Source organism: Chionomys nivalis, chromosome 22 (assembly GCF_950005125.1).
Source record: "Chionomys nivalis chromosome 22, mChiNiv1.1, whole genome shotgun sequence".
NCBI classification, from domain to species: domain Eukaryota; kingdom Metazoa; phylum Chordata; class Mammalia; order Rodentia; family Cricetidae; genus Chionomys; species Chionomys nivalis.
This window is the reverse complement of record NC_080107.1, coordinates 51,674,685-51,746,773: the sequence shown is the minus strand read 5'-3', so window position 1 is coordinate 51,746,773 and position 72,089 is coordinate 51,674,685. Positions and strand designations below refer to the sequence as shown.

Sequence of the window (72,089 nt, the reverse complement as noted above, 5' to 3'; positions counted from 1 at the left end):
CGTCCCCTGTCCCAACAAAGTTTTTGTCCTCAGGGTTAGGCACATTATTTAGGGATTGATTATAATTGTTATAGCATTGGGGGTTGGGAGAAATTATGTAGGCTCAGGGATCTCTTTGAAAAAAAGGGGGGAAATTGGATGGGATAATAGATTGGTGTGAGCTTACTCACACTAATAATAGTGAGTAATAGAGTGAATACTTGTGAGCTATTATTTATAAGCAATTTACATTGGTAGATTCTTGTATATTGATACAAACTTAAATTATATTGAAATGTTCGTATTTTCATCAACAAAATTTGTATACCTAGGCAAAGTTATTTTATCATATGATATGCATGCATGCTTTTTCTGCTGCTTAAGACATTTTATATACTGATACAATTTTAGGATATATTTATCATATTTTAATAGACATTTCTAACTCTGCTCAACATACTTATACATTGTTCTCATTTGTTGCACCATTGTTTAAAGACTGTTTAATATTCTAATATGAAATCTTAGTCTACTTTAAGTTATATAGGTATTAAGAATTATAGGTCAATAGTCATCCATGTTTGTCATACTTATAGTTAGACTAATCAGGTTCTTTAGATACATAGAGATTGTATTCCACATAGATAGGTAATCTTCAACCACTTTAAAGAACTGTAGAATATGGCATTTAAATAACTTAGGGTTGATGTGAGACACGATTGCTCCTGGCAACACTGATCTATTTCTGAGAGAATGTTGAGCACCAATGACACTCCACTTGGAGCTTGTTTTATTCTTGGCAAAACTGGTCTTTGGGCAAGGAATTACCCATGCATCGACCACTGACAAAATGCACGATGTCCAGACAGGACAAGCAAGATACCAGAAAAAAGACTCTCAAATTTTGCCAAGACAGGGTAAGACAGTTTTGAAAAACTTCCTGCCCTTAAAAATGGTCTGTCAGTTACTCTAGGCCTTAGCCCAAGCTGGTTGCTCCAATGTTGCAAATGAGACTTTGGGTGATTGCCCAGGTAGCCAGTTGTCTCTGTCATTTGTTGCACATTTTAGAAGTTGTTTGATTGCACTTCCTGTTTACTCAAGTAATATTATTTCCCTTCTTGGGTCTTTGATAGGGTTGAAGCTAGATAGTCAGAGTTACTTTCCGCTCATGACTTGATCAAGTTATTTATAATACAAGACTTAAACTCCTTAGGATAGGATAATTATTGAAACACTTATCACATGTTTCTTGCTTGATATTGTTTAGGCAGGTTGTAATTATAATTTTTATACCTGATATTTGTTCTTATTGTATATAATTTTGTATTAGGCTTAGAATTTTCTTATTTAAACAAAAGGGGGAGGTGCTGTAGGAAATCCTACAGCCAGTAGCCTTTAAGTTAACTGCTTATAGTATATGGCCTCATATACTATAACTGCCAATGTAAAGCACGCATTCTCTCTCTCTTCCGGCTGTGGGATTTGGTTCCTATTCCCTGATCGAGCAGAGGACTGAGATCTGTGAGTCTACCCCTAAATACATAACCCTTTATTATACTCAATTCTGAGCTAGTGTGGGATTTCCTTTTAGCATGGTTCCTTGAAAACAACTTAAAAGTATAAAGCTACAGACAGATCTGACATGATAGCACCAAGGTGACCTTTGTTAAGGCAAGATGAAAAAGCCCTTGCAATGAATTATAAAAACACCCGACCCTGTATTAATTTGGGGTTGAGGATGTGTTTATGCTTTTTTCACAGAAAGAAAATAAAGCTGGATGACTGCATATACAGTAAAGGAATGGCAGTCCCAATGACATCACAGCTGCAAACACCCCCATAGAGGAGTCCGAATAAAAGGAGTTGGAGAGGAGTCCTTGGTCCAGTCTTCCCCGCCCCCACAGAGAGGAGTGCCTGATCTGCTGGACCTGCTGCAGCCATTCTGCGCGGAAGGGTACCATGCTGCTCTGGGGGACAGAAGCTGAGCTGCTTCTAAACTCGGGGCACACACAAAGTCACAGAAGCCTCCTGCATGATGAGTACTTGATTGCAGTCTGAATCCTGTTTGCTTTGGAGCTGAAACGCAAACTGAACATTTGACTGTTTTAATCTTTGGGACACAGAACTCATTTTGATTAAAATAATGGACCTGAGAACTAAGACCTAAGCTTTCCCTTCAGGGAAAGAAAGACTCAAAATAAGGAATGACTGAAGTCCCTCTTCACTTAAGAGGGGGCAGCCTAAGGGTTTAACTACTACTCAGAGACTGGAGCTGGTATTTGATAATAACAATGTCACTGTACTCTCACCCATCAGAAAAACTTTTCTTATCTTTGGATTAATATGGATTTAAAAAGATCGTGATATGTTAAATTGTGGATTTATTGTTAATTCCCATTCTAGAATTATGGTATTGACATGATAATCTTTGTAACTGCTTATAAGATGCTGAGAAAAGTTTTACATGCCCTGTAAATGTTTGGATTTAATGCATGTGTTAAGAATTCTAGGTTTTGATATACTCCCCGGGCTCCCTGCAGGGGCTCTACCCCCCCATACTGCCTCTCTCTTCTTGTCCCACCCAGCTTGCATCCAGAACCCTTCTTCCTTCTGTCCCCTTTCCTCTTTGGGCACATAACACCATCCAGCTCAGTCTGTCTGGCGCTGGGGGCAAATCCTCAGGGCAAGCAGGCAGGCAAGACCTCCTTTGCTTCACTGGCCCGCCTGCACCAACCAAGGTAGGCGCTTTGTTTACGAACTACCCAACCTGCAAGGAGATCTGATCTCGGCACCAGGTGAGAAAGCAGTGCGGTGAGTTTGTGACCAGCGGTGGCGGAAGCAGCCCTGGACAGGGAACTCTGAAGTTCCTCATCCCCCTCCCTATACTCCCCGGGCTCCCTACAGGGGCTCTACCCCCCCATACTGCCTCTCTCTTCTTGTCCCACCCAGCTTGCATCCAGAACCCTTCTTCCTTCTGTCCCCTTTCCTCTTTGGGCACATAACACCATCCAGCTCAGTCTGTCTGGCGCTGGGGGCAAATCCTCAGGGCAAGTAGGCAGGCGAGACCTCCTTTGTCTCACTGGCCCGCCTGCACCAACCAAGGTAGGCGCTTTGTTTACGAACTACCCAACCTGCACGGAGATCTGATCTCGGCACCAGGAGAGACAGCAGTGCGGTGAGTTTGTGACCAGCGGAGGCGGAAGCAGCCCTGGACAGGGAACTCTGAAGTTCCTCATCCCCCTCCCTATACTCCCCGGGCTCCCTGCAGGGGCTCTACCCCCCCATACTGCCTCTCTCTTCTTGTCCCACCCAGCTTGCATCCAGAACCCTTCTTCCTTCTGTCCCCTTTCCTCTTTGGGCACATAACACCATCCAGCTCAGTCTGTCTGGCGCTGGGGGCAAATCCTCAGGGCAAATAGGCAGGCGAGACCTCCTTTGTCTCACTGGCCCGCCTGCACCAACCAAGGTAGGCGCTTTGTTTACGAACTACCCAACCTGCACGGAGATCTGATCTCGGCACCAGGAGAGACAGCAGTGCGGTGAGTTTGTGACCAGCGGAGGCGGAAGCAGCCCTGGACAGGGAACTCTGAAGTTCCTCATCCCCCTCCCTATACTCCCCGGGCTCCCTGCAGGGGCTCTACCCCCCCATACTGCCTCTCTCTTCTTGTCCCACCCAGCTTGCATCCAGAACCCTTCTTCCTTCTGTCCCCTTTCCTCTTTGGGCACATAACACCATCCAGCTCAGTCTGTCTGGCGCTGGGGGCAAATCCTCAGGGCAAATAGGCAGGCGAGACCTCCTTTGTCTCACTGGCCCGCCTGCACCAACCAAGGTAGGCGCTTTGTTTACGAACTACCCAACCTGCACGGAGATCTGATCTCGGCACCAGGAGAGACAGCAGTGTGGTGAGTTTGTGACCAGCGGAGGCGGAAGCAGCCCTGGACAGGGAACTCTGAAGTTCCTCATCCCCCTCCCTATACTCCCCGGGCTCCCTGCAGGGGCTCTACCCCCCCATACTGCCTCTCTCTTCTTGTCCCACCCAGCTTGCATCCAGAACCCTTCTTCCTTCTGTCCCCTTTCCTCTTTGGGCACATAACACCATCCAGCTCAGTCTGTCTGGCGCTGGGGGCAAATCCTCAGGGCAAATAGGCAGGCGAGACCTCCTTTGTCTCACTGGCCCGCCTGCACCAACCAAGGTAGGCGCTTTGTTTACGAACTACCCAACCTGCATGGAGATCTGATCTCGGCACCAGGAGAGACAGCAGTGCGGTGAGTTTGTGACCAGCGGCAGCGGAAGCAGCCCTGGAAAGGGAACTCTGAAGTTCCTCATCCCCCTCCCTATACTCCCTGGGCTCCCTGCAGGGGCTCTATACCCCGCATACTGCCTCTCTCTTCTTGTCCCACCCAGCTTGCATCCAGAACCCTTCTTCCTTCTGCCCCCTTTCCTCTTTGGGCACATAACACCATCCAGCTCAGTCTGTCTGGCGCTGGGGGCAAATCCTCAGGGCAAGTAGGCAGGCGAGACTTCCTTTGTTTCACTGGCCTGCCTGCAACAAGCAAGGAGAGACATCACCAGAACACCAGGAGAGCTAGCACTGCAGAGAGCCATCACTGGGAAGGTATATCAGTAGGCAAGGAGACCTGATCCGGTAAAAGAACATCCAGAGGGGAGCATTCGGAGAAAGAGATGGGCAGGCGCCAATGCAAGAATTCACCTAACAATCTGAAAAACTATATGAAACCACCAGAACCCAGCGACCTCCCAACAGGTGGACATGAACACCTTAATCATGAAGAGGTAGATAAAATTGACTTTATGAAAGTGATTGATGCCCTTAAACAACATGTAAAAAATGCCCTTATAGAAATGGATGAGAAGTATAACAGAAAGTTTGAAGAATTGAGTAAATCAGTGAATGATATCCTAGGAAACCAAGGAAAAACAATCAAACAGATAATGGAAACAGTTCAAGACTTAAAAACTGAAATGGAGGCAAAGAAGAAAACACAAACAGAAGGCCAGCTGGACAGGGAAAATGTAGGTAAACGAATAGAGACTACAGAAGCAAGCATAACCAACAGAATACAAGAGATAGAAGAAAGAATCTCAGATTCTGAAGATACCATAGAGAAAATAAACACGCTCATCAAAGAAAACAGCAAGGCCAACAAATTCTCATCACAAAACATTCAGGAAATATGGGACACAATAAAAAGACCAAACCTAAGAATAATAGGAATAGAAGAAGGAGAAGAAGCGCAGCTCAACGGTCCAGAAAATATATTTAATAAAATTATAGAAGAAAACTTTCCCAACCTAAAGAAAGATATACCTATGAAGGTTCAAGAAGCATACAGAACACCGAATAGGCTGGATCCAAAAAAAACATCCTCTCGCCATATAATAATCAAAACACAAAGCATACAGAATAAAGAAAGAATACTAAGAGCAGCAAAGGAAAAAGGCCAAGTTACTTATAAAGGTAAACCTATCAGACTTACACCTGACTTCTCTATGGAAACCATGAAAGCCAGAAGGTCCTGGATAGATGTACTGCAGAAACTAAGAGACCATGGATGCAAGCCCAGACTACTATACCCAGCCAAGCTTTCGTTCACTATAAATGGAGAAAACAAAATTTTCCAGGATAAAAACAAATTTAAACAATACGTAGCCACAAATCCAGCCTTACAGAAAGTAATAGAAGGAAAATCACTAACCAAGGAGTCCAACAATGACCACAATATCTCAGACAACTAGAGACCCTTCACCAGCGCAATACAAAGAAGGGGAACACACAAAATTTACAACTTAAAAAATGACCGGAGTTAACAACCACTGGTCATTAATATCACTTAATGTCAATGGACTCAACTCTCCTATAAAAAGGCACAGACTAAGAGATTGGATACGAAAACAGGATCCAACATTCTGCTGTTTACAAGAAACACACCTCAACCACAAAGACAGGCACTTACTCAGAGTAAAGGGTTGGGATAAGGCTTATCAAGTAAATGGACCTAAGAAACAAGCAGGGGTGGCCATACTAATTTCTAACAAAGTTGACTTCAAACTTAAATCAATCAGGAGAGATGGAGAGGGACATTTTCTACTCATAACAGGAACAATTCATCAGGATGAAGTCTCAATCCTGAATATCTATGCCCCTAAGATAAAAGCACCCACGTACGTAAAAGAAACATTGTTAAAACTCAAGGCAGCCATCAAACCGCACACATTAATAGTAGGAGACTTTAATACTCCTCTCTCACCAATGGACAGGTCAATCAGACAGAAACCTAACAGAGAAATAAGAGAATTAATGGAGGTAATGAATCAAATGGACTTAACAGACATCTATAGAATATTCCACCCAAATAGGAAAGAATATACCTTCTTCTCTGCAGCTCATGGAACCTTCTCAAAAATCGACCACATACTCGGTAACAAAGCAAACACACACAGTTACAAAAAAATATTAATAACCACCTGTATCTTATCAGATCACCATGGATTAAAGCTAGAATTCAGCAACAATGCTACCCCCAGAAAGCCTACAAACTCATGGAAACTGAATAGTCAACTACTGAACCATACCTGGATTAAGGAAGAAATAAAGAAAGAAATTAAACTCTTCCTTGAAGACAATGAAAATAAAGAAACAACATACTCAAACCTATGGGACACTATGAAAGCAGTCCTGAGAGGAAAGTTCATAGCACTAACTGCCCACTTAAAGAAAACAGAGAAAGCACACATTGGAGACTTAACAGCCCACCTGAAAGCTCTAGGAAAAAAAAGAAGCAGTCTCACCTAGAAGGGGTAGAAGACTGGAAATAATCAAACTGAGGGCTGAAATCAACAAAATAGAAACACAGAAAACAATTGAAAGAATCAATGAATCAAAAAGCTGGTTCCTGGAGAAAATCAACAAGATTGATAAACCCCTATCCAAACTAATCAAACGGCAGAGAGAGAATTTGCAAATTAATAAGATCAGAAATGAAAAGGGAGACATAACCACAGACACAGAGGAAATTCAGAGAATCATTAGATCTTACTACAAAAGCCTGTATGCCACAAAACTGGAAAATGTAAAAGAAATGGACGCTTTTTTAGAATAATACCATTTACCAAAGTTAAACCAGGACCAGGTGAACAACCTAAATAGACCTGTTAGTCGTGAAGAATTAGAAGCTGTTATCAAAAACCTCCCTTCCAAAAAAAGTCCAGGACCAGATGGTTTCAATGCGGAATTCTACCAGAACTTCCAAGAAGACCTAATACCTATTCTCCTTAATGTATTTCACAATATAGAAACAGAAGAGTCATTGCCAAATTCCTTTTATGAAGCTACAGTAACTCTGATACCAAAACCACACAAAGACCCAACCAAGAAAGAGAATTACAGGCCAATCTCACTCATGAACATCGACGCAAAAATCCTCAACAAAATTCTGGCAAACCGAATCCAAGAACACATTAGAAAAATTATCCATTATGATCAAGTAGGCTTCATACCAGAGATGCAGGGCTGGTTTAACATACGCAAATCTATCAATGTAATCCATCATATAAATAAACTGAAAGAAAAAAACCATATGATCGTTTCATTAGATGCTGAAAAAGCATTTGACAAAATTCAACATCCCTTTATGATAAAAGTCTTAGAGAGATTAGGGATACAAGGGTCATACCTAAATATAATTAAAGCTATATACAGCAAGCCGACAGCTAATATCAAATTAAATGGAGAGAAACTTAAAGCCATTCCACTAAAATCAGGAACACGCCAAGGCTGTCCACTCTCTCCATACCTCTTCAATATAGTTCTCGAAGTTTTAGCAATAGCAATAAGACAACATAAGGGGATAAAGGGGATTCAAATTGGAAAGGAAGAAGTTAAACTTGCATTATTTGCAGATGATATGATAGTGTACATGAGCGACCCCAAAAACTCATCCAAAGAACTCCTACAGCTGATAAACGCCTTTAGTAATGTGGCAGGATACAAGATCAACTCCAAAAAATCAGTCGCCCTCTTATACACAAAGGATCTGGAAGCAGAGAGAGAAATAAGAGAATCATCACCTTTCACGATAGCCACAAACAGCATAAAATATCTTGGGGTAACTCTAACCAAGGAAGTGAAAGATCTATTTGACAAAAACTTTAAGGCATTGAAGAAAGAAATTGAAGAGGATACCAGAAAATGGAAGGATCTCCCTTGCTCTTGGATTGGGAGAATCAACATAGTAAAAATGGCAATTCTACCAAGGGCAATTTATAGATTCAATGCAATCCCCATTAAAATCCCATCAAAATTCTCCACAGATCTTGAAAGGACAATAATCAACTTTATATGGAGAAACAAAAAACCCAGGATAGCCAAAACAATCTTATACAATAAAGGAACTTCTGGAGGCATTACCATCCCTGACTTCAAACTCTATTACAGAGCTACAGTAATGAAAACAGCGTGGTACTGGCATAAAAACAGAGAAGTCGACCAATGGAATCATATAGAAGACCCGGATTTTAACCCACAAACCTATGAACAACTGATTTTTGATAAAGGAGCTAAAAGTATACAATGGAAGAAAGAATGCATCTTCAACAAATGGTGCTGGCACAATTGGATGTCAACCTGTAGAAGAATGAAAATAGACCCATATCTATCACCATGCACAAAACTCAAGTCCAAATGGATCAAAGACCTCAATATCAATCTGAACACACTGAACCTGATAGAAGAGAAAATGGGAAGTACCCTACAACATATTGGCACTGGAGATCGCTTCCTATGTATAACCCCAGCAGCACAGACATTAAGGGCAACATTGAATAAATGGGACCTCCTGAAACTGAGAAGCTTCTGTAAAGCAAAGGACACTGTCATTAAGACAAAAAGGCAGCCTACTGACTGGGAGAAGATCTTCACCAAACCGCTACAGACAAAGGTCTGATCTCCAAAATATATAAAGAACTCAAGAAACTAGACTTTAAAAGGATAATTAACCCAATTAAAAAATGGGGCACTGAACTGAACAGAGAATTCTCAACAGAAGAAGTTAAAATGGCCAAAAGATACTTAAGGTCATGCTCAACCTCCTTAGCGATCAGAGAAATGCAAATCAAAACAACTTTGAGATATCATCTTACACCTGTCAGAATGGCTAAAATCAAAAACACCAAGGATAGCCTTTGCTGGAGAGGTTGTGGAGAAAGGGGTACCCTCATCCATTGCTGGTGGGACTGCAAACTTGTGCAACCACTTTGGAAATCAGTGTGGCGGTTTCTCAGAAAAATTGGGATCAACCTACTCCTGGACCCAGCAATACCACTCTTGGGAATATACCCAAGAGATGCCCTAGCATATGACAAACTATGTTCATAGCAGCATTATTTGTAATAGCCAGAACCTGGAAGCAACCTAGATGCCCTTCAATGGAAGAATGGATGAAGAAAGTGTGGAATATATACACATTAGAGTACTACTCTGCCGTAAAAAACAATGACTTCTCGAATTTTGCATGCAAATGGATGGAAATAGAAAATACGATCCTTAGTGAGGTAACCCAGACCCAAAAAGAAGAACATGGGATGTACTCACTCATAATTGGTTTCTAGCCATGGATAGGGGCCACTGAGTCTATAATTTGTGATCCTAAAGAAGCTAAACAAGAGGGTAAACCCAAGGAAAAACATATAGATATCCTCCCAGCTATGGGAAATAGACATGACTGATGGGCAAAAAATTGGAATCTTGGGGGTGGGGTGGGATGGGGATGAGGGGTGATGGGGAGAGAAAAGTGTGAAGGAGAGGATGAGGGGAACTGGGGGAATTGGGGTGATTGGGGATAAAGGAAGGTTGGATAGGGGAGCAGGGAAACTCATACCTTAGGTAAGGGAGCCACCTAAGGGGTGGCAAGAGACTTGAACTTGAAATGGCTACCAGATGCCCAGGGCAATGTCCCCAGTTAGTTCATTGGGGCACCTGAGGATAGGGAACCTGAAATGAACCTATCCTATAATCATACTTATGAATATCTTGCATATCGCCATAGAACCTTCATCTAGCGATGGATGGAGATAGAGCCAGAGACCCACACTGGAGCACCGGACTGAGCTCCCAAGGTTATAATGAGGAGCAGAAAGAGAGAGAACATGAACAAGGAAGTCAGGACCATGAGGGGTGCACCCAACCACTGAGACAGTGGGGCCGATCTATTGGGAGCTCACCAAGGTCAGCTGGACTGCTACTGAAAAAACATGGGATAAAACCGGACTCTCGGAATGTGGCAGACAATGAGAGCTGACGAGAGGCCAAGGAGAATGGCACAGGAACTTTCAACTGGCGATAGATCGAGAGAGAGACAGAGACCCAAATTGGAGCAACGGTCTGAGCTCTTAAGGTCCAAATGAGGAGCAGAAGGAGGGAAAACATGAGCGAGGAAATCAGGACCACGAGGCGTGCACCCACCCACTGTGACAGTGGAACTGATCTATTGGGAGCTCTTCAAGGCCAGCTGGACTGGGACTGAATAAGCATGGGTTGAAACTGGACTCTCTGAACATGGCGGACAATGAAGGCTGATGAGAAGCCAAGGACAATGGCACTAGGTTTCGATCCTAATACATGAACTGGCTTTGTGGGAGCTTAGCCTGTTTTGATGCTCACCTTCCTGGGCCTGGATGGAAGTGGGAGGACCTTGGTCTTCCTGTAGGGCAGGGAATTTGGACTGCTCTTCAGTATCGAGAGGGAGGGGGAATGGACTGGGGGGAGGAGAAGAGGAGTGGGGATGGGGGAGGGGAGTGGAGGGAGGGGGCAATGTGTGGGAGGAGGGGAGGGAAATGGGAAACGGGGAGCAGTTGGAAATTTTAATTAAAAAAGAATAAAAAAAAACAAACAAAAAAAAAGAATTCTAGGTTTTGATACAGTATAAAATTGTTAAGAGGTGCTCTGGACCAGCTGAAGAAACATTTTCAAATTTCTCCTGACAAGAAAATATGGCTCCGAGACACAGAATTCAAAGGTATTTCTCTCCCTTAATCTCTTTTGCTCACAGAGGTCAGCAGTCAGAGATGGGTTTGACGCTTCTTCTTCCCAGATGCCAAAGACAGGAGCTCGCATGAATGGAATGCCTATTCCAAGGATGGGTAAATTTGGGTAAATGAGGAGTCTTTGCCGAAAGCAGACGTTATCATCTTTCCTGTTGCAGAAGCACAGGTTTTATTAAAATTAATAAGACAGAGTGGATTGTAGGGCTCATATTTCTACATTGTATGACAGCCAGAATTTCAGCCCACAGTTTACACCTGCCACACAGGAGGTAGTCACCTAGCCTTTTGAGACAAACTGAGGTCATTCTAAAAGGGTCAGGATATGCTAATGTTGCTCTGCTCCTTCTTTGTAATTGGGAAGGTCACCTGAGAAAGAGGTGTTAATTCAGTCTACGTGACTGAGCAGGCATACAGAGCAGGAAGATAGATAGGAAGACATGACAAAATGGACATGGAAGGTGTGGACATGACCACGGTCATTCTCCCGACTACCTAGGAAGCAGAATGCTAATTTCCCCCTCTGTTTACGTTTTAGTATAAAAGCTGCTTGAAGAATAAATGCGGATGGTTTCCAGGATGTGAACTCAGGATTTCAAGAGGGATTCCTGAAAATGCCCTCCTCATAAAGTCATGTGAGTTGTGTCTTATTCCTTCCCATGCCTCTCCTCTGGTCTAAGAAATAATTTATGGTCCAGGCTGACCCTGGACCATGACAATAAAGAGTTCATGGAAAAGCTGTGCCATATCTGTATAGCTTTGAAACTATTGTGGAGAAACTTAGGGGCATTTTCATATTGGGACCAAGAGATATTTTCAAACTGGAACCCTTGCTTTTTTTCTCTCAGAGTGCCTTCCTAGAAGTTGTCCTATCAGGCCTTTGATGAAAGATGAATTACTGGCCTGTCTGGGTCCTCATGGCCCAAGCTGGCTGAAGACATCTACAGGCCTGCCAGGTTATCACAGCCCAGGCAGACGGAAGACATTTACAGACCCTCCTGGCAGGAGCTGGTAGGCACCATTATGATGAGCAAATGTATGGTAGAGAAATGAGAGAGAAGAAGCAGAATGGTTTGTGTGCAGTGAAGGGAGGCACTAATGCATGAATGGGCATATCTCTCCACACCTGTCACAACTAAGTAAGACTGTTCATGGCTTCCCTGTCCCCAAGCAGGCTATGTAGTACCCTCCAGTACTAAAGGAGCTAGCCAATATGGAGGGAGCTTCCTGCTCAGTACCGAGTTGATTTTTCCATGTTCTGTGCTCAGTGTGTGCGGTATCTTCAACACTAGAGTCTTATCATGAAGTTCTGTGGGCAACTGAGAGCAATGACAATAGCCCATATTGTTTTGGGGTTCTTAGGGACACATCAGTTTAGAAACTTAGGGGAGGTATCCCACACTTGACATTGGACTTTTTATTTGGCAACATAGAGCTTCTAGAATGAGCATAATCCCCTAAGTAGGTAACTTCAATTAGCTATGTATCCCAGGCTAGCCTCAAACTCACAATTCTCTTGCCCAACGTCCCAAACGAAAGGATTGGAGGCAAATGCTAGCACACCAGGACAGCCATTTCTTTTTTGAAGTATTATAAACAATCTTCTATTTGTATTTTAAACATATTTTTAATGATTCTTTGGGAATTTCACATCATGCCCCCCAATCCTGCTCATTTCCTAGCCCCTCCATAACTACCCCTTAATTCCTTAGCATTCCCCCAAAAGAAAATTTAAAAAATAATAAAAACAAAACAAACAAAAGAAAAAAACCACTTCACTTCTCTGTCTTTCCCACTTTTCCAGCACCTCTTCATTTGTCTTAGTGGTGTTGGGAATTGCAGTATGTCTCACAGTGTACCCTTTTGTCTTCAGCTGTTCGGACCACAGACCCAGATATGGCCTCTGGGAGCAGCTCAGGCCTGGACATTACTATGGTCTTAGTGGCTGTGTAGGACACCCAGATCAGTATGACCCTGGTAGCAACATGGTTCTAGGACACCGACATTGTCTCAAGTGGTTGACCAGACCCCAGGTATCCACATGGCCCTTTGTGGTAATAGAAGCTTTGTACATAAACTCAGACACTAGCTGCTGTAGGGCCTTGAACCAAGACATGGACCTTGGCAACAGCTCAGAGCTGGATACCACCATGTCACCAAATCACCAACATGGCCACAGGTGATGGCACAGACCTGGACATCTGTGTGGCCTCTGGTAACAACACAAGTCACAGGAATCATCACAGACCCTAACTTTGTATCTCTCCATCCATAGATTAGTGAAGCTCTCAGAACTCATCAGAGAAGTTTCTTTGTACAGTGCACACTTTGTACAGTGTACAGTGACACAGACACTCACAGCTACTCAAAGTGCAGATTGTCTCAGTGCAATGCTCGGCCACAAATGGGGTGTCTATGTCCGCTATGGATGAAGGGAAAGAGAAACTTTTCATGATAAGCCTATACTAAAGCAATTCACTACCCAAACGGCCCTACAGAGGATACTCAAGGGAATTCTACATATGGAAGAGAAACACATCTGTGGGGTCCCAGGAAAGAATAAACTATGCTTAAATAATAAAAAGCAAATGAGGATTAGAAATGGATCAAATATTATAAGAGCAGCAAAGTAACAGGAGTTAATAAATACTTTTTCATAAAACGAGCAGCATAGCAGTTTGAATTTAAATAACAGGACAGATCTACTTGTTACATACAAGAATGGTACCTCACTAGATAAAATAAATATAGCCTTGGGAAGGAAGGATGGAAAAGAATATTTCCAACAAATAAAACCAGGAAGTAAAATGATGCTTCTATGATAATATCCAAAATAAGCAGAAGAAATAAATAGGGCCTCTTGTATTGGTTAAGGAAACAGTCCTTCAAGAGACCATCACAATTCTAAACATGTGCTCAGTGGCCATTGATATGCCCAGTTTAATAAAGTAAACACTATTGGAAGTAAGGCCCAGGGTAGCCTACCACAGCCAGAGTAGGTGATTTCATTATCCCAATTTCATCAATCAGCAAGTCATCCAGACCAAAAACATCAACAAAGAAACACCAGAGTTAAGTGACATCACAGGTCAAATGAACTAAAAAGAGGTCTATAGACTATTCCACACACTGCAGAATGCACATTATTCCAGAAACCCATGGAGCTTTCTCTAAAAGAGACCACATTTAGGGACCCAAAGAAAAGCCTTCAGAAATACAGATGATTCCCTATATTCTGTAGGATCAACTGAATAAAATTAGAACCAGCAGCAGAAGGTACAAACACCACAGACTCAGAGATGGACCAACACACTGAAGAATGGATCAGTCTTGGAAGAGGTTAGGAGGGAAGTTGACAAACACCCAGGAGCATCTCTCCCTACCTCCTACCCCTTGTCTCCTTTCCCCACCTCCCTCCTGATGCCATAAACACAAATGGTTTCATGTGTCTACAAAGTTCAGGACCCACAGATGATAGGAAACATCCAGGATTGGCCTTCTGATTCTCACTTGTTTTGTTTATGATTTGGATTTCCAATTCTAGTCATTTTCTAGAAAATGACATAATTTAATTCTTTTCATAGCTACATAAAATTACATTTATAGATTAGGACCTGGTGCATGAAAGGCACTCACACACTGGCCCAGAGTTGCTCGCCCTGGGCTGAGAGGAGAAAACACAGGCCAGTCGGGTGCTTTGTGCCATTACAGCGAGCCAATGTATGGTGGGGTATGGGAGACTGAGACAGAATGGCTCATGTTCTGTGGAGAGAGGCAGATCTAAAGAGGAGAAGCAAGCAAGGAACAGGCTGACGTGGGAGGCCTGAGTGCCACCGGGGGAGACAGTAACATCCAGCCTGAGCTTGTCTGTGGCCCTGCCACAGACAGGGTCTGTGTGATTGTGTTGATGTCTGTGGCTCCTATTATTACCAAAGGTCATGAGGATGCCAAGGGTCTGAGCCTCTACATGTGCCATGTTGTTGTCCAAGCACCATGCCACCACACTGGTCACCCTGCCAAGTGTCCTGTGCTGCCTCCAGGGACTATGGAAAATCTGGGCCTGAGCTGTAGTCAGAGCCATGTCAGGATTCATGGCCATACTGTAGAGTCCATGGTGATATCCATGGTGCCTGTTGCTATGTAAATCTCTGGGGTCAAGCTGCCACCCGCAGCTATGATGGTCTGGGGGCCATGCTGTAGTCAGGGCAATACCGATCTGAGTGGCCTTCACTGCCACAGAGGCCATGGTGACATCCAGGCCTGGGCTACTGCCAAAGACCTTGTCTGGGTCTCTGGCCCTACTGCAGGCAGGGTCTGCATCGATATCCGTGGCTCCTGATACCACTGAAGGCTGTGCAGATGCACAGGGTCTAGGCTGATACTTGAGGACATATTGGTGCTTGAGGGTCATGTGCCACCAGCACCATACAGATCCAGGTGGTCTTCACTGACACCTGGGGGCCATGGTGTCATTCAGGCCCAAACTACTGGCCAAGGGCCATGTCTGTGCTGTGCTTTATACGGCTAGGGTCTGGGTTGATGTCCATTGCCCGTGCTGCCACAGAGCCCCATGTGAACCATGAGTTGAATCATGTGTTGAAGTACAAGGGCTGTGCTGAGCTGACCCTGCCCCTAACTAGCCCAGGGAGGGCTGTCCCTCACATCAGTGAGTTGACCCTGTCCATGCCCCCTCCATCCAGCCTTGCCCCTCATAGGGGGGCTGCTCCCACTCCTGCTCTTGGGAAAGTTGACCCCACACCTCACCTGATGGGAATGGTCCCAGAAGCCCAGACTAAATGATTCAGTTACAGCCCAGGCCCACATCCAGTGGGCCCAGGCCCCCAGGTGTCAGTGAAGACCACCTGGATCTGTATGGTGCTGGTGGCACATGACCCTCAAGCACATCCAGGGCTTTGAGTTGGCACTCCCCAGCATCTAGCCCATCTAGGACCTAATGGGGTGTGTGGAGGGACTGGGGCTGCAGAGCCTCCATGACCGGGGCAGAATATCAGAAAGGAGTTTTGGTGAGGCTCCGGCACTGACGGTGTACCAGAGCCAGATGCCGTGAGTCAGAGCAATAACACACCACACAATAAACATTTGCAGGAAAAGCTGTTTAGATAAAAGAGTACACGGCATGGCACACAGGGCACTGAGACCAATGGAGAGGTGATGGGGAGGCGGGCAAGATGGAGGAGCAAAGTGGGCTTTGTTTGTTTGGTTGGTTGGTTTGTTATTAATTTTTATTTTATGTGCATGTATGCGTGTGTGTGTGTGTGTGTGTGTGTGTGTGTGTGCGCGCCAGATCCCCTGGAATGGGAATTATACACAGTTGTGAGCTGTCCTGGGAGTGCTAGGAATTGAACCCAGGTCCTCTAGAAGAACAGTCAGTGCTCTTAACTGCTGAGCCATCTCTCCAGCCCTACAAAGTATTTTCTGTTTGTTTGTTTGCTTGCTTGCTTTATTTGTTTTTAAGTTAATATTATTTGTATTTTCTACTTTTTTTTTCAACTTTAGAGAGCTTGGAAAAATTCATGAAACACGAAGAACTCGTCAGACTTTGGGTGCAAAAAAAGGTTAAGAAGCACAAGTGCAGCTGAGCACCAGGAGAGGTTCCTCCAGCCCCAGTGCTTTCCAGCAGCACTGAACATAGTCACCTCAGCCTCAGCTAGTCACAGAAATGCTCCGCTGCTGTAAGTCCCTACTGCCTGCTCTCGGATCCCTGTGTGAACGTGGCCATACAGCAGAGAAGCAGAGATGTTAATGGGTACTTCTGCTGCGTCAACAGACCATCAGAGCACCTGAAGGTCCAAAAGACCAGCGTTCTGCATGGCTGGTGAAACCCCTGAGCTAGCCTCTTGCTTTCTCCTGGTTGGCTCCCCCTATGCCTACGTGGAGAGGAATGGTTGCATGGAACCAGAGGACTGAGAGTCAGCAAGTATTAAGACGCCACCCTCAATGTTCTCAGAAGGAGCCACTCACCTTCCCTGGATGCCCACTCTTGTATCTGCTTGTCCTGTGAGGCTCCAGTGTGCACTGGCATTGGGAGAAGGAATCACTGGAGTTCATGCAGCGCACACTGTGCACAGAACACCTCCCCCATGTAGGAAGCAGAACTGGATATTTTGCCTCATTCACTTGAACTGTAACAATACACACAGTTTGTTTTGTATCCACTATTTAATTTTAAGAAGCGTATTTTACTAGCATTTTGTTTGAGGAAAAATAGTGCAGAGGTTAAATCTATGCTGTATTTGTTTCTGGGATGTTTGTTTTAAGGTAACTACTGGCATACTTCTGGCTCAGTTTTTATGTGCCAGAGACAGAGAATTTATAGCTGTTATTTTTGTAATTTTAGTAGAGAGAGAGAGAGAGAGAGAGAGAGAGAGAGAGAGAGAGAGAGAAATCAAATAAGGGTGTGGGATGAAGGCCCAGTCTATAGGTTGATAGGGTACTGATCTGTTGTCTGAAGTACACTTTCACTTGCTGAACCTAAAAAAAGAAAAAGGAAGGAGGGAAGGAAGGAAGGAAGGAAGGAAGGAAGGAAGGAAGGAAGGAAGGAAGGAAGGAAGGAAGGAAGGAAGGAAAGAGGAAGCCAGACTGGTGGCTCATGCCTTCAATCCCAGCACTTGAGAGGTAGAGGCAGGCAAATCTCTGTAAGTTAAAAGCCAGCCTGATCTACAGAGAAAATTCCAGGACAGCAAAATCTACAAAGAGAAACCCTGTCTCAATTCCCCTCCCCAAAGGCAGTAAATGTGTCGGTGGAAAATACAGGGATAGAAAACGTTTTTCAGTAGAAAATAATGTGTCTGGCTAGAAAGCGCAGTCTGAGAACAGCACCAGGCGGTTTGCTTCGAGGGACAATACACAGATTTACAGATGGGTTTGTAGTGGACGGACACTGCCCTTGCCAGTGAAGACACTCATGCCACATCTCAAGCAAAACTGAAGAAGCTCATCAAGAAAAAAGACCCAAAGGAAGTCTTCAGCCATGGTGAAATGCAAAGGACTGATGTTGGACCGCGAGCCACCACAGCCGAGGATCATTCCTTCATCCAAGTTTTCACTGCCTACGGTTTTGGTACTCATAGCCAGCTCTGAGCTAAAATATTTACATTAAATATCCAGAAATAAACAGTTTATAGGCTTTAGATGATGGACTGTTGTAAGTAACATGATGAAATCTCTTGCTGTCCTGGTCCACCCTGTCCTGGACGTGACTCATCCCTCTCTCCAGCACATCAGCTCTTGTATTCATTTCCCACCCATTAGTCATTGGGTAATAATGCTGTTGGTTAGCAGACACGCTGCTGTGGGCTCACTGCGCTTGCACTCAAATAACCCTTATCTTATTCAACGACAGCCCCAACATGCAACAGTAGTGTTTGAGATGTGCCAAAAGGAAGTCATAAAGGCATGCTGCACTTTTACATGGGTCTTGTGGACTTTATTACAGGTATGTGTGTGGAAAGAAAGCATAGAATGCGTATACAGCATTTGAATCCAGGTGGCTCTTTTCCTTTTTTTTTCTGGAGCTGGGAGCCAAAACCAGAACTTTGGGCTTGTTCAACAAGCCCTCTACCACTGAGCTAAATCCCCACACCTACCTGTAGCATTTGATACTATCCAGTTTGAGATATCCACTAGGATCTTAGAATGCAGACCATGTAGATAAGAGTGGAGAGCACTTAAGATTGAGTCCATTTTACCATACAGACCTTGAAGTTCAGCTTTAAAAGGAACGCAGTGTCCTTGAGATAAGTCAAGGTTTGAGAAACAACTGGACACCAAGGCATAAAACAGATTAGCCCAGGGATGACTAGACTCACTGGGGTCTAGTTTGCTCCTTCAACTGCAACAAATGGAAAACAATGCAAGTCAATGTTGATGGAATATACGATGCCCAAGAAGAGACTATTGGCATGACATAGTTGTCATATATCAACAATGACTTCTGCCTGAAACTTCCAAGAATTTGGGATAGTTGAACTAGATGACCCCGGGAATTAAAGAGCATGGTCTTGGAAGCACAGTTCAGTTTTGGATCACAATGTTTACTTGAATTAAACTTGTACCATAAGTGTGCTTGGCAGCAACATTCATAATAGCATATTCCATGTTGGTTCATTGTGCTAAATGGAACTTGGGAAGTTGGGAATTTGATTGTGGATGGCACCAGGTATACGACTTTCCTGAAGACTTACCACTAGAGGGAGTCCTTTTCCAAGAAACTGATTGAACTCAGCAAGTGGCCCAAAAATACAATGAAAGGGTATTTGGATGAATTACAGGCTTTACTAAACAGACTCAGTATCCTTCTTGTCGATAATTCAGAGTAAGAAAACCTATGCCAATTAGGAAGAACAATTGTCATGTTGCTAACCTTGGCATCTGCCACTTAAACAACAGTAGCCAGATGTGTTCCAGGCTCAGGTACAGCACCAGCCAGTCTCAACCATGGCACGAGGCAGGATGAGAGATGAGCATGGCACTTCATGCTACCCCTCAGTCAGAGGGTTTTAGAAAGGAGTGCTCTGGGTGCCCTAGGTTTGAGGACATTAAGGATCCATATTGTATTATTCCCCAGGTAGGCTATGCTCCCCAGGAACACCTGAGTTAGTATATATCCTCAGGGCATGAAGGAGAGTCATGCCCTAGATTAGAAGTAACCTAGAATTTGTTAAGCAATGGTTCCTACAGATCACTATCTATGGAAATAAATGGAGGATAAGAAAATAGCATTTTTGTTGGGAAAGTTAGGAAACTGTCATTATTTTAATAACTAATGTGTTCCCTCTACAACAGGATTGCTGGAAGACAGAATTTGTAAGCTGTTTTGGTCTGTTTCCTGTTCTTATAATGGAATACAGACTGGGAGGTTACTAAAGAACAGAAAGTTGTGTCTCATAGTTGTAGAGGCTGTAACACTCAAAATCAAGACACTCGTGATTAGTGAAGACCTTGTGTGCTAATATGAAACAAAACAGCACACGCTCAGCGCTGATCTCTCTTCCTCTCTTTAGGAAGCCACTAACCCATAATAAGGGCTCCACCCTCATTACCTCATCTAATTTCGATTATCTCCCAAAGGCCGTACCTCCAAATACCACCAATCTATTGAGAATTAAGTTTCCAACTTATGAAATTTTAGGGAATACATTCAACTCATGACATAAACTAAGTCAGAATATTAGTAAAAATAAGGCGGAAGTTTGAAATGCTCATCTTAATAAAACGTTATTTTGAAATAAACTGTAATCTCTGACACTTTTCACAGGTATGTGTTAGTCAAAGAAGAAAGCAAATTTAACTTTAGGAATGATGTATGCAACTCAATGTCACTGTCAAGGATTATTTTAAAAGACGGGAGTGGCAATGGAAGGAAAAGGAAAGCAGAGAAATGCAATAGGAAGAAGCAAAAATCCTAGACAGGAACATAGATAGTCATGTCTCCACGGAATTGATGGAAGGAACTCCAGCTCCCTGTTAGATGAGACGCCCATGCAATCACATAGAATTTCTTTATTAGTATGTGCTTTGTCTTATTGAGGTTATAATTTAATTTAAAATGTCTATTTTTGTGAAACAAATATTATATAAATCATCTAATTAAGAATTAATTTTGGAGACAAGATGCTTATGTAATGCCTGCACTTAGGAAGCTGAGGAAGGATGGGGAAGGATTGTCAAAGTTTGAGATCAGTCTGGGTTACATAACAAGTTCCAGGACAGCCTGAATTTTAATGTCAGACTGAAAACAAAGTCTAAGTGTTGTGATCTGAGTGTGAAATGTCCTCCACAGGCTCATGTGTGTTGACACATGGTCCCCAATAGGTGGTGCTGTTCTAGACGTTTTTAAACTGTGGTAGTTGAGTAAGAACAACCCCATAGATGCATATATTTGAATGCTTAGTCATCAGGGAATGGGACTGTTTGAAAAAGAGTACAAGATGTGGCTATGTCACTAGAAGTGGACTTCGAGGTTTCAAAAATGGCCAGTGACTCCCTCTCTGAATCAGGATGTAGTTCTCAGCTATTTCTCCAGCTTCATGCTGTGTCATGCCTGCTGCCATGCTCCCCACCATGATGATGGACTAAGTAAGCCCCTGGAACTGTAAGTAAGCCCCCAGTCAAGTTTTTTCCTTCATAAGAGCTGTCGTGGACATAGAGTCTCTTCACAGCAATGAAACAGTCATTAAGATGGCATGCTTTTCAGAGGTGGAATCTTAATGAAAGAAGAATCACTGGGAGGCAGGTTTGGCAGCCAAGTCTCACAAAGCCCTTGTGATCCAAACACCCTTGAAATGCCCACCAGTTCACAGTGCTGTCACGCCAGGGACTCAACTTCAGCCTGAATTTCAAAAAGAAAAATCCATACCTAATGACAACATCTGTGTCACCTGGTGTCTTAGTTAGGGTTTCTATTGCTGTGAAGAGACACCATAACCATGACAACTCTTATTTTAAAAAATAAGGTGGTTTACAGGTCAGGAATTTAATACATTATCATCATGGTGGGACATGGTGGTATACAGGCAGACATGGTGCTGGAGAAGGAGCTGAGAACTCTACATCTTGATCCAAAGGCAACAGGAAGTGAACTGAGACACTGGGCATGGTTTGAACATACATGAGACCTCAAAGCCTACCCCCACAGTGACATGCTTCTTCCAACAAAGCCACACCTCCTAATAGTGCCACTTCCTATAAGAGGCTAGTTACAAACCACCACACCTGGCACATCATGGTGCTAAGTAAAGCTGGTGCTGGTTGAAATGTCATGTCAGCTTGACTGCTGTCCCTGCCTGGGACACTGTCTCCCTGCTGTTCCTGTGCAATCGCTTCACAGCTTCACAGCTTCCAGAGCTCCACTTTTCCCTTTTACTTCTTAAATCTCAACTAGTATGTATTTATTATTGACTCCTTTATGTTGGTGCTGGTGATCAAATGCATACACGCTAAATACTTAGTATAACTCTGAGCTACGGTCTCCAGCCCCTATTTTTAATTTATTTTTAATTTTATCTGTTGTATCTTTCTTTCAAAAATTCTTGTTTTTTAATCATTATTAAATAATTTTTATTTACTCTTCAACAATTTCATAGTTGTCTATGACATACTTTGATTATATTCATACTCCATCCTCCTACTCCATCTCCCTCCCTCTGGAACTCTTCTTTGTCTCAATATGTTCCATAAACATAAACATATATACGTATATATCTGAGGATAGGTAGGTAGATGATAGATAGATAGATAGATAGATAGATAGATAGATAGATAGATAGATAGATAGAGGTAGGTAGATAGATAGTAGATAGATAGGTAGATGGATGGATAGATAGATAGATAGATAGATAGATAGATAGATAGATAGATAGATAGATAGATAGATAGATAGATAGATATAGATAGGTAGGTAGGTAGGTAGATAGATAGATAGATAGGTAGATGGATAGATAGATAGATAGATAGATAGATAGATAGATAGAGCAGATCAATCTGAGTTTAGAGCTACTGGTGTGTGAGGTTATTGACTAGAGCATGAGCAGTTGATCAGTGGCTACATTCCTGCAGAAAGATGGCTCCCCTTCCCAGCAGTCACTTACTGCCAATAGCTCCTCAGCGAGGGATGGAGCCTTGTGAGCCCTCCTGCATTCAAGCTAGAAGACTGAGGGGCCCCGCCTTGTATGGGTAAAGCATAGATACTGTGAATTCATGAGCGCTATGACCACGTCATATCCGAAGACAGTGTTTCACAGCAGTCTTTCCCACCCTCTGGCTCCAGCATGCTTTCTGCTGCCTTTCCATCTCAGTCCTGAGCCTTTCACAGGAGGCTGTAGTCATCACTTTTCTGTTTGGATAAAATACCACAACCAAAGCACTCAAACAGTCAAGCCTGTGAGGGATATTTCTCACTCAGACCACCACAGGCCGGGATAGTAGTCCCGCTCAGAGGTGAGCACTCAACAGCCCTAAGTCGTAAGTCTCTGCGTTAACCTTTGCCTGGTGCGAAAAGAAGCTTCTCTGCCCAAGGTTTTGCAACAAGGTGGAATGCTAAAGGTCTGAACTTCAGTGCTGGCTGTCAAGAAAGTCTGCTGCTTCCAACCTTGTTCCTTGGCATGTATACTGCTATAGCGCTGTATTGGAACTCCTTAGTGACCTGTACATGGTTGTAACAGTTAACAGAAGTCCTGAAAACTTCTGGAGCTGGGGGGAGTCCAGCCAGAGTACTGGCATCAGAGTCCCAACCAGAATCCTGGCATCAAAGAGGAACTTGTCTGCCAAGAAGGTATTTCACATAGTTCTGACTCACAGCCAAGTCTGCCTATTTTGCTTTATTATGGCAACGCTCACAGGTGATGACGTAGCTGCTCTTGAGATATGCTGATCTGCTTACAAATGGGAAATATGTGAATTTCCTGGCTTTCCTTTAGTTACAGACGCTTCTTGTCCCCTGCCCCCATTCTTCCTCTTTTTAAAACTAAAACTTGGGTCAGTACCCTGAAGACAGACTTGGGGGGCACTGGGCCCTTTACCAGTTCCTCTTCTCAATGAGCCACTTTGGTTAAACCTCATGGTTCTCCTTTTTGCCATTGCGTGTCTCTTTGAATGGTGTGTTGGGGAGGGTGGCTGAGTCTAGTCCTTCAGTACTCCTGGATTTGGATTTTATCATAAAACACCGAGGACTTTACCTGTGAGCATCATCTTCACCTGTGTATGTGAGTCCCTGTCTCCAAGTTTCTTTCTGTCAGATGTCGCTTCCTGGAGGGTTAGGACCTACACTAAAGACCTAGTTTAACCTGATTTTCTCTGCAGAATTATTCTGAGCTCTTCAGAGTGGGCACTACTACTTGTCCTTCTCTGGAAACACAATCAAGCTATAATGGCTGCTATTGTCCAGTGTGAAGCCTAAAATCCTGAGCTCACTAAGTCTGGACAATACGGCTCCTATGGAAGTTGGCAGGCCCAGCCCTCACCTCTCATCCTGCCCCTTGCATTCCAGGCTCTACGTGTAAGTTCATTTCTTATGCCTTCGGGACTTCATTGTCTGTCTTCTTGAAAATGTCCATTTATCTTATCTGTTCTTCACCCTCAGGCTCAGATTAGCTACCACATCCTCTCCGATATCTGCCAGGCATTCTTCCATCAGTTTCAGATCAGTCTGTCATCCTCTTATGCAAACATCTGGTAAAGAACTGAATCTCAGTGTTTACAACACTGCCTTCCTCACTAGACTATGAGCTGCACAAGTGTGAAGCATGCCTCTGGTCGCTGGCTACAGCGCCCACCTTGGCAGGGAGCCTGGAACACAATGGTCCCTTGGTAAATATTTACAGAGTGGAAGAATGCTGGATGGCCATTGAGGACTCAAAACAGATGCAATGAAGACATGCAGCAGGTCTCAAACCACCTAAAGACCACCGCTCCAGAGGTAGCAGGAGCCCTCCATGGGGCGGCTTCTTGGTTTCTCACTGGCTACACTTTGAAGCAGACTCCTCAAGGCTCTGAGCTAGAGACACTCTCAGAAATTACGGAGCAACAAACTTCTGTTGTTTGAACCACCCAATTCACAACACTTTACTGTGGCAACTCTCATTAATGAATGGCTACCTTATTTGTGCCTGTACTTTAAGGAAAAGAAGAGGAGAGACCACAGTGTGACAGACAAGAAAGAGAACTTAATACTTTTACTATTGGAATCAAAACCAGTAAGTACTCAGGCCTCTTAGCTTCTCTCTAAAAAGAAGTGTTTAGGCTGATGTGGAAATAATGCTTCATGGAGCCTGAAAGGGAATGTGGTCCCCATGTGGTCCTGCCCCTTGTCAAGAGAGAGGACCAGGGCAAGTTGCCTAACTTCTTCAACAAGATTTGTCTGCCTGTGAAATGGATAACAGGAATATCCATTTTGAAAAGTAGCTGGGAGAACTCCATGAACACATTTTAAAAGCCCAGTGCCAAGCAAAGAGGTCAAAACTGTGATGGGGACACCCACTGAAACAGCTTACCTGAGCTAATGGGAGCTCACCAACTCCATCCGGACCGGGAAGAAAACAGCATAGGACCAAACTAGACCCTCTGAATGTGGGTGACAGTTGTGTGGCTGGGGCAGACTGTGGGGCCACTGGCAATAGCACCAAGATTTGTCCCTGCTGTTTGTACTGACTTTTTGGAAACCATTCTCTTTGGATAGGTACTTTGCTCAGCCTGGACATAGTGGGGAGGGCCTTGGTACTTCTTTGGAGCAATTTGCCTTGCCCTCTCTGGGGAGTGGATGCAGGGTGAGGTGGGGGAAATGAGAGGAGGGCAGGGAGCAGGAACTATGATTTGTATGTAAAATGAAGAAAAATAATAAATAAATAAATAAATAAATAAATAAATAAATAAATAAATAAGCCCAGTGCCTGGCAGGTGTTGGCATCCCCAGTCCCAAACATCCACTTGGAGCCCGATATTTCAGCACAGTGAGCAGTCAGTTGCAGTTAGTTTTTGGAAGCCTGCCTTGCGTGCACTTATGATACCCAAACATGCGAAAGCCAGAGGCTTAGTCACAGTGGCCACCCACTCCTTTTTGTACACATAAATAGTGCTGATTTCATTTGGTTAACTTGGATATTAACACATAACCCTTCCCTGATTCACCAGTATCTTATCAAAATGATTCTTGACAATGTTTGATTCATAGACACTTTGCAGCTCGGTTCTTCCACAGCTGGTACCGAGGAAGGCATACCTGCGTCTAAATATGTGCTGCTCATGGCTGCTTTGTCAAAGTAGCTTTCTATAGAATAACCCTTTCCATGCCAAGTCTTCACATTTACCCAGTGAAAGGTTTCAGCCACCCGGCATTTCCCCACCTCCTCTTTATGATCAGAAAGAGGAAGACAGACAGGAAAAGCTAATAATATCCATCAGGTTTTCTCAACCCTGTTCTAATTCATTTCTCATCCCTATCTGCCTGTGGCCCTGGCACTCTTCATTCTAGAAGACAGAGATGCGGAGCTGCCAAAGTGAGACGATTGCTACCGAGATCTCTCAGACCACACTATCTGCACAGTCCTCTGCCAGGGCTTCCTAAGTCCCTTTCCACACCAATGGAGTCAACAGTCCCTGCACTCCCTTGGGGAACCCTTCCCAAATTCTTCAAGCTTAAGAAAGCAACTCACAGCCGTAGGAAGATGGAAAACACCACCTCTTTCCTGATACTGATAATATTCCCAGAGCCTCCTTGTCCTCACTCAGAGGTGTGTCTCAGTTTCCCCATTGGCAGATGACCAGGATTCAGGAATAGCAATGGTAATTTTGAAAGGTGGGGTGTCCATGTTCGTGTCTGTGTGTGTGTGGTGTTTCAGTGTCTGTGTCCATGTGTGTATAGTGTATATGTCTGTCTGTAGGTCTCTCTGTGAACGTACCTACATTTACACTAGTCTACATATCAGTAATGGAAATCCATTAGCCTTCAGGTTCAGTGTTGACTTACGACTTAGTATCAAATTTTCTGGTTCAAGAGCCGGTGATGTCAGGGTAACCTTTCTTTTTGATGTTTCAGTATGGAGGCAGAGTAGTTTTCCGTGGTCTGGCCATGGGGAAAGCTGGGGGCTGTTCTGCTTTTGGTTCAAATAATGGTACCCAGCAGCTCTTTCCAGTCACTGGCCTTTGTTAAATGATGTGGATCCCTGGTCCTCTGAGACATGAAGTTGTTGCCTGGATCAAGGAGGGAAAATGAAGTCTGGATACTGGGCATATCCTCAAGTATTCACATAACTTTGAAAGCATGCATGCTTTCTGCAGTAGGGATTTACCACTAAGTCTTGGCATGCAAACAACAGCAGTATGACGTTGGGCTGGGGACTTCTGGAGCCTCTCTGACAACAAATAAGTTCCCTGGAACTGGTATTTTCATATAACAAATTTATGGCTCTTGTGGAATATTCTTTCCCACTTGCAAAGAGTAGTTTGACTACTTTTTTACCCTCCTTCTTCTTGCTTTCTAAAATCTGTAAGATATTTAACGATCAACATTTAAAAATAAAATGTTTTACAAAGGATGGGGAGGAACCTGAAGGCCCACCACTATCCACCTCAGTCAAATGACAATTGGTCTTGGACAGATACTAAAAAAGAAACATTAACAAAATCCAATACAGAACAAAATTAGTGACTCTCTTGTACCCATCTGTTCTGTTGTTATGAAGCGACATCATGACCAAGGCACCTCTTGTAAAGGAAAGCATTTAACTGGAGCTTACTTACAGTTTCAGAGGTTCAATCATTATCACCATGACAGGGTGCATGGCAGCGTGCAGGCGGACATGGTGCAGGAGAACTACCTGAGGGCCTTGCATCTGGATCCACAATCGGAGAGACAGACACTGCAGCACTCTTCTCTCTCTCAGGCAGCTCCACACCCTCCTAATGGTTCTCCTTGGCGGGACTCCCTTGACTCGACATCTCCAACACAATCCAGTCTTCACATTCATGGCTTCACACAAAGGCCTCTCTGGGCCTCCATGCAGGGACACACACACCTGGCCTCAGAGGGATATTTCTCAAGCTTTTTTGGACCCTTGACTATACAGCCAGAACCATATGGTCAAATCTGCCAAGTTCTGCAGCTTGCTGGGGCTGAAACTTGGCCCTTTTGTTAAATTACGTTAGCATCAGCTTTCTGTTGTTGACGGTTTCCTTTACTGCTTAATCTTTTCTTTAATTCCTGTTCACAGGTTGGAAACTTAGCTGGGTGGGGTCTTGCTCTGAGGTCATAACTCCTTTTATACCATTTACCATCAAGCTTTTCTTTAAACTTTTTATCTCCTCAAGCACTGGACTTAGCTCCATTACACTTCCTGGTGCTCCTTTACTCCTCAAACTGCACGTGTTGTATTTCTCTTCACTTAGCTTGCTCGTTTTCTTCATGGCTCCGTATAAGAGTGACCACTAAGAACCATACAACACCATCAATACTGGGCTGTCTTGAAATCTCCTCTGCCAGTGACATTAATCCAAAACTCTTCAATTTAGTCTCAGGCAGTTCTTTTAGACAAGGGCAGAAAGCAACCACATTCTTTGCCCAGATATCACAAGAAAGGTCTCTAGGCCACTTACCAATATTCTTCCCCTCTGAAACCACTTGAGTGTTTCTAAACAATCCTCATCTACATTGTTCTCAGCACAGTCCTCCGTGTTCCTAAAAGAATGGTCCATTAAGGCCCCACTTAAAGCATTCAACTGTTTCCTAATCCAAATTCCACATTCTGCCAACAAGCAGCATGGTCAGGCCCATCACAGCAACACCCTGATCCTTGGTACCAACTTCTGGAGAAGTAGCTAAGAGCTCTGTCTTACTCTACAAGCAGAGAGGGGCTAGGGGGAAAGAGGGGGAGGGAGGGATGCTTGCCTGGGCTTTTGAAGCTTCAGAGTTTCCTCCCATCAGATCACACCTCCCAATCTCCCAATTCTTTCGAATGGTGCTACTCCCTGGAGACCAGGTATTCAGATCTATGAGGGAGCTCTGTTATTCAAACAATCACACTATTGTTTCAACAAAAGAGCAATGTTGGAGGCTGGACACAAGAACAGGAGCTCTTGTTCTTGCAGAAGACTGGGGTTCAATTCCCAGCACCCATATGGTGGCTCACAACACCTGTGACTCCAGTTCCAGGGAACTGAAATCCTCTTCTAATCTCAACAGGCATCAGACACACACATGGTACACATACATACTTGCAGACAAAAGACTCACACACATAAAATAAGTCTAATTTTAAAAAAATGAGCAATGTTGTGTGTAGCAGCATGGGTGGGAGACAGTACTCTAACGATTCCTGTATCATCCAGTAATTTCCCATGAGCTCTTCATTCTAGGGGACTGCTGTTGCTATGAGACTGTTTAGCCTGGCTCAAGCCCACTGGGGACCACTGATGTTCTCACTCCAGCATGCTGTTCTTGTCACTTCAACTGCCACCTTGGTTGTGACAGCCTCAAGGCCTCTTCCATCAGCCACACTTCACTGCTGAAGGTGCCATAGGTCACACAATCGTCATTCCTAGTACCTTTACACACCAGGAAAGGAAATCGCTTGGTCATGGTATTTGATCTTAATGAGTTCTTGACTTCAGTTTGCAGAATTTGAGAATTTTTTTCTTTATGTTCGTGAAGGAAATTGGTCCATAGTTTTGGTTCTGTTGTTTGTTTGCTTTCTTATTGTGTCTTTATTTAATAACTTTGGTGTCAGGCCCAGCTGGCTGTAGTTGGTTGATTTATAGCGCTTACCTTCCTCTTATAGGTAGTAAAACAGTTTGAGGCACAGTAGCATTAGGTCTTCTTTAACGGTTAGGCATAGACAAGTAAGCATAATGGTTAACCAACATCCTTGGCAATGACTTGTGATATTTGGGGATGGGGAATTCAACAAGGTGTAATCTATTCCTGACACTGAAGGATTTACTGGTGGCATAGGATATCTAGTTGGGGTATTGTCCCACCCACTATACAATGACTCCATTTAAATGTTTTATGTATATGTGTATTTTAGGAAACTCCTACAGTAACAGGTTTCCATATGACTTTTCTAAAGGTCTTTGGTGTCAGTTGTCCCTCCCCAGATTCCTCCTTTACTCTGTCTTCCCATCCCCTCCCCATTCAGTCCTCCTATTCTAGTCCCTCTATCTCTTTACAGCACTGTGCACTGTCTCCCCTTCCTCGGAAGATCCCCTTCTCCCCCTGGTCCCTTACTAGCTACCTAACCTCTGTTTGTTCCAAATGAAATTCTCAAGGCTAAAGCATAAAAACTAATATCTGCATATAAAATAAAATATGCAATCTTTGTGTGTTGGTGTCTACGTTGCCACACTCAGGATGATTCTAGCTCAATCCATTTCCTGGCAAATTTCCTGGCTTCATTTTTTTTAGCAACTGAATAATGTAAATGTACCACATTTTAATTATCCATTCTTCAGCTACTGGATTTCTAATGATAAATCCTTATTTCTGAAGACACAACTTGTTTATGTCATTGAATATGTATAAACCAAGCTAGTGCCCGACTAAAGGCCTCACCCCTACCAACGAGTGTTCAAGGTACTGGAAGGTACTTTGTAGGCTACTGGAGGGAATGAATGCCCCCATAGGCTCGTTTATGAATGTTTTGTCATCAGGGAATGGCACTATTTAAGAAGTATTAGACAATGTGGCCTTGTTGAAGTAGGTGTGACCTTGTTGGAGGAAGTGTATCACTGGGGGTGGTCTTTAAGGTTTCAAAAGCCCACGCCAGGCCCAGCTCTCTTTCTCTCTCCGCTTGTGGATCAGGATGTAGCTCTCAGATACTTCTCCAGCACCATGTCTGTCTGCCACCATGCTCCCCACCGTAATGATAATGGACTAAACCTCTGAAACTGTAAGCAAGCTCCCAACTAAATGCTTTCTTCTGTAGAAGTTGTCTTAATCATGCTGTCTCTTCACAGCAGAAGAACAATGACTAAGACATCATATTTCAAAAACGCTTTCTCTTCCGTGGATGGTAGTTAACAGGGACCCACAACTGGACTATGTCCATGGATGTAGTTAACAGGGACCCACAACTGGACTGTGTCCATGCATGGTAGTTAACAGGAACCCACAACTGGACTGTGTCCATGGATGGTAGTTAACAGGGACCCATGACTGGACTATGTCTGTGGATGGTAGTTAACAGGAACCCACAACTGGACTGTGTCCATGGATGGTAACTAACAGGGACCCACAACTGGACTGTGTCCGTGGATATGATTAACAGGGACCCACGACTGGACTGTGTCCATGAATAGTAGTTAACAGGGACCCACGACTGGACTATGTCCATGGATGGTAGTTAACAGGGACCCACAACTGGACTGTGTCCGTGGATGGTAGTTAACAGGGACCCACGACTGAACTATGTCTGTGGATGGTAGTTAACAGGGACCCACAACTGGACTGTGTCCGTGGATGGTAGTTAACAGGGACCCACAACTGGACTGTGCACAGAGAGTGAGAGACTTCAGAGTGGTCAGTCCTAAACAAGATGTCTTTATCAAATCCCTACCCTCGAGGCTTAGGAAAGTATGTAGAATGGAGGCAGAAAAATTGTAAGAGCCGGAAGTGGTGACTGACTCCAAGGAAACTTCCAAACACAACAGGGCTGATACACATGAACTCACAGGGGCTATGACAGCGTGCACAAGTTCAGAGCAGACAAAATCCCAGCACACAGAAGGAGAAGTGGACACCAACTCCCACCACTAACCACAATGCTATTTACAGTTGATATCTGCGGGAGAAAGAGAAATCAGTTTTCTGCAAAGCCATGTCACTGGGTGTATCAACAACACTCCAGGGGAGGCTCCGTATCCAGGAGCAGTTGAACAACACAAAAGAGACTCCATGCTTAGTTGTGCAGCTTTGCTTTGTTGGCTTTATTTGTCCAGGTTTTTGTTTCCTCCTTTTGCTTTTATTTTAAAGTAGAGAGAGTATGGATTTGGGGTCAGGAGGTGGATAATTACATATTATAATTATATAATATATTATAATTATATATACAAACACATAAAGGCAAAAATAAATGAGTGAGTGGACTCCAGGGAGGGAGAAGAGGGAATGGGAGAGGAGAGGGCTGGAGAGGGGCAGTTAGACCTTATTAAAATGTCTTACAACTCTGTTCTTTAGAGTTATCCTGAGAAAATCAAAAGCCAGGCATGGTGGCACACACTGCAGCCTCCACACCTAAGAGATGGAATCAGAAGACTAATAAGTTTCAGGCCAGTCTCAGCTTGCATAGCAAGACTCGTCAAAAACTATGACAATGAGATGGATCCGGTGGTAAAGGCACTTGCCACCAACTCTGAAACCTGAGTTTATCCCAGAACCCACAAGGTGGAAGGAAAGAACTAACCCCTTTGAGTTGTCCCTTGACCTACACACACACACACACACATACACACACACGCACACACACATAATCAAATATCATTTTAGAAAATTTAAAAAGAAACCAAAGAGCAAGGCAGAAGCTAGTACAAAACATTTGCAATCCTATAACTTACACCAGTGATAAGGACACAATTCAATAAGTCACCAAAGCTGCAGAAAGACACAGCATATAAAGAGAGACAACCTGGCATGGTGGCTCCAGGTCCCTCTTCTGACCTCCTCAGACACTATATTCACATACACATAGTTATGCAAATGTAAACACATACCCATAGTTAAAGATAATAAAATCAGGGCTAAAGAGATGGTGCACTGTCAGACTGCAATTCTTAGCACCTATACAGTGGCTAACAAGAGTCTGTCACTCTAGTTCTAAGGGATCCAATGTTCTCTTTTGGATTCTGCTGGCACTGTATGTGGTACACAGACATATGTGTAGGCAAAGCATTGATATACATTTTTTTAAAATCTCAAAGAATACTGTACTGTTTAAAAATAATAATAAAATAAATCTCCCTTTGAAGAGTGCACTAATCAAGTATTGCCTGATGAAGACTGTCCAGAACTCTCACCCACTATTGAGGGATAAAGCACAGCATAGCCATCTGGGAAAACTATTTGGCAGTCTCTTACAGGGTTACACACACACCTACCACATAACCCTGCAGTTCTCCTCCAAATATTTATTTAACAGAAACTAAGTTATATATCCACAAAGACCTTGCATCAGATGTTCATAGTTGATGTGTATATAATAGCCCAAACAAGAAACGGTCTAAACGTCCATCACCAAGTACAGGAATAAACAAATTACTGTATGTTTACACAATGGAGCACTGCCCAGAGTTTTAAAGGAAAAAACTACTGATAAACAGAGCATGATAATTTTATGAGACGGAACATTGGGCAAGAGAAGTAAGAAACAAAGCGTGTTCGTAATGTAATGTCATCCCTACAAAGGTTAAGGCCAGGCTACTTGGTCCATGTGCTAGGAACCACCTCGTGGGTTAAATACAGCTTATACTGAGCAGGGAAGACCTGAGCAGCTTAGTGGGTGTGAAACAGGTTGCAGCTATTGTGACGATTTGTTAAATTGTCAATTTGTCATGATCTAGAATCACCTGGGAAGAAATTTTCAGCGGGCATGTTTGGGGGAGGTGGTTGTCTTAAATTAACTGAAGTGGGAAGATCCAGTCTGAAAGTGGGAAGCACAGTTCCCAGTTTGGGACCTGTATAAGGGCAGAGAAAGCTAGGCAAGCAGGAAGCATGGGCACATTCACTTTTCTCTCTTCTTGGCTGTAGTTGTGCTGTGGCTTCCCCGTGACCTGCAACTGTGAGCTGAAATAAATCCTCTCTCCTCTAAGTTGCTCACGGTCACTACACAGCAAAAGAGACAAAATCAGGGCAATTATGTTCTGTAAAATAAGTCCCTGTGCTTCAAATCTGTGATAGTTCACATGTTTTCTGCACTTCTACTAGCAAAGTCATGCTCACACGTGGCTGGGACCCATTCCATGGTGAGACTCTCTGCCCCCTCCCTTTATTTGCTAGTGATTTGGCTGTCACTTTGAATGGCAGCTGCAAGCCCTGCCACAAGCATGTAAGAACTTTTCCTTGGAGCAGTTGATTGAGGGACATAGTTCAGTGTTTTTCCAAATATGCAGGACTCTCACCTCTGAGCTCCGGTCTGGCTGTGTGACAAGAATGGCTAGATTCCAAAGAATAAACAAAGGCTGCCCATCAAGGATGCTCACCCAAGGAGACCCACAGAGCCGGCTTATGTCAGAAGCCTGTGGGCTCAGTGTCTCTGGTCCACCAGGTTCCTCAAAGGCTTACAGAATTGTCTGAGAGTTGGAAAAAATATTTATTTTCTAAAATACTAAAACAAAATGAAACAAAATTATAAATACTTACAAAATGGAATGTTAATCCACTACAAATAACCTTACATGTATAAATAATATATATGCACATGAAGAGTATACACATATAAATTATACACATGCAAATTAAATTGATACACTGCTACGTTTTAATATGATTAGTGAAGAAGGAAGGATGGGTCATCCAAAAGAGATTTGTCCTAGTAGCAAGATGTCAGGAATAAAAAAACTGCCTTGATTACATCGCAGCCTTATCTCTGTTAAATAAATACTTCCGTGTGTTCTCTTTTTCTCTGTCTTTCTTTCTCAATTTAATTTTATTCATGTCATTGCAGTGGTGCTCTCATTTCTATGACCATATAGAAAGTTGGTCTCCATGGTTGTAGTAACCAGAAGCCCAAATTTCTGAGTAGAGAATTTTCACCGCACACCAAGCATCTGGCCCAGGTCATACCCACCTCTCTCCTGTGGCCCCTTAGTCAGCAGCATACAAGGATCCCCTCTTTCTTACCTGGCTGCCCTGAATATCATCCCACAGTTTGCAAATGCAACTGACAATGTCCTGGGTCTCATTATCTCATTATCAGCATCCCAGATCCTGGAAAATTCCTAGGGCAAAAGTCATTGGAATCTGTGCTCCATCTTTTTGTTCCTGCTTGACCTTTGGGGTGGAATGGAAGGAATATTCTTTCATAATGGAGCAATGTGGGCTTTGAGATCAGCCAAACCTACGTCATTTATGTTTATCCTGGGAAAGTTCTCAGAGCTTGCTCATCATTTAACACGGGGTAGAAATGACACTGGGTTTGGCGTTCTGGTCCAGATTCTGCCAGTTACAGGCCTTACAACCTCACAGATATCTTTTCTCTCTGGGTCCCATTTTCTTCACCTGTGAGTGGAAGAACCCAGTCTTGCAGAGCCATTCGCCCAAACCTTGAGATGTGTGACAGCGAGGTTAGCACAATGCCTGGCATGCAGGGAGTGCTCAGAACAGTCAAGCAGAACGACTAATGGTTACCAGAGGCTGGAAGGGGAGAAAAGGAAGAGGGACTGCCTAGTGGATACTGGCTTCCTTGCAGAATGATAAAAATGTTCTGGGGCTAGATATCGGTGATGATTGCACAATATTATTAATGTCCTGAATGGTACACCATTACACACTGCTAAATGATTAAAGGGGGTGGGAGTGTGGTTCAGGGATAGAGCATTTGTCTAGCATGCATGAGGCCCTGGGTTTGATCCTCATACCTCAAAAACAAGATTAAAAGAGTCAGTTTATATTACATACATTTTACCACAATAAAAGATGAACCACTACCATATCTGCATTCACAACCCCAAGGGTAAGGAAGAGGAGTAGGAGGTGGTTAGGACCAGCCAGGAATTTCTCCTATGAGAGCAAGAACTGAGAAGCAAGACAAAAGTGGGCACCTGAGTGTGCCATGGTGAAGGCAGAGCCTGCGTCAGCGGAGTCACCGCTGGCCGTGAGGAGGGGAGAGCAGAGCAGAGGAAACAAACGGCAGGCAGCACTCTGCAGACGCCAGGGGACCAGCTGTACTCAGCCAACTTCGTCATGGTCACTTGGTGTGCACAGTGCAAGTCACAGATGTGGAGGGAGATAGCAGGCCTGGAAGAAATGAGTCATGGGAGAGGAAAGAAACATCACCCACCCACCGAGGGAAGCACAACCGCAGGCCAGCATGATATGGAACCCAGAGCTCCATCTGAGCCTGCACAGAACCCTCTGCAGTGAGCTAACACTTCCGAGGCCTGCCACACCTCAGCTCTCTCTCTTCTCCCATTGCCCGCTGTGATTCAGCTTCTGGATGACCTGGGTGAGGCTCAGATGGGGCAAGTCCATACCTGGGAATGTAACCACTGCCCATCAGACCATCACCAACCCTTGACACTTCAGAGATATCTGGCTTTGAGCAAGTTGTCAGTTTTTTTTTCTTTCCTTTTCTTTTTTAATGTGTGTGAGCGTGTTCATGTGTGTAAATATGGTCATCTGTGCCTTGTGATGCACATGTGGAGGTCAAAGGGCAACCTCAGGGGTGGTCCTCACCTTCCACCTTGTTTGAGACTGGAATGTTGTTGTTCGATACTATCTCTGTCAAGCTTACCCACCTGAGAGTGTCCACAAGTTCTTCCCTCTCTGTCTCTCCCTTCCATCTTACCATAGACTCCTGAAATTATGGATGTGTCTAGCTTTCCTTGGGTTCTGGGGGCCTGAGCTTGGGTCCTAAGCCTTATATGGCAAGCACCTTAATCATGGAACAATCTCCCCAGCCCCAAGTTGTCTGAATTTACCAAACCTCAATTTGGTCCTCATGAAACAGAAAATCCCTGCTCACAGTGCTGTCAGAACGGGTCCACGTGACCAGCGGTGGAGCACACATGACTGGCAGTGGAGCACACGTGGCAGGCAGTGGAGCACACGTGGCAGGCAGTGGAGCACACGTGACAGGCAGTGGTGCACACGTGGCAGGCAGTGGAGCACACGTGGCAGGCAGTGGAAATCCTCCACAGGGCAGACTCCCTATAAACGTAGTCCCTTCCCTCCCCGCAGGAGATCTATTTTCTCTTTCCACTAGCCGCCAGGGCAAAGGAGATGTGGAAGTAGATGTTGAATAAAGGAAGGCTCCATCTTACATGATAAGTGAGTGGAAACAGCACAGATGCTCATCAACAGGTGACTACATACATACACACAAAACCTTTACACAGCCAAACAGATACCTAGGATAATAAGAAGCCAGACACACAAAAAGAACACACCATGTGACAATATTTGAATGAAGTTTTTAAGTAGTCAAAACTAACCTGGTGGTAGGAGTTACAATAGCAGTTAGCTTTGGTGTTCCTGACCACAGAAGAGCATAAAAGAGACCTCCAGAATGCTGAAAATATCTACATCTTGATGTCCTTGCTGGCCAGATGAATAAAAACTCATCAAGGTGTGTACTTAGGCTCTGTGTAGGGTGTTATACTACAAGGGCCAGGGATGGGAAGTAGGGACCTGCCATGGAAGTCTGTACGGTTATATGACCAGGTTGCCCCCAAACCTTCAGTTGTGCAAATGACTCACAAATATGTTTATTCAAAAGCATAAACAAAGAGAGACAAAGAAATACTTAGCCAAGCCTGGGGGTGGAATCAGCTTCAAATAAAACCAGTAGAGTGGGTATAAGAGGGTAGAGAGGAAATACCTCCTTGCATTCCCAAATTAAAGCAACTTAATTTTACCTTTTCTTTTTCTAATGTTGCTTGTGGCTGGTAAGATGGCTCAGTAAGTACAGGTTTACTGAAAATGCATGGTGACCTGTGTCCATCCCCAAGTCCCAAGATGGAAGGAGAAAATCAGGTCCTGAAAGTTGTCCTCTGACCTCCACATGACCTTAGCATACACACGCTGACACTCACTCACACCTGCACATACACACTAATAAAGATTAAATATATAGATTGTGTGTGTGTGTTTGTGATTGTGTGTGAGAGCGCTCATATACCACAGTGCATGTGTGGTTAGAAGGCAATCACAGGAGTCAGTTCTCATCTTTCATCTCATTTTTGAGGAAGGTCTCTCTTGTTAGACACGGCTACATAGATTGCTCCAAGCTAGCTGGCTCATGAGCTTCTGTGTGGTAGGAGGAAGAGGGGAGTCTCATGTCTGCACTCCAGGAGTGCTGGGACTACAGACACGCACCACACTGTCTCTGTCTGCAGACACGCACCACTCTGTCTGTCTGCAGACACTCACCACTGTCTGTCTGCAGACATGCACCACTCTGTCCGTCTGTCTGTAGACACGCACCACACTGTCTGTCTGTCTGCAGACACGCACCACTCTGTCTGTCTGCAGACACAAACCACTCTGTCTGTCTGCAGACACAAACCACTCTGTCTGTCTGCAGACACGCACCACACTGTCTGTCTGCAGACACAAACCACTCTGTCTGTCTGTCTGTCTGTAGACACGCACCACTCTGTTTGTCTGCAGACACGCACCACACTGTCTGTCTGTCTGCAAACACGCACCACTCTGTCTGTCTGTCTGCAGACACGCACCACACTGTCTGTCTGTCTGCAGACACGCACCATTCTGTCTGTCTGCAGACACAAACCACTCTGTCTGTCTGCAGACACGCACCACTCTGTCTGTCTGCAGACACTCACCACTCTGTCTGTCTGTCTGCAGACACGCACCACACTGTCTTTCTGCAGACACGCACCACACTGTTTGTCTGCAGACATACACCACACTGTCTGTCTGTCTATCTGCAGACACACACCACTCTGTCTGTAGTCACTCACCACTCTGTCTATCTGCAGACATGATACGCACCACACTGTTTCTCTCTGCCTTGCTTTTACATGCATTCTGAACAGCTGAACTCAGATCATCAGGTTTGCACAGCCGCCTTTTATCCACTGAGCAACCTCCCTGCCCTGAGTCCTAGTTCTCGCTGTCACTCACACCAGCTGCTTCTGTTGAGTCTCTTTTTATCGGAAGAGTGTGGTTGAGTAGGAAGGTGAGCATATCTAATACGTTGACACTTCCCATGAGCCTGACTAAAAGATGGGCAACAAGCATTTCCCAGCCTTCTGCGCTGGGCTGCAGCTCCCCTGAGATGTTCACAGTCAACTGTGGTACCGTCTGATGGCCTCTGTAGGATTCCAAGGATGGAAACAGAGACAAAAAGCTGGGCATATTTCCAGCCCTTTGGATACTTTTTTCATCACAGGTAACGTCCCACATGATGAGTCTGTGATCTCTCCAAGATCCAAGCCAGAAGATTCACTTCCTCACCCCTGCTTAGAGCGGGTTCAGACATATAAGCTTGTCTCCAGCAGTCATATATGAAATAAACATGACCAAAATAGGAAGTGAGGTGCAGACACCACAGAGAATCCATTTTCTAACGAGGACAATGAAAGTAGCCACCAGCTCTCCAGACCCAACAGTAGCTTTGGCAACATGGATGTAATCTGAGATGGCCGCATCCAGGCCAGAGGCCACTGTTCTTAGGCAAGAAGCTCCCAAGCCTGGCTCTGGTCCTGTCAATGTCTGTGCGCTATGCAAGCCTATAATACATCCTTTCCTATTCTGAAAGGCTAGCGTGGCTTCTGTTGTTCGTACTGACCACCCTGAATGAAAGCAAAAGAGCAATCCTCCAGGGAAGCAACCCGGACAAGGTACAATGGTGTATAGTACATACAGGGAAAAAAATCTTTATGTGGGCAACTGGTCTCACACCGCTGCTGGCATTGGCTAGCCTAAAATCTAAACACAGAAAGGAGGCTAACAGAAATGGCAAGCCATGAAGCAAGCATATTTTTGTTGTTGTTGGTTTTTCAGAAACAGGTTTTTGTTCAAAAACTTTACAACTGACTAGAACAAGCCCACCTATACCACCAAGAGTAATCCTTGCTAAAATCAGCTGGTTCTAGATATGAGCTGCATCTAGAGACTGTCTTCAGAATGGTCCCTGCAGCCCAGCCCCCACCAACCCAAAACCCTAGGAGGGGTGCCAGCGCGCCTCCTTTCACTTTGACTGAGACCTCTTGTCTAAACCAACATGTTTGGTTTGAGGAAACTTTTATTCAGCCCAGAGCAACGGCTCAGGCTCCAAGCATAACTACTTGAACTCAGTGTCTGGTGAGCTGTCGTGATGAGAGGAGACAAGTGACTCCCACCAGCTGTGGATGCACACTTGCGCACACAATAAATTAGTGTGGATTGCTTCGAATGTATGCAAAGCTGAACACTAAGCAAGTCAAGGCAGTTGCACTCCAGAGAGCAATCCCCTTGTAGGCCACCCCATCACAGCCCAACCTAGCTGCCACTATCTCTTCCTTGGAGTGTAGCTACAAAGTCTTTCTGATCCATTCTTTTGCCCAACCCACCAGAGACTGTTTCCAAAGCAGTGGTCTGGTTGTGCCTCCCCGACTACAGGCCCATGCTGGTTCTTCTACACCTCACAGCCGTCACAGTTTGGTTGTAAGCAACAGACATCAACATTGATACAAATAAAAGATAAAAAGCTGCTGAAACAAGCCACACTGTGGAGGGAAAAGCTGAAGCAGTTTTTTGAGATGAGATCTCTCTACATAGCCCCCTTGCTGTCCTGGAACTCCTGTAAACCAGGCTGGCCTAGAACTCTGAGGCCCGCCTGTCTCTGCCTCCCCAGTGCTGGGATTAAAGGCTGTGCCCCCACCATACTCAGTTTAAAAGCTGAAGTTTTGAGGTTAGGAAATGCAACTGCCCTGGTTCTTCAAAGCAGGAGCCAACAATCTGGGAACTTAGCTTTAGCTTCAGGGATGAGTCAATCAGCATCTCAGTCTCAATGGAATACACTTCTGGGGCCAACAGTAAAGGTCAGGGTGTCTGGCTGCCTGGCATGGATCATATCCCTGCCTTTGGCCAGAATACACTCCTGATATAATTGTTAAAACTGGTATTAAAGCATGCATGTAGCACACTCGGGAGGCAGAAGCAGGCAGAGTTCTATGAGTTCAAGGCCAATCTAATCTACATAGCTAGTTCCAGGCCATCCAGGGCTACATTATGAAGCCCTGGTGGGGGGAAAGGGTGTTAATAAGAAAGAGACGAAATGGCATGCCGATGCAGATGGAGGAACTCTCACAGGGCCCAAATAAAGAAATCCAGGCAATTAATGACTGCTGAGAGAGAGAATCAGTCTTCCTCAGGAATGAGCCTATAAATGACTATCCAATAGCAAATGGTCACCCCTAAAAGTGTGTGTGTGTGTGTGTGTGTGTGTGTGTGTGTGTGTGTGTGTAAAACACTAAATTGACTTAGGTTTTATCTATAGATTTATCCATATATATGTAACAATAATAGCTAAAGAGGCATGAATTTGAGAGGAGTGAGCCTATATGACACTGGAGGGGTTGGAAAGAAGAAAGGGAGGGGAAAATGAAGTAATTACATTTTAATTAAGTTTTTAAAAGACTGACATTAGAAAGGACCAGAAATGGGCAAATGACCAGGTATTGAAAGGGGAAAACAGAGACTTGGTAAGCGAGAACAAGAAAGCAGTGCTCGCTGGTCATGTTTGGCACCCAAAGGATCCATATGTTAGAAAGAGTTGGGAAGTGGGGTGGCAGTGATTAAATTCTTGATGTGCAGCAGGGCCAGGAAGAAATGCTGAGAGTGGCCCCTAACTAGACAGCTAGGAAGAGGCTTTCTGAAGGATGGGACCCAGCCCTGAAGACCTCCAGCCCAACCCTAGTCCCTCTCTTTCCATGGCCACAGTTCTGGAAGTATGCTAGGTCCAAAGAGTGGAGCACAAAGGCTTTTCCTGACCTTCATGGACATAGAATCTATGCAGTACGGTAAAGAGAACCAGGATAAGACTATAGAGAAAAGGTGCCAACAGCCAGATCTCCACTGTGGTACCTGTTGTCTGTCCCCTCTCCGTTGAAATATGAGCTCTGAAGAGCAGAAGCCTCCTCAGAACTGGCCCCTCACAGTCATGTCTCCATCCAAGTACCTCGTGCACAGTCAGCAGTGGCCATGAGCAAGCGGCCCGCACAGCACATAAAGTGGAAGCCACCTTCCCACCAAACCCGAGCCTCTCATGTTGACCAGAGGCCAGAGCCAAACAGGAGGGAGACGAACTGGCTTCCAAGCCTGGTTCTGGGTCCTATGGGACTGGCATGTCACTTGGCCATTCTGCAGTTCTGAGGTTATACCACCCACCCCGCACTGTCCCAATGACAACAAATGAGAATCAGGTGTGAAAAGTTGGCACAGAGTAGTGTGCTCTTCTTCCCAGGTTCCATGGTCTCGCCTGTCTCTTCCGTAAGAGGATACCATTTTAGTCAGCTAACGGGAACTACATGGACATCTCCAGAGCTGGAAGTTAATATTCTAGGTGAATGGACTGACAAATGCCGATTTGGGCCCAAAGATACAGATGAAGCAGAAAGGAAAAAGCAAGCATGCTAGGACAGACTCCAGGGTCACCCTTGGCCTGTGGGTGGGGCCACGCCTCAGGCACACCTGGCCTGTGGGTAGGGCCACATCTCCTGTACACCTGGCCTGTGGGTAGGGCTGCATCTCATACACACCTGGCCTGTGGGTGGGGCCATGCCTCAGGCACACCTGGCCTGTGGGTGGGGCCACATCTCATGCACACCAGACCTGAGGGTAGGGCTGTGTCTCATGCACACCTGGCCTGTGGGTGGGGCCACGCCTCAGGCACACCAGACCTGAGGGTAGGGGCGCGTCTCAGGCACACCTGGCCTGTGGGTAGGGCTGTGTCTCATGCACACCTGACCTGTGGGTAGGGCAGCATCTCATGCACACCTGGCCTGTAGGTAGGGCCACGCTTCAGGCACACCTGGCCTGAGAGTAGGGGGAAAGCCTCATCAGGGTTTTCTTGCAGATGTGACTTAATGAGATATATAACAGGCAACTTTGGAGAGATAATTTTATTAGCTTCATGAACAACAGCTGCCACAAATAAAGACCTGGATGGGGACAGAGCTGTGGTGGCCTTCCACCTGTCCCTTCCACACCTCTGGAAAGGGTCTAAGTGTGGCTCCTAAGAACATCTTATTTGCCCTTCAGCATAGAAACAGAAGTGGGCAAGGCAGTCCTTGCTGGGCACTGGGGCCTTTTGTTCTGTGTCCATCCCACTGAACAGGAGAATTAACCAGTCCACATTCTAGGCATTCAGATCTGGACTGGTCTGGCCCATGTTATGGATCATTGACCAGGAACATGACCTCCTGAGTTACCAATCAGATAGTCAACACTCTGGAGGGGCCCCAGATTCTAGCAAGAAAATTAAGAAACCTTTCACCTTTCAAGGGATTTTGTTAGGAACTCTAACCCTAAGGTAGTTTGTTTGCTCGTTTGTTTGTTTGCAGACAGAGCCTCACTGTGTAGCCGTGGCTAGCCTAGAACTCACTATGTAAACCAGACTGGCCTCAAACTCACAAAGATTCAACTGCCTCTGCCTCTCAAGTGCTGGGACTAAGGTGTGTGAGACCACACCATGCCCTATAATATAAAGTTTTAAGTGTATACTCTAAATGAACAAGAAATCTAACCTTCTGGGTTGTCAACAAGGAGCCAAGTTCTGGGAAGCCAGTTAAAAACTACTCTTACAGTTTTTAAGGGTTAACAAAGAATCCAGCATCCCAGAATGGCAAAATCACAATATTCTAGACAAGGGTGAGATCCAAAGTTCTAATTGTCAGCTCTCTCAGTGCTGTGCCGAGCCAAGAAACAAACTGTGAAGTCCATCTACCTCACCTCAGCATCCTAGAAGGACAAGCACAAAGCTTTTCCTTCTGGAAGGTTGCCTCCATGCCCCTCACAGCTCTGAGGACGGTCTCTCGACAGCAGGCCCCTTGTCTCCAGGTGACTCTGGCACACTGAAGGAAACATAGGGGCAGGTCTTGGTGTTGAGGCAGATCAGTTTCTTCAGTGAGGCTGTGTTGACAAGGTTGAAGCCCACATCACCACCGAATGTGCTGGGCTTCCAATACTCTGGAGAACAAATGGGATTCCCTAGGAGACCTTTGAGGGAAAAGGGAGCCCCAATCTCTAGCATGCTCTCCCCAAAGATAGAGTTGGGCTGGCACTTTTCCAGAAGCAACCCTGGGTAGAACTCTAAGGCATCGATGTCACCATACAGCTCCTCCAACTCAGCTGCCATTTCCTTCTCTCCTGCAGAACAAGAACATATCATCAGAGTCACAGTTTTGTTAAGATGGACCTGGGGATGGAACCTTCTAGATTCAGTTTTTCTCTAGGGACAACAGAGACCCCAGGAGAACAATTTCGTCCACTGGGAAAATGACCTAAAATGTGGCTCTGCAGGCATCAGCGAATAATTAGGAAAGAAAGAGCAAATGGGCACTTTGACTGGGACTACGTGGTGACAAAGGAGACCTAGATCGGTCCCCAAAGAGTTCATGACCTCAAACTCATTCCATTCTCTGGACTTAAATCTTGGGCCATCACAACATGGAGAAAACAGCCTGTATTGATCCCCTCGAGGAAGATTTCAAGGCCTTACCTCTGCCCAAGCTCTCTAGACAGGACAAACCCATGCCTTCAACACCCACGATCCTAGTTCAGTGCCAACCTCCCTTCACCACATGGCATCTCCCAAGACAAGCCCCCTGCTCCGGTCACATCTATGGCTATCCTCCCAGAGGAGACCTACCTTCTTCGCCTCTGTGCCTTTGTTTCCCCCCTTGCCAAACCTGAAGTTCTTCTCTTTCTATTTCCAACCTGGAAAGTTCCTATTTATCCCTCAAACCCACCAGGAAGATCATCATCTTCCCATGTAGGGTGCTGCCACATCTCTGCCTTCCCTCACAATGTCCAGTGTAGTGTTGGCCATCTGCACCATCCCAATCTCTGTCCTTGTGATCTCCCTCACTTCCTTGGCATGTCTCAAGGATAGAGACTGCGCCCAGGAAGCAGCGGCTGCCACCTACCTGTAAGCTCCTGGAAGGAGGTGTAGGGCTTCATACCAAACCTCTTCCGGTATTCATTGAAGGGCTGTAGGCGCATCTCTCGGGACTCCTTGATGACATCCATGGCCACATGAAGAACGTGGCGGTTAAAGTTCCTACCCCCACCAATCTGCCAAGACATTAGCACAGCTGTCAGTCTAGGAACCAGGCCAGACTGTCCTGTGTAAGGTCCTAAAAGAACTCCAGGTCTTTCTGAACCAGAACAGAGAATGGGGTGCAGCCCAGTGGTCATGACACTGTGGTTTGGCTCTATCTCCGCCTGCTCCCCCAACACTGAAGTGTGCAGCACTCCACTCTCTAGTGACTGGAGCTCTTTGGAGTCACACCAAGAGGTAGTGTCGCTTTTGTTGAAAGAGAAAAAGAGTCTAGATGAAAAAGAAGGACTCTGGATCCCCAGGACTTGTGGTCCGGCCTGCTTAGCACACCTGGCAAGCTCCAGGCCAAGTAAGAGATCCTGTCTGAAAAGTCAAGTGAACAGTTCCTGAGGAGTGACACCCACAGCTGACTTCTGACACACACACACACTCACACACAACCCACAAAAGTCATAATAGTTACAGGGCACCAGTTTAAAGGAAGCTCTACTTCTGAGATCTGTTTTGATTGAACAAGTATAATTGAGCCGGAAAGAAAAACAGTTGAATTGAAATCATACAACTCAGAGCAAAGCAAACTTGGAACAGCAAGCAGAGAGTGGTTCCAACCCCAGCTCTGGCCATGCCAAGCTGTGTGGCTGGGATCGTGCCCCCACCCAAAGATGCCCTATCTAACCTGCAGCACCCACAAATGTGACCTTAGCTGAAAATGTAATAGTCTCACCTTGCTGGTGGCTTGGCTTCACGCACTTTCCATCACCCACGGGCAACTACAATCTGATAATATTTAATGGAAAATTCCAGAAATAAACAATTCCTAAGTTTTAAATCGCATGCTATTCTGAGTAGCGTGATGAAATCTAATGAGGAGTCTCTTGATCCTGCCCAGAATATGAATCATGCCTTCGTTCAGCATGTCTGTACTGCACAAGACCCCTGGCTTGTCAATCATCTGACATCTGTCAGTTATCAGGTCAACTGTCATGATATTGAAGTGCTATGCACAGGTAACCCCTACACAGTAAACTAAGCATCGTATACCTGTGACATTCATCTCACCCCATGTCCTCACATAGACACAATATCAGCTCACATTATCCTGAGGGGCGAGTACTGCACACCACTGAGAGAGAAAAATCACACTATATACTTTTATTACAGAAAATTATTATGCATATATTCAACGTTTCTATTATTACTATGTCTCTTATTGTACCTAACTTGTAAGTTAAACTTTACCACCACAGTCCATATGTATAGGAAAAAAGTATGTATGTGGTTCAGTACTCTACCATTTCAGACATCCATTTGGGAAGAAGTCTTAGATGCATTCCCTATCGCCTTCACTGGTATAGACGAAATAAAGTCATGCTTGATTAGGGGAGATCCTAATCCAAGAAGTTATGCCTTGTTTGTTTGTTTTCAAGTTTCGAAACAGGGTCTCATGTACCCCACGCGGACCTAGAACCAGCCCAGGAGCTGAAATGACCTGGTGGTCCTACTTCCACTCCCAGAGTGCTGGAGTTACAGTGCACCTCTGGCCCAGCCCAGACACAGAGAGGACACCATGTGACAAGGGGAAGAGGCAGACAGTTGACTGACACTTCTTCTACAAGTCAGGAACTAACCAAGGACTGTGGGAGTCCAGTGAGAAAGGCTAAGAACAGATTCCTCTCTAGAGCCCTCAGAGAGTGGCCACGCTGCCACTCCCCAGTGAAGGACACGTCTATTATCTTAAGCCATCCACTTTGAAGCATTTTGTTGGGAAACCCTGGCAGCAAACACAAGGACAGATTATGCTTGGGTTTCCTCATATGCAAACATGGGGAGTGTGGAAGCATCCACCTGATATATTGTAGTAAAATAAAGCATTGTCACAATGCCGGTCACATGGCAACATCACACAGTGGCCATCGTGATGTTCATTGGAGAAAGGCCTGCTTTGTCCTGCCTCTGCTCCTTTTTAATACCCTGAGTCAATAGCTGCTATCTTCTCCCAGCTTCAAAACCCAGACCTTCCACACACTTAGCAGTCACACAGTCCCACACAAAGGCTTCTGTCCCATCTCATACCCACAGAGAGCATAGGGTACTCAGGGGGCAGCAAATGCTAATTGCAGTCAAATTATCAGGAGGAAATGTAAACCCACTAAGTGTCACAGCTTCCTGTGGGGTAGGAGGCAGTGAAGACAGAGAAGCAAAGGACTCAAGACAGGTGAAGAATGAGGAGTTTCCAGCTGTAGGGAAGGAGTGATTTCAGAGGGGCTGACTAAGAATCCCAAGAGAATGCATTTGTCTGCCAGGGCCATGACAGTGGTGTCTCAATTAACTGAAGCTTAGTCTCTGTGTGAAGTCTAGTGTGTCTAACGCTTGGTCCCTTCTGAAGCCAGCCTCTTTGGTTTATAGATAGCCACTGCCTCCCTGTGTCTGCACGTGGCTCTCCTTCTGGATGAGTCTGTCTTAATCTCCTTATCTTACAACGATCCCAGTCACATTGGATTAATGCCCACCCCAATTTCCTAGTTCGTCTTAAATGTCTCTTTAAAGACAGTATCTCCAAATATTATTCTGAGGTCTTGAGGGTTAGGATCATGGCATATTAATTTGGGTAAGACACAATTCAGCTGATAGGAAATACAGAACTCAAAAGGCATTTCATACAGGCACAGTCAAGTATATTACCAGATCCTAACAGGGTCCTCATGTCCCTCAGAGTCCAAGCCCTCTGACCCTCAAGCCTTTGCACATGCTGTCCTCTGGAACACAATCATCCCTGTCACCATCACCACCCCTCTTCAGGGGAAATCCATGCCCATCTTTACCATCTCTACTTTGCCATCTCTCTAACACCCAACTCAGGGTTACAGAGTTGACAGAGTACCATGGCTTTCTGAAATATGGTCCTCAACATCTTATCATTCTGAGGACATTAGCAAGCACCTGTCATGGTGCTAGCTCGAATGATGTTAGTTGTGATTGGACTGTCTTCCTTTTATGGTGTACATGCCAAAAGGACAGGGTCCAAGAACCATGTCAATCTTGTTCATCGCCACATCCCAAGCATCTGAAGTAGTGTCTGTGCTGTGGTCTGAACCTGAAACATATCCCATAGGTTTATATTTTAAACACTTGCTCCCCAAATGGTGGCACTATTGGGAACACTGAGGAGCCTTTAGAAGGTGTGGCCAAGCTGAAGAAAACAGGTCACTATAAGCCAGACTTTAAAGGCTACAGCTCAGCGCCTGGTTGCCATCTCATTACTTCCTGGTCTGCTGTGACATGAACACCTCTGCCTTGAGCTTCTGCTGCCACAGACAGGGTCACTCTGCCATGGCTTCCTCGTTGTGACACTGCCAAAATAACCCTTCTTCCCTTGAGTTTTTTCGGTAAGGTATTTGAGACATACTAATATGAAAGTGACTAATGAACCCTGGTACTGTCACCTGAATGAGAGAATTCCTAAAGAGATATTTACGACCACCTGTAGAAGTGACACTATGAGCCGGGTGGTGGTGGCACACACCTTTAATCCCAGCACTCGGGAGGCAGAGGCGGGCAGATCTCTGTGAGTTCGAGGCCAGCCTGGTATACAGAGTGAGTTCCAGAATAGTCAGGGTGGTTATGCAGAGGAAACCCTGTCTCAAAAAAAAAAAAAAAAAAAAAAAAAAAAGTAAGTAACACTATGCTCATCCCACAGATGAGAAAACTGGGTTTTGGATCAAGTCTGTTAGCTCCCAGAGCCCACCCTCTATTTCTCTGAAGCTTACCCGGCCAGCCCTCTGATGGGAGAAGGCGTCCACCAGTGCCTCGATACCATAATCCACCAGCATGGAGGTGTTAAACAGAAACTGCTCGTAGCTGTACTCTTGCGAGCCCACTTTGAAAGAGTCAGGCATGAGTGGGTGCCAGTGATAGAGATGGTTGAACTCCACGGCAATGCGGTTTTGGTACTGGAACTGGGCTCGGAACAGCAGCTCCGGATCAAACTTGAGCTGCAGGAAGTAGCCACTCAAGTGTTGCACATACTCCTCAATGATAATTTTGATGGTTTCCCCTGTGTGAGAAAGATGGGGAACAGGGTCAGCAAAGCTTCATGTGTGGGAAACCGGGAAGCTCATGAAAAGAGCTTGTTTTTACCCCACCCCGCCTCGTCCCCGCACCCCCACTCCCACCCCCGCTGTTGCTGACGCTCATTCATTCCCCTGGTCACTTCTGCTTTCTGTCCTTCTCAAGGGATGTGAAAACACTATCTCAGATTTGGCTGAGCTCCCCAGACAGGGGCATTGCTGCTCCAGAAGGAGGCCCTGGGCCCAGTCAGGGAGAAATCCAGGGGCTAGAGGGAGATGGAAAGAGGTGACAAACACTGGATGCTCTTCTAGGGGACCCAGGTTCAACTCCCAGCACCGACATGGTAGCTCACAACCATCTGCAACTCCAGCTTCAAGAGATCTGACGTCCTCTTCTGACCGTCTCGGGCACCAGGCATGCATATGGTACACAGATATACATGAAGGCAAAATCACCAAAATACACAGAATAAATATTTTTTAAAAAAACTGTCTTCCCTGCAGACTGTGACAAGGGTTTGGAGAAGTCATGGTGGCACAAGCCCCTAAACTAAAACCCAGGACTTAAGGAGCCAAAAGTTTGAATCTGAAAAAGAAAAAGCTGAGAAACCCTGAAAGATATAAAAATATAATGCTGTGTTAGTGAGGAGTGTCATTTCATGCAAACCCTTAGTGAGGGCGCAGGCTTCAGAGACACCACCTGACAGCCACTGCAGAGAAAGCCGCACTGCTAGGAGCGCTGCACTGCTGGGAGCGCAGCCTTGGGCATTCCATTAAACACACTACAGTTATCATGTGTGTTCTCATGTGTCGTTATGTGCATTACAGTCTCCTGGGCAGGGATTTCCTTGACCCCTTGGGAACCAGTTATACACAACGGAAACGGCCGAGAAAGAAGTAAGTTGGACACACCCAGACAACAGGATAATCGGCCAGCAGGTAGTTACAGGAAACTGGTGTCTGGCCCAGGCCAGCACATGAGCTGGCTTTTTTAGTAAACTGACCTGGAGCCGGAGGATTTGGTTAGCAGCTATGGCTTCACATGTCTCCAGCTTCTTCATCTGAGCTCAGCTCACCCTTCTTACCTGCAAACTGTGGGCTCTATAAATTCCCACGTGATTCCCGTGTGACCATGTGTCAGGCCATGGGAAGAGTAGACAACAGGCAAAGTTTATGCTGTTGGCGTGGGACAGGCAACCTCAACCATGTGGACACAGGTTAGCCACAGTCCTGACTTTGATCACAGCTTCTTCACCAGCCACGGTGCTGGGCAACCTCTAACCAGAGACTTCAGAAGAAAGCTCAGCTGGTCCACCCTCAGAGTTCTCTCATCCCCAGTACCCAGCTCTTCCTGAAGCCAGTGAATTCGCCGCTGTAATTGGGACCAGCCATGCCCAGTAATGCCCAGAGATGGGTGACTCACACAGAGTAGTCAGGACAGAGGTGACAGGGTCCAAGCTCCCAGGCAGGAAGCCATCTGACATTTCAGGTTACAGACCCACCCCTGTAGTAGACACAAAAATATCTTGTCCCTGAGTCACCGAGCATCTCCCAAACTCCACAAAAGCTGATAAACTGAGAGAGGGGAGGTTGGGACGTTCCTAAGGGTGGGGTAAGCTGACATTTGATCCTCGTGTGCTGAGAATCTTAATGCCAAACTGGGTGGTAGCCCAAGCGGGAGCTGGGTACAGCACAGGGGGGAAAATAACTGGGATTCGAGGTAACCAAACAAATATGCCCAGAACATTCTGACTAAGTGTCGTAGCAAATCCTTCCAGCAACACATTCAGGATCTGAAGCTGCAGCCTGGAGGCCCCGACTGAGGTCTCAGACACCAGCAACCGTCCCTCTCACCAATGTGACCACACTGACTAACTGTCTTTTTTCGCTTTTCACTGTTAATTTGTTTTACTTTTATTTGGGTTACTGAGTATGGGTGGCCAAACCTGGCTTGGGGCTCAGGCTGTGAATTCCCCAGTTCGGTAACTCTAGAGCTCCTCGGGCATGCTCCTCGGGCATGCTCACCTATAAGGATGAGGCGGGTGGTCTGGAAGAGCTGCTCGTCATCCCAGGTGGGGTGCTCCTCCTTTAGCAGGTCGCACACGCGGTTGTGCTCACGCAGCCAGATCGTGGACATGACCATCAGCCCTGGGAGCAACCCAAACACCTCCTGGCCCACGGCCATCTGCTTCTCGGGCGGGACACCGGGTGGGTAGCGCATCAACACGGACGTCTGTTCCACTGACGGTGGGTACACCTCTCCGTCCTGCACCTGTGGGATGGGGCCGCCTGGCAACCTAGGGCCGGGCAGAGCAGCCGCAGCTGACTCCAGCCCTCCTCCAAGATCCCTCTCCACATCCGGGGCCCTGTGTTCCAGCTCTACTTCCTCAACCCTGACCCGCCTGCCTGGTTCTCCCTAAGTACCTGCCCTAGGCCAACTCTTGCTCTTAGACATCCTTCTAGGTACAAAGCAGCCAGCACACCCACTTACAAAACAAAACAACAACAACAACAAAAACTTCAACTCTAGCATCACAGGCCAGCTATGTGAGCTTGCAACTCTGCCAGCCACCCTCCGCTCTCAGCAGAGGTCAGAAACCTACATACTACAGACGCCTGCTCCCTCCTTTAACCCAGTCGTTCCTTCGCACCCTTGGATCTTCCTGCCTCCAAGCTTCTCACAGCTAAACCCTGGAGAGCTGACTCTGGCCCCGTCTTGGCTTCTGCAGTTCTGCTGCTGCAACTCCAACTTCTCCTCGAGGCCCCCGACGGTAGCAGCTGGTTGGTGGCAGTTATACAATAGTAACTAGGTTGCTGGTCTCTTCTTCATCCGCTCATGAAATATACACACTGCCAAGCTATATGCCAAGGACTGTTCTCAGCTCTGAAGACGCCCCAGTGAATTTTCGTTCCATTCGTTCAGATTTCCATAATCCAATATAGTCGCCACTAGCCACCCATGGCCCCTGGTCCTCCAAATTTGACTATTTTGTTTCACTTAGATTTTACTTGACTTTTGTTTAAAATTTTTCTTTTTTAAGATTCACTTTTGTATGTATGTTTATATGCCTCATGTGTGGGGATGCCCACAGAGGCCAGAAGAGGGCATCAATCCCTTAGAGCTGGAGTTGCCGACAGTCCTGAGACTCTTGTGGGTCCTAGGAAGCAAGCCCAGATCCTGTGGCAGAGTGGCAAGCTTTTAACTGCTGAGCCATTTCTCCAGTCCCTTAATTTTAAATTTTAAAGTGGATGTCTCAGCTATTGGGTACATGAATCTACTTATTGAGTTATAATTTTTATGAAATCTAGAGAGAGATCAGCTACCTCCAATGAAAACCTTTTTAAATTTTATTACGTTTATTTATTTATGTGTGCACGAGGCAAGAGCACAGTGGTGCCGAAGCGAACCTGTTTAGGTCAGACGACAACTTGTAGGAACAGGTTCTCTCCTTTCTCCACATGGGTCACAGGGATCAAACACTGGCTGTCAGGTTTGGTGTCAAATGCCTTTACCAGCTGAGTCATCTTACCAGCCCAAGTAAAGTATATTACTAAAATCCATCTTACCTGTCTTTCACTTTTAATGTGGCCACTAGGAAATTTGAATTACATATGAGGTTCACACTACTGTTTGACAGCTCTGGTTACCCAAGCAATCTTGCTACAGCCGATACTCCAGCATTCATGTGTGTGACCCGTGATGGACTGTGGTTCCCCATACCCGGCTGGTGGAGCGGCGGGCTGCTTCCTGCCACCCGGCCGCCCGCACGGCTAGCTTTATACCCGAAATAATTACACAGAAACTGTATTCTTTTGAACACTGCTTGGCCCATTAGTTTCAGCCTCTTATTGGCTAGCTCTTACATATTGATCTAACCCATTTTTAATATTTTGTGTAGCACCACGAGCTGGCTTACCAGGAAAGATCTTAACCTGTGTCTGTCTGGAGTGGGAGAATCATGGCAACTGCCTGATTCAGCTTCTTTCTCCCAGCATTCTGTTCTGTTTACTCCACCTACCTAATTTTTTGTCCTATCAGGCCAAGCAGTTTTCTTTATTAGTTAACCAATGAAAGCAACAGATTAGAAAGAAATCACTCCCACATCAATACCCTGACATTCATGTGTGTGAACCCTGATGGACTGTGGGCCCACATACCCTAACATTCATGTATGTGACCCCTGATGGACTGTGGTTCCCCATACCCTGGCATTCATGTGTGTGACCCCTGATGGACTGTGGTCCCCATACCCTGGCATTCATGTGTGTGACCCCTGATGGATTGTGGTTCCCCATACCCTGGCATTCATGTGTGTGACCCCTGATGGACTGTGGTCTCCATACCCTGGCATTCATGTACGTGACCCCTGATGAATTGTGGTTCCCCATACCCTGGCATTCATGTGTGTGACCCCCGATGGACTGTGGTTCCCCATACCCTGGCATTCATGTGTGTGACCCCTGATGGATTGTGGGCCCCCATACCCTGACATTCATGTACATGACCCCTGATGGACTATGGTTTCTTGATGACTGGGCCTATAACTAAGACGGACACTGCTCATCACCTTCACAATTCCCATCATGGTGCCCATTCCACAAAGTAAGTCAGCAAAATGAATGAAAGCATCTCTGGGAGACTACGGAAGGTCATGGGAGGCCAAGGGAGGCCATGGGGAGTCATTGGAAGCATGGGAGGCCATAGGAGCCATGAAAAGTCATGTGGGGGTGGGTATTGGAAGCCATTGGGAGCCATGGAAAGCCATAGGGGGATATGGGAAGCCATTGGGAAACCATGAGAGACTGTGGGAGGCCGCAGGGGGATATGGGAATCCATTGGGGGCAAGGAAGGCCATGGGGATTGTGGGAGGCTATGGGAGGCCATTGGGAGGCCATGGGAGGCTGTGGGGAGGCCATGGGAGGCCATGCCTGTTCTTTACTTGCTTTTTGCCCTGTTAGCTTCTCCCAGCCTTTGATCTCTGTCCCCGACCCAGTCATCTTTGTAAGAGAAAATGAGGGAAGCCCTTCCCACTGTCCCGTTTCCCAAGCCAGCACTACCTGGTACTTGAGTTTCCCATCCTTGAAGAGACGCAGGTGATACTGCCGTTCCAAATTATCTCCATAAATGTGGCCAAGGTCTATCTGAGGACGGAGAAAGGTTCACTCAGGTCACCTGGATTCTGGTCATAGCCTGCACGTATCATTGAGGTCCCGCCTGCATACTCACCCCATGGCCCAAGGCCTTGGTAAAGCCAGGACCCATCTTCCCAGAGGTCTTGAAGAACTGGTGGGTGAAGTGTTGTGCAAAAAAGGCAAACAAGATATTGGTCCCCTGGGGGGCTGGAATAAACTTCCTTCTCAGCAGCAGTCGTTGGGCCAGAAGCTGAACATCGGGCAACTGCTTCTTCCCTGGTTAGGGAGGTGGGAAAGAACGGTAGACGCCTAGGTCCTGCTTGTCGCCTGCCCTGGGGACCACTGAGCTCCCAGAAGTCCCCAGGCAAACTATCCCAAGCAGGAAGGCCAGAGCATCCTCCTAGGACCTGTCCTCTCTCCCCACAGGTAGCCTGTAACCTGCTCTACTGAAAGACCTTGAAGTATTTGCCAAGAAAATGACTGACATTTGGAATTTGTTTTAAAATTTCCTACCAAGAGCGAGGTATGGTGGTGGACATCAGCACTAGGGAGGCTAAAGCAAAAGCATCTTCGATTAAAGGCCTGCATGGGGTATGCAGGGAGACTGTACCCTGAAATCATACAGGGGTCCAGGCAGATGGCTCAGCAGATAAAAATGCCTGTCACAGAAGCCTAACCACCTGAGTTCAAGCCCCCAACCCCCTAATCATCAGTCACACGTGGTGTTAAAGTTCCTCATGCTGTTGGCTCTATCCCCAGAGAGAGAAGCATCTGCAGAAGGGATCTTGGCATTTCTGTGAAAACCAAAGGGAGGTGCCTAATGCCGGGAGCCAGGAGTCCTGGGTCTGCCTGGCTTTGCTCTATGTCTTTAGCCAAGTAGCTCCCCCTGAGCCTCAGTTCCCCTGGCTGAGCCACGTGTGAAGAAGGGACTGGACCTGGATGAACTGAGCGACTGTCTAACTTGACTGCTGAGGCATCACTGAGACCACAGAGCTATGGAAGGGGATGGCAGTCAGAAGGATGGAGTTGGACATAGGGAGGACTTCACTGTTAGGGGTTCACGAGGTGGGAGTAGGGAGGAAGGAGGGTGGATGCAGAGTTCACACACCATCTCAGGAGACTTCTTTCCAGCCAGGCTTCTTGCGTTCTCTCTGCTCTTGTCCTCCCCAAGATCTTAGAATACAGACTCCACCTTCACTTAAGTTATCTGAGTTTTTTAAGGCAGATCAGATCTTGGGGTCCCCCTCCCTGCCACTTGTACTTTATCCTTGGTTCTGAAAAACCTCTTTCCTGGAATTGATTGCTGAACCTGGGGAGGCTGGGTGGAGAGGAAGTGAAGGGATGGACAGTTGGCCTGATGTGACCCTTTCCTGGTGGCCTTTTCTGGTCTCAGTTTCCCTACCTGCACAGTGGGAGTGATGAACGGGCTGTTTCCTCCCTTCTGCAGAAATGGAAGGCCAGTGGCAGATCCTCTTTTCCTAGTATCTAGATGCTCACACAGATTAGTGGAGGGGGGGCTCATCTGGGAGAATCTGCTTCTGACTTTCCTTGTCACCCTAGACAAGAACCTTGGTTGCCTTCTCTGTCCCCTTCCTTGGTCCTAAACATGTCAACTGTCTTGCCTTGCTCCACCCATCTATGAAATCAGCAACGGCTCTTCTGCCTGCTCTGACCTGGAGAGGAGAACTCAGGCTCCTGACCGCTGCCCCTTACCTTTGGTCCCCATGGGTGTGGGGCAGTCTTTGGGTACAGAGGGCAGAACTCGAGTGTAGTAGCTCACATTGGAGAAGGACTCCCAGCTGATATAGTCATATGCTAAGTTGTAGGTCGGAGGGCTGGGGATAAGGTTGGACCGTACTGCAGATCAAAAACAATGGTGACAAGTCTATTCCCCTCCCACTCCACTTCCCTGCCTCCTCCCATGTAGGGCCTTGGGAGAGTCTCCACCCACTGTTTTTATCAGATGCCAAGAATCCCAAGAACTGGGGTGATTCCTTGTTCCCCAGATTAGAGGGACCCAGCCCCATACCCACCTGTGAGTATCAGTCGCATGAGTGTTTCTCTGATGAAGGAGGCATTCACAAACTCCCAGAACCAGCGCCCATGTGTCAGCAGGAAGTGGGTGAATGAGGGGCTGGGCCGCAGGAAATTTCGCAGCCAGGTCCAGAGCTCAGCTGTAGGGACAGTGGGGGTCACTGAGTCCATCCTTTCTGATAAGACCAGACAGAGCTACCCATGGTGAGAGGATAGGGACCAAACAGGAATCTATAGGCAGCACCCTTAGGAGTGATGACACACGAAAGAGCCAGGACCCAAAATGAGGACAGGGGACAGGGAGCATGGAGAAGAACTGCCACAGAGTGGATAAACCAAGAAAAGAGCCCCATGGAAGCCATGTTTGAGCAGGGTCAAAGCCAAACAGGCAAAGGAAGCCATGGCCAGAAAGGAAGGCAGGTGTAGGGTAGAGAGGAAGATCCAGAGGAGCAGGAGAGAGGGGCCTGAGGCCCAGCTCACGGATGGTGCAGTTGGGGCCGGAGTAGCCCGTCTGAGTACAGTCACACTGGAAGCGGTCGAGGCCGAAGCGGACACAGACACCCTGGTTCTGACACGGATAGTAACAACAGGGATTGACTGTGGATGAGAAACAAGAATTAGGGATACCCTCAAGTAGCCCCCGACCCCACCCAATCCCTGAGTGTGGAGAAAGGGCACAGAGGCAACTCTGTCCCAAATGACATCTGGACTCTCTCTGACCAACCCCACTCCAGCACCAAAAACATAAACCCCCATCTCCTGCCCTGGACCACCAGCCTAGGGCATGCTCAGGACCCAGGGGAAAGGTCCCCTCCCTCCCTGTTGCCAGGGGGTCAGGGGAAGAGTGCAGGCCCAAGCAGTTGATACCGAGCCTGGGAAGTTGGGAAGCAGCTGATAAGACAACATTCTGTGAGCTTCTGAGAGCTCACTTCCTGCCCCATCAGAGCCAAGTGACAAGGGTATGTGTGGGGGCTTCGGAAAGGAGACAAGAGTGTGGGAGGGTTCCTCTCAGATGAGCCTCCCCTCCACCAATCTGTGTGAGCATCTAGATGCTAGGAAAAGAGGATCTGCCACTGGCCTTCCATTTCTGCAGAAGGGAGGGAACAGCCCGTTCATCACTCCCACTGTGCAGGTAGGGAAACTGAGACCAGAAAAGGCCACCAGGAAAGGGTCACATCAGGCCAACTGTCCATCCCTTCACTTCCTCTCCACCCAGCCTCCCCAGGTTCAGCAATCAATTCCAGAAAAGAGGTTTTTCAGAACCAAGGATAAAGTACAAGTGGCAGGGAGGGGGACCCCAAGATCTGATCTGCCTTAAAAAACTCAGATAACTTAAGTGAAGGTGTAGTCTATATGCTAAGATCTTGGGGAGGACAAGAGCAGAGAGAACGCAAGAAGCCTGGCTGGAAAGAAGTCTCCTGAGATGGTGTGTGAACTCTGCATCCACCCTCCTTCCTCCCTACTCCCACCTCGTGAACCCCTAACAGTGAAGTCCTCCCTATGTCCAACCCCATCCTTCTGACTGCCATCCCCTTCCATAGCTCTGTGGTCTCAGTGATGCCTCAGCAGTCAAGTTAGACAGTCGCTCAGTTCATCCAGGTCCAGTCCCTCCTTCACACATGGCTCAGCCAGGGGAACTGAGGCTCAGGGGGAGCTACTTGGCCAAAGACATAGAGCAAAGCCAGGCAGACCCAGGAGGTGCATTAGGCACCTCCCTTTGGTTTTCACAGAAATGCCAAGATCCCTTCTGCAGATGCTTCTCTTTCCGGGAATAGATTGCGCGAGAAACTTTGACACCATGTGCGACTGATGATTAGCGGTCAAGAGGGAAAAAAGTCAGAGCAGCCTGGCACGAATGAGACAGTCATCAAAGAGATCCACATCACGAATGAGACAGTCATCAAAGAGACCCACATCAGAGAACCTCCCCAGAGCAGGGCCTAGCCCTCCAGCCTGTGTCCACAGCTCTCAACTTCCATGATGCAGTACTCTCCTGCCACCAGGAACCTCCAGGTGCCCCCAGAACCACCATCACCACACACACACACACACACACACACACACCAGCAAAACTAGTACAGGCCATGCAAATAGTTTTGCTTAAGCCCCGGTGACTTTGAAAAACCCCACAATGACATTCTTGTGATCTCTGGCAGGAGTTTGGGAGAGGCCAAGGGGAAGAGGAAGAAACACAAAAGCCTTACCAAGCTGCCACAAGAAGACCTGGTAAGCAAGACTGAGGTACTGCAGACCTGACAGGACCCCAGCTCTCCACATCCTTGGATGTCCTCAAGCTAGTCACAGACCCCAGAAAACCAAAGAGGCCTGGATCCACCTCCAGCCTGACAGGGCTGGGGCTTTTCCGATCATCATTTGCTCAAGTGCAAGTCACGTGCACGAGCAGAGTGGGGCTCTGGCATAGCGCTCTCCCGTAGCTAGGATGTCTTACCACTCAGGAGAAATAGGGGACAGGTCCAGGCCTCCTCTGGGCTTCAGTTTTCTACTTCTACCTCTGCAGGAGTCTCAAGAGGTCCTGAAGCTCAAAGAGGCTGAGCAAACCTCTCCTGCCACCTCCCTTACCTAGGCTATACTTCTAACATCTCCCAGCACTCCCCAAAAAAGCCTGCTCTGCCTCCTGCCCAAGCTTCACCAAGTCCCCACTGTTAAGTCCTCCTTGTCCTTCCTGCTGTCTCTTCTCTACCCTGAGGGAGGGGCACACCTTCCCAGACATCTACCTCCCTACTGGGTTGGGCTCACAGCCTGGGTTTGGCCGAGTGCGGGCTGGACAACCACTGGAGACCAGAGCTTAACAAGTGTGTGTGGAACTAATAAAATGGCCTGATGAGCCTCACCGTTCCCTGCTGGGCAGAGACACTTTTCCTCCTGCTGCAGCAGGGTTTGCTCCAACTAACCAGAGACTCCTGCAGCACCATGTCCTGCCTCAAGCCAAAAGAGGTCCCTCCCTCCCAACCAGACTGTGGCCATTTTCCCTCACTCCTCCCCACTCTTTTCCATAAACACCAAGTTCCCCAAGGCAGGAAACGTCCTCTTGAGCAGGGACAACAGAGTGTGCAGAAAGGAGACCGGGTGCCACTTTGCCATGGCAACTGTGGCAACCATGCTGGGAGAAACTGGGGCTGTCACTGACCAAGTCCATGACCTCACACCCCCAGGGTGTATTTGTCTTCCAGCACCCAGTAGGAAGATGGGCGAGCCTCCTATTGCGCAATGAGGAAATCCAGGATCAGAGAAGGCAAGAGGTTTACACTAACACTCAAGCCCCATCGCCTCCAGGCAGCAGAACCAAAAAGTTCATCTCCTTCCCTTTCCCTGCCCAGCTCCTCCTGGGGACGTCTGGGACTTGATTTTGGGGAGAGACACAGCAGAGTCACACTGATCCATAGGCCATGGATATTGCTGCTTCTTCAAAGTGACCTTTGCAAGTCCCAAGTGAATATGGAAGCCTAGGGTCTCTGCCTCCTGCTATGAGCAGACCGCCAGTCATCAACAGGAGGTTGTCCTCTCAGTATGACTTCATACCTGCAGGATTCCATGACAACTCAGTCCCCTGCCTACCAGAGGGGACCACTCTACTGAGACCACCCATCTTTCTTGATGGAGTTAAGGAGTCATCAGAGGATAGAATTGGGAGGGGCAGGCACCCACTCTGATTTACTTCAAGTGACCCACACTCAAGCACAAATAGGCCACCAAAGAAGAATGCAGAAAAGATGAACTCAGAACTGCTGTTCCTGGCTGTAGGACCGTGTCTGCCCATCTGTCTCATAAGCAGGTAGAGTGGGTATCTCAGAGGATGCGTCCCTGACTCCCTGCCTGCCCCCGTACTCTAGAGGAAGCCAACCTCTTCCTCTAGATTATTCCCCTCATTCCCCTGCCCTCAGCACAGAACTCTGTAACTGTTGTCACTCAGTGCCTGACACTGTGCCTGCAAGACACAGAGACCCGAAGGCCAAAGCAGCCAACCCACGTTCCCACAGACAACCATGACCAGGATCTCCCGGCTCTAAAACCCATCCATGGATTTGAGTACGATATCCTCCAGCCCAAAAGCCGGGGCTCTGGACTTAAAGGCAAGCCGGGCAGGGGACAGGTATGGCTGGGAACACCAAGCCCTCCCGGATGTGGAGGCAGCATCAGATAGAAAAGGCTGTGCCCAAAGCCTCTAAGAATAATATTTATAGAAGCTGGGGGTGGAGGAGCTGGCAGCCAAGGGGAAAGCAAGCCTGAGTAGGCAGGCCTGAGTCTCCCATGACTGTAGGCAGATCCAGGCCCTGTGCCTCCAAGGCAGGCCCAAGCAGCAGCCTGCAGCAAGAAAGAAAGGCTCCTTGGGGTCCCCAGACCAGCTGGGACTGAAGACAGGAGCAGCCAAGGAAAACGGAGGGAGGCTTTGGCATATACTAAAGTCTCACTCCACATGCAGGAGCTAGCTGGTCTCAAGCTCCTCAGCCTGGCTCACAGCTCTACTCACTAGGTCATACCCTCTCCTTAGGTAGGCATGGGGCACCTAAATGGTCCTGGCATTATAGTACAGGCCTTTTTTCTTTCTTTTTCTTTTTTCTTTTTTTTTCGAGACAAGGTTTCTCTGTGTAACAGTCATGGTTGTCCTGGAACTCACTTTATAGACCAGGCTGGCCTCAAACTCACAGAGATCAACCTGCATCTGCCTCCCAAGTGCTGGTATTAAAGGCATGTGCCACCAACACCCAGCAAAATGTTGGTGACTTTTTTATTTGTTTGTTTTTGGATTTTGTTGTTGTTGTTGTTTGTTTTTTGAGACAGGGTTTCTCTGTAGGTTTGGAGCCTGTCCTGGAACTTGCTCTGTAGACCAAGGTGGCCTTGAACTCACAGAGACCCACCTGTCTCTGCCACCTGAGTGCTGGGATTAAAGGTGTGCACCATCACCTACCTAAAGCACACGCCTTTAATCCCAGCACTCAGGAGGCAGAAACAGGTGGATCTCTGTGAGTTTAAGTCCAGCCTGGGCTACATTAGACACACACACACACACATCTGTGCGCACACATACATGCACATATACATGTACACACTAATGCACACACATACATGCACATGCTATGGAAGGGAAGCATTTGAAGACTGTGGGTCCCCAGCACAGTCTTGAGCTCCAAACAGGGCACTATCTTTCCCCAATCCATGACAGAGGCCTCCTTCCCACAAACCGTCCGCAGCCTTGCACTCCAAGCAGTTTGAGCCTCTATTTACAGCAGACTTGGGATCAGACAGGCACCCACCTGTCCTGTCCTATCCTTAACCCTTGCAGGGGTCTATGTCAGGCTTCTTAGCCTCCAGGCTCACCCCAGAATTGTTCCTTATTGTCACATCCCCAGGGACCCTGTATTCACAAGCTCTGCTGTCCAACACCTGCCTACCATACCACTCCCTACTGCTTTCTGTCAGAAAGACCCTCACAGAACACCAGCAGAAAGCGTCTCCCCCTCCCACCACCTCCTTTCCTTCAAAGTCTCATTGAAATAAATGCCACCTCCTTCAGGAAACCCCCCTATTCCTCCCATGTAGACAGATCTTCCCTCCTTGACGTCCTTTGCTTCTCTCATCCTTAGCCATTGCTCTCGCTCGCCTCCTTATGTAACAATCCCTTGGCTTCTGTCTCCTCCATCAGACTGTGAGCTCCAGTGTCGCCTGCACACCTAAATCAGTCACATCAGACTGTGAGCTCCAGTGTGCCCTGCACACCTACATCTCTCCTCACCAGACTGTGAGCTCCAGTGTCACCCTGCACACCTACATCTCTCTACATCAGACTGTGAGCTCCAGTGTGCCCTGGACACCTACATCACTCACATCAGACTGTGAGCTCCAGTGTCACCTGCACACCTACATCACTCACATCAGACTGTGAGCTCCAGTGTGCCCTGCACACTTACATCTCTCCACATCAGACTGTGAGCTCCAGTGTCGCCTGGACACTTACATCTCTCCACATCAGACTGTGAGCTCCACTGGGCTCTGTGTCACCAGGGTCACAGCCAAAGGCTGGCACAGAAGAAGCCCGTGGAATGCAAAAATTCCACTATAGCACATGCACTATGAGCACACGCAGAAGAGATGCTATGGCTCAGATCACAGCTCAGGTGCTCTGTGCAGCTCAGATCATCAGGTCATGCCTGCTCCGTGGCTAAAGAGAGCCAAACCCAGGGACTGGATGTTGAGCACTGTGGATTTCCCAGCAGACCCTTGCCCTCCAAGCTAAACTCCAACCCCTCCTCCCCAGGCATCATAAGCAAGGAAGACAGGTGAGCCGGCACCAGGTACTCAGGGGCCCAGATGAGGTTAGATGAGAGCTGGACTCATCCTGACATTGATAGTACAGGCCCAGGACCAGCATAGCCAGCTCACTGCGATCCCCAACAAATCACCCCACTTCCTCGGCATCTCAGAGTTCTGTTCTATGAAATAGGTCTAACACATCTGCCCTGCAGGCCTCTGTGAGCAACAAAGAAAAATCCACCAGAGTTGAACTTGGTAAGCTGCAGTGTGGGGTCAGAAACGTGCCCTCCCAAAACCCAGGATTGTAGGGAGGTGCCTATCTCCATCCTTGCTCAGGTTTCCCTAATTCTCCTCGCACAAACAAACCCTCTCCCCCAGGAAGCTTGCCCTGACTCCCCATCCACTCAGATTCTGCTCTTCCCTCCTCGGAGCTCCAAGTCCCAGCAGCATCCAGCAGAAAGTCGGAACTCCCACTTCCTCCTCTCCCTGCATCCTAACTAAGGAGAGAGAGGAAAAAAAGGTAAGAGGGAGAGGGGAGGAGGGGCTGAGGTGGAAGGGTGAATTTTTTTTCCTTCCTGGAACCTGGTACTGGCCTGGAGGAGGAATCAAGGACAGAACTTCAGGGGACCTGACTTTTGGTCCCCATTCATGATCAAACTAGAAGGGTCTCTGGGCCTTTGCAGGTATTGGGAAGTTCTGGATTAGGCTAGTTCTGAGTTCACACCTACTCATCAGTGTGTGTCCACCTCCCTATTCCCAGGATGCTGGCGTCCCACCCCAGCCCCTCTCTCTACCAATGGGGGAGGTTGAACGTTAGAGGCTGAAAAATGGGAACTCATTGTCCAGTCTGCCTTTCCCTTGGCGCCTGCCGCTTCCTCCCCGAAAGAGCCCCCACAGGAAACTGCCTGCTTTTGTGGGAGAAGGGGTTTGGAGACTGATTGGAAAGTCAGAGCCCAGAACAGGTGAAGTTAAAGAACCGTCCCTACTCCCCCTGCCGGCTCCGATCTCAGTTGGCTGGGTGCCAGAGAGACCCTAGGTAGGACCTAGCCTCGGCTTACACCCCTGGAGTTCTCCAGGGAGCCCCATCTCACAAACTCAACACCGCACTCCCAGCACCGCGAGCAGAAAGGGGAAGTGGGGCCTTCTGGAAGGGAGAAGAGAGAGATGGACCAAGTCAACAGCACAGGACTCGGGATCAACATGGGCATTGGAGAGGGGTTGCCTACCCGGTGAGAGCACCCCAGGATCTGCGAGGAGGACCGAGGGTGGCAGCAGCAGGAGCAGCAACAGCGGGAACTGGAGCGAGAGACTCCTTCCTGCAGAGGAGACACAAGTTGAGCCTGGCATTCAAGGCTTCGCCTGCAAGCCACCGGATTCCCGGGTGCGTGGGGGCACCGGGGTCGGACTCACGGCTCATGGCTCAGGGAGTTGATGGATGTTAAAGCGGACGGCTGGCTCTCGAGTGCAACTCCAGCACTGCCCCAGCACTGGCGGGTCCCCTCCCACCCATCCCCATGGCTCCACCCCCACTCCTCCCTCCAGTTGTCACCTCGACACCACCCGCCCGCTCGCTGACTTCTGCTCCGGCCTTGGCCGAAACAAAGTTTTATTAATTACTGCGTAGTAACCCATAAGACTCTCACTCAAAATCCTTGAGGTGCACAACCTTTTGAAAGTGTTAGAAATGTTTCCTTTAGTATATAGGAAACCGAGAATCTCTGAGGATAGGCATTACAGAGCTTAGGGACAGAACAAATGCTGGAAGAGGTGGATTTGAACCCCTTTGCAGATGACAAGGAGAAAGGAAGTGAGAAGCTCAGCACGCCCAGCCCTGTCTCACACGGGGTCCTGCACAGAGCCAGCAGGACCGCCTCCCTCCCTGCCTGGATTCTGCCTGCCCGAGATGAAGGACTGTAACTTAGATTCTGATTACACAATCTGCCATCTGGGTCACCCTAGATGAGGTACACACTCATCCTTGCTGGTCCTCCGTGTACTTATCTGTGGGCATGTAAGACCACCCTAGACACTACACAGATCTCATATGCAGTGGTTGCTCTGTGGTCAGAAGACAAAACTCCAGGGCTGGCTGAGTGTCATCCCCCAGCTGGGTGGCTGTCAGCCAGCCTTAGAGAAGCTCAGCTTTTGACTCTTTCACAGCTGGAGAAACTGAGCCTAGAAGAAAGAGATATAGGAGCAAGGTCCCAGGTCCTATCATTTGTAAGCTCCTTCCCTTGGTTTTCCCAGCACACCTAGCTACCCTGTGCCCAGACCCAATGTGAAGGCCTGGTGGAAGGGCCCATGCAGCCTTGTGCTGACTGTCAGGCATCTCTGGGTACAGGGAAGGAACCACACCAGGTGGGAAAGGTGAGTTCTGCCAGGATGCCCTTCTAAAGAACTGTTCCCATGCTCTACTGGGACAAAAGCCAACTGCTCTAGGGAGACAGAGCAAGCCAGGGCAGACCAGGGGAGGGACTGAAGCCCCAGGACACTGAGATGAGCTTCAGCCTTCTCTGCATCCCAGAGGCAGGGCCCCTGCTAACGACCCAGCAGGACAAGGAGCCCTGAGTCAAGTGAGTGTCAGCAAAAACAATGAGGTCTAGGAGGGAAGTTGAGGTTCCTTCACCCAGAGGAATGGGGACCTTCTGGTGATGCAGAAATGAAAGAAGAGCTGGCATGAGCCTCAGTCCTCTACTCCCAGGCCCGCCCTCACCCTGGGCCTAGACCCAGGGACTAACCACACCTGTAGCCCAGACCTCCATCTCCCTTAGTGAAGACAACAAACACTAACTAGCTCAGCCTTGGCGTCGGAGGGAGGAGACTTAGCCTGGGAATCAGGAAATTAAGGTAAAGTCTCCCTTCTTTGCTCTGATCATTGAGGGGCCTCTAGGGCCTGCTTCGCATTTGAACACCAGGGTAATCAGACCAGGGGTTAGCAAATGAGCCCTTACTATAACCTTGCTCTATGACCAATCATGGAATTCAAAGGTGGATACAGCGAAGGAGACGCAATGGGAGTGTGAAATTGAGGAAGGACGGATGCAGTGAGAATCCAGAGGCCAAAGACCAGCTGGGGCGCCAATCCAGGCCTCCAGGGATGGAGACAAGAGAATGGTGGTTGAAGTGCCAGTTCTCAGCAGTCGACACCAGAGTATGAGCTAGAGAGGTGGAGCCTGTTTAGATCCTGCCAGGGCTAACACTCGGGATGGGCAGTCAGCTGGAACACGTAGAGCTTGAACTTGGTCCACTACAAAGGAACATGCAGGTGCATACCCAGCTTGGGGGATGTCCAGACTAGCCCTCGTCCTTATTCTGCGAGAAGGGTCACAGTGCAGGGCCGCCTTTCCTGGTCCTCTGCTCCAAAGCCAACGTCCTCGATGTGGACGGTGTGGAGGGTGGCTGATCCGTGGCATGCCTTTCGTTCTCTCCCTGCACTGTCCTCTCTCGCCCCCGAGTTGTCACTGTCTTGGTCACCGTGTCCTCCCTAAACCCAAGCACAAGGTGTGACTGACTGACAAACGGCACAAGAGGCTGGATGCTTGGATTAGGAAAGGGTTACGGACTGTGTGAATGTTCCAGAAAAGGCACGCAGAGGCAGCTTGGCAGTTAGGAGCACTGGTTGCTCCTACAGAAGATCTAGGTTCAGTTCCTAGTACCCACATGGTGGCTCACAACCATCTGTAACTCCAGTCCCAGGGAAGTTAACACCCTCTTCTGTCCTCTGTAGACACCAGTCATACCTGTGGTGTGTGTGTGTGTGTGTGAGAGAGAGGGGGGGGGGGGGAGGGAGGGAGAGAGAACCCTTAAACAACATAATCTAAAACAAAAAAAATTTAAATAATTATATAGGAAAAACTCATGTGCCTGAGGAGGTCACAGTCATGTTTGTCAATGTGCCATCTGCTGGAGCAACCCCCCAATGGTTGTTGCTACCTCAGTTCCCACTGAGCCCACCAGTTAACACCCCTGACAGCCTCACAGGTTCAGCTCCACCATGGGCGGAGCCAAGGCAGCAAGAACCCGCTTCCCTACCCAGTGACAAGGCTTTGTCTCTCCGAGGGCCCCACCTCCTGCCCCATACCAGCCAGCCACACGCCCTCCTGTCTACCTAGGGCCCACATCTGAATGTCACTGGGGAGGTCTCACCCAGCTGGGTCCCACCCAGCATTTGGAAATCCCAAGCTGACTCTCACCTGAATCATTCCTGAGCCCAGCCCCACCCCGCCCCACCTCACAGACAGGTTCACAGAACAGAAAGTTCTGTAGTCAGCTTCAGATATCTTCAAATCTTGGTCCCAAACCCCAGTCTACACTCTCACTACCTGAAGCCTTCAACTGACTTTTGTGGGCCTCAGTTTCCCCACCAGAAAACGGGTTTACTAATTCCATTTCTGCAACAGCTGCTCTGAGGACAGCAAGAGCCGGTCCATGTGGGCATCCAGCCTTCAGGGACCTCAGCAATGACTCTCCACTGCCCCTTTTTTCCTTCCCTACCTGAGCAGGGTTGGCTCCATGCCTGTACCTGCTCAGTGCCAGGTTTCCGTTAAGTATTGAAATAATGAAAATAATAATAATACGTTTATGTATGTACTGTGTATCTATAATCTATTTTTTAGATTACAGATTCCCAGTAGCCCTGTGAAGCCAATATTGTCATCTCCATTTACAGAGAAAGAAGGTTGAAGCCCAGGACTGTCATGGTTTGCTCAAGATTCACTAAGAGGAAGCAGAAACCCTTCAGGGCAGTGGAAAATTGGGTGGGGCACCAGTTAAATTACACAACCCAGTCTACCTGAGAAGCCAAGGACTGAAAGCCACAAAATCCACTTGTTTGTCTTTCTTGCTTAAATCTTTAAAAACAACCCTGAGAGGAAGAAGATGGTGCAAAAGGAGAAGCAGAGGCCCAAGGAGTCCCCTAGATCTTGCATGAGCTGAGGAGGGAGAGAGGGAACAACAGCCCACGCTGGAGCACTTTGTAAGCTGAGAGCTTGTCACTCACAGCATCCATGATGGGCTTTGCTTCTTCCTATGAGCAGGGAAACGAGCTGACCCGCTAGAAGCTGTACACTCTAGGTTCCGATCTGTCGCTGTGGTCCTCGATCGTGGGTAGCTCACGAGAACTGTAGAGGGAATGATGGACAGCGTGTTCCAGCTTCCTGTGTCGGGATTACATTTAGTTGCATATGACGGAAAGCACCACACATGCGAGATTCCATCAAAAGAGAGGATGGGAGGGAGGTCTTCCTCAAACGGCAGGAAGTACTTAGGTGGAGATGCCAGTCATGAGGACGCATGTCATGAGGAGTGGGCTCTTCAGTCAGACCTTCTGATGGCTATATCTGTGTGTCACCCCCCAGGCCCCTTGCTCCAAGTGTGGAAAGGCTGAGGAAAGAGCAGACAGCTCCACAGGCACACATATACTGCTCTTCTGCCAGACTGTGTACATGGCCTCCCTTAACTGCAAAGGAGCTTGGGAAACGGAGTTTTATAATAGGCAAACAAAGAGCAAGAAGTGTGGAATGGAATGGCCAGGTACAGTGTCTGCCAAGAGCCAAAACTGCTTCCCGTGTGTGCTGTGACTCCTCTGGAGAATGAAGGCACAATTACATGCTCAAGTTCTGAGGAGAGCAACAGTTTCCAGTCAAGGGAAGAAGTCCAGAAATAGCAAAACCACAGTGAGGCACAACCAAGGGCTCCCAGAGAAAATGCAGTTCAGCTGCCTACAGGTACCAGAATTCAATCCCTCCTCTGTACCCCTCTGGCCTGTTCTAAAATGGGCCAACTGTTATGATTTTGCTGGCCTTCCCTGTCAGTACCCTGCCCCTTTAAGAGATGAGCTCTGTCCACTCCTGATGTTCCCCTTCCTACTAGGCAAGCTGACCTCTGCTCCCTTCCCTTTTCTAGCTCTCGGCCCTCTATTCTTCTAAAGAGGCAGCTTTCTGTCTCTCTCCCCTACCCCTTCCTCTCTCTCATCTCCGCCCCTCCATCCCTCTATTTCTCTTTCTCTCTTCCCCCATATTCCCCACCTTCCCATACCCTCCCAACACCCTCTAAATAAACTCTCCATCCTCAAGCTCTCTCTGCATGGCGTATTTGTCTGGCCCTTACCCACGGGACCTGCCAGGGTCACTCACCATAAATCTTTCATCAATCACATAAGAAACAGCTGTGCACCAACGCAAGGGCACCGCATCCTTGGCAAACAACACCACGGCTTAGAGACTGAGAGCGCAGGAATTTATACTTCAAACAACTCCTCCATCCTCAGGCCAAAGCTGTAAGTCCACTGTCTAGAGCCTTGCAGATAGAAGCCGACTGCTGACCCACCCCAGGCAGGGAACTTTAAAGCTTTGTTGATCGCTCAGCACTACTTTGCCATATACAGCCTGGAAACACTCTCACTTAGGTCAGCTTCTCATCTGATCTCCGCAGCAAGCCTTCAAGTAGGGGTTTCACCTCTGAATAGGGAGCCCCTGAAGAAACCGGGATCGTTTCCAACGCAAGAGACAGACATCCACGGTCACGTTAGCAAAGAAGTTGAAAATCAGAGGACAGATATGGCTACATCCAAATTCCTATTCATTGCCTCTCCCTCCCAGGACTTGAGTACCTCCAGGTTCACACTGCCCTCCCCCTGGCCCAGTCCTATTTGATAGGATAATGTCTTTCTCCTAACAGCCCCAAGAGAGGTTCCTGAGACTCTTGATTATTCTGCCTTAGCTCCAGTAAGTTTTTTTTTTTTCAGAGAGAAAACTATCACATTTATTAGCACACGCATGCATACTGTACAGGAGACCCAAATAAAAGAACACCAAACAGGTTCAGCCTCACGTTTGCGCGGCGTCTTCAACAGAGAACAGTGAGATTTGACAAACAAGACAAGTCGGACTTTTGGCTTCCAAAGTTTGGGGAATTGTGGAGAATAAGTTTACAGGAATAAGTTAATGAAGCTAGTTTGCCCATCTCTCCGGTGACATGTCTGAAGAGGTAAGTGATCTCTTTTGCGGTTAACTTCCATCTTTCTTTGTGGGTATGAGGCTAGACACCTTATCATTTTAGGTCCCGTGTTTAGGCAAATTCAGGGAGGGCACAGCCGTTTCTAACTCTGCTGCTGTTTAACTGGTTTTAGCCCACAGGTGTTACGTCAAAGAACATGTTTTGGGATGATTTATTCTAGTTTCCTTCATACCACACAAAAACACTGAAGAACCAGAGGGGCAAAAGACAAAAATTCTTTTAGGGTATATATACAATAACAAAGCAGAACAAACCTACTATTTCTACATCAATTATGAACCGTGGCTATAAAAGCTTTCCGAACGTTAGCAAGAAATGCTGAAAAATTGTTAGTCTTCCTGACCTTCTCCTGAAATTCTGCTAGGCACTCAAGAGGAGGTGAACAGTCGGACATTTCATAATCCCTGGCTTCATTTAGGCGCAGGGAAAACAGATATGGTCTCCCAGGCTTCTTAGGGTCAATACCAGTGAATATAAACTGCAATTTATCACCATGAATATTTCTAATTTCTAGTTCAAGGTGATCTCTATACATGTCCGCGGATGTCTGCAGCCGTTTCAATCTCTCTCCGTTAGCTTTGTTAGCAGTGGAAATTGTTTCCTTCTTCCTACAATATTCTTCCTTAAGGTCCTGGATATTTGCTGTTAGCCCTTCCAATTCTTGCTTCTTTATTTTTAATTCACCGATCATCTTTAGCAGGTTATCTTTCTTTTCTTCAATGAGCTTATTCTGCTTACGGAGCTGGTTTTGATATTCCAGAAACATCTCAACCATCTTTTCTTCTTCCTTCAGTTTCAAAGACAACTTTTCTGAAAGCACTCTAAGGGAGTCCTTGAAGGCATCTCTGAGCCCCAGAATCTGGCTAGGATTTCCACTGAGGCTGTTTCTGAACTTATCTCCAAATTCATTTATGCTCTGATTCAAGAGGATCAGTTCATCTTCGAACATCATGTCCGATGCTTCTGATTGGCTGGTGGCGAAGGCTCTCTGTGCTACGATTGCTTAAAATCAGCCTGAGGAATTCTCGTGGACAAACATGGAGCAGGGCATTTTGGGGTTCGTAGTTCTTGTCTTAAGACAGGCTTGGACTGAGTCTGTAGTGAGCTAGCAAGAAGGGCTTGCCACGGGACGAAGAAAAATGTAAAAATTGAAATTTAACTGCATTCTTTTATAAAATATATACCCCTCTTTGTTTTTTGTTTTTTTAAGACAGGTTTCTCTGTCGCTCTCCAGTAAGTTTTGAACCAATTGCTATCACCAAGAGATGAAATGTCCTGAGTATTCTGGCTGACCTGTCTTAGACTGTGCACCCACATGGCAGAACAGGAGCAGGATGCTTCCTCAAGAAACCTGGTGCAGCCAACAGATCTGCTGGGTGATGATGGCTTGAACAGTAAAGAACTAGTGTTGTAAGCAGGAAGAACTAGGTTCAGCTCTCCCGGGCCCACATAGAGCCTGATCCTGCAGCACCGCCTATCATTCCTGCACTTGGCAGAGACAGGAGCATCCCTGGTGCTCAGAGCCAGCCAGACTAGCTTAATCTGTGCGCTCCAGACTCAGTGGGAGACTTACCTCAAAAAAAAATAAGGTAGAACTGAGCAGCTGCAGTGCACACCTTTAATCCTAACACGAGGGAGGCAGAGGCAGGTGGCTCTCTGTGAGTTCAAGACCAGCCTGGTCCACAGTGAGAGTTCCAAGACAGCCAGAGCTACACAGAGAAACCCTGCCTCGAAAAACAAAACAAACAAACAAAAAACCAGAGCAAAACAAAATGGTAGAAAGCAATTGAGGATGAAAGCCAGCATCAAAGTCAGGCTTCACATACATATACACACGGAGACACGCAAGCATCTACACACAATTTGGTGATTAAGTTAAATTAAAAGAGGAAGGAAGAGAGGCAGGTAGGAACAAGGAAGGTGCAGGAGTGCATTGAGGCAAGGGGGCTTTGCCTGCAGCCCGAGAGCTGGAGGTGAAGGAAGGTTAACAGCCTTTGGCCTTGGGCCTGGATGGAGAGAGAGGTGACATGGGGGGGACCCAACCGCGACAGTATCCAGGGCCTTTTCTTCTCTGCCCTCAGGAGGCAGGAAAGGGTTGGCCAGGCGTGCCGGGACCAGGCTTTCTTCTACCTCCTGCTCTGGTTGGGGCAGGAAGGGATCTTGGCATCTGGAGAGTAGCCAAGGCCCACAGGACAACCAGACACTGTCCAGAGACAGTGTTACGGGTTCCCTCGTTAGGCTTCTTAGTCTCAGTGATGAAAAATGGACTCAGAAGGAGGCTCGAGCTTTACTAGAGTGTAAGAGAGAAACAACAGGGCAGGTAAAGCTGTAAATCTTGACAGCTGCCAGGGAGAAGGGAGGTGGAGGAGAGGGAGAGAGAGAACCCTTTAACAGCAGACAGCCGCAAACAGCCTGGTGGCAAAGAGGAAGAGGGGCAGGCAGCTTCAGAGAGCCAATGAAAAAGTCCTGTGTCTGGAAAACATGTTCAGCTTTTGGCCAGTACCTAAGAACCAAGGGAAAGTTACACACTGAGTTAGGGTGCAGATAGTGGGCAGGGCCACGCAGGGCTCCAGACGGTGCCTGGTGAAAGCTAGGCCAGCAGCTGCCTCGAGGGAGGGGCTTCTGGGAAGAGAAAGTATATTATCTCATTAAGATAATTAATTGTATCCTCTCCTTAGCATGTCTCCTCCCTATGACTCAGATTTCAAGAGGTGGGACCCTTGGCCAAGTGATTGACAGTCCTAGTTGGTTAAAAGAAACAGATAATCCCATGGAATGTTTTGAGTCTCTTCCAAGGGCCAGAAGTAAAATTTAGATTTTATTTTGACCGGAGGAAGGAGGAAGTAGCTATGCCTTAATGGGCCTCAACAAAGCCAGCTACCTCTACCTTTTCATACGGTAATTTATTTTTTTTTTATTTTTTTTTATTTATTTATTTATTTTTTTTTTTTTTTTTTTTTTTTTTGGTTTTTCGAGACAGGGTTTCTCTGTGGTTTTGGAGTCTGTCCTGGAACTAGCTCTTGTAGACCAGGCTGGTCTCGAACTCACAGAGATCTGCCTGCCTCTGTCTCCCAAGTGCT

The 72,089-nt window shown here is 46.9% G+C and overlaps 2 protein-coding genes across 2 annotated transcripts; both read right to left on the bottom strand.

The window, feature by feature from the left end:
* Nucleotides 1-42,321: 42,321 nt before the first annotated feature.
* Nucleotides 42,322-63,475, bottom strand: Ptgs1 (prostaglandin-endoperoxide synthase 1). The gene is made up of 11 exons (XM_057755027.1): nt 63,403-63,475; nt 63,219-63,308; nt 56,203-56,319; nt 55,722-55,862; nt 55,402-55,545; nt 53,783-53,964; nt 53,614-53,697; nt 50,581-50,827; nt 48,256-48,542; nt 44,355-44,502; nt 42,322-43,575 (listed from the first exon to the last, which is right to left on the bottom strand). The coding sequence occupies exons 1-11, from the start codon at nt 63,407-63,409 to the stop codon at nt 43,220-43,222; spliced, it is 1,803 nt and encodes a 600-aa protein (XP_057611010.1). The 5' UTR covers nt 63,410-63,475; the 3' UTR covers nt 42,322-43,219.
* A 5,802-nt stretch (nt 63,476-69,277) lies between these two features.
* On the bottom strand, nt 69,278-69,958 carry LOC130864908 (kinetochore protein Spc25-like). Its single transcript, XM_057755763.1, has one exon. It carries the CDS (start codon nt 69,956-69,958, stop codon nt 69,278-69,280), a length of 681 nt encoding a protein of 226 aa, XP_057611746.1.
* Between the last annotated feature and the right edge of the window lie 2,131 nt (nt 69,959-72,089).

Excerpts from the sequence above, each read along its gene's own strand:
- Ptgs1 (XM_057755027.1), bottom strand. Across the intron at positions 56,320-63,218 it reads TCCTGGGGTGCTCTCACCGG|TCAATCCCTGTTGTTACTAT; the intron begins GTAGGCAACCCC and ends TCTCATCCACAG. Across the intron at positions 55,863-56,202 it reads CGGCCCCAACTGCACCATCC|CTGAGCTCTGGACCTGGCTG; the intron begins GTGAGCTGGGCC and ends CTGTCCCTACAG.
- LOC130864908 (XM_057755763.1), bottom strand. The coding sequence starts at position 69,958 with ATGTTCGAAGATGAACTGATCCTCTTGAATCAGAGCATAAATGAATTT.